Here is a 72,089-nt window from a genome sequence, read left to right on the forward strand (position 1 = left end):
TCATACAGCGATTCGTTCACTTCTAAGCGAGTATGTTGTCACATATTGTCGCTTTTTTTTCTTTCTACTGTTCACATTTTTCTTTTCAAATAACAAAGCAGAAACGTCCAGCTCGTATTTAGTGCATATAATTTATGCTGTGATTTGTCTTTTTTATTTTTTTCTATTTAGTTTCGTGCCATGCAAATTTTCACTGAGGTGACGTACCTGTTATTGAATTTTTAAACTCCCCTACAACAATGGCCGAACAGGGCACTGTAGATACATGTATAAACAAACGAAACTGCAGGGCCACGCCCGACATAGCCTGCTCACGTGTAGCTCTGCGCTGCGCGCGTCCAGAGCTATCAAAAAAGTCGAACACTGCGCTGCAAAATACGACGAGTCCGATCTAATACAGACACTATATTTGCCTTGCACGGCTCTCTAACAAAGCAGAACGACTGTCCCCGTGTCAGGGCGAAGCAAAAGGTTTCCGCTTTGAGAAAGGTACCTCGAGGCTTAGCTGCACACGCTCATGTGTTGCGTTACAGACGCCTAATGGGTACTCCAGAGTCGCAAAAGGAAGAAATATTTCATAGAGGGCACCTCGCAGTGCTACTTACTGTTAGTATCATATGAAACTTTTAAAGAGTCAATGCTACATGCGCAAGTGTTGCTTCCCTTGCAGCGTGGTTAATTTTTGCACCAGGAAGTGAAGCGAAACTGCGGATTGAGAAGGCGCTGAGAACGAGACCCAATTACGCAATCGTTTTCTACTTTTGAGACGAAGCTAAAGTGTCCTTCCAAGTTTTTCGCTCGTAAGAAATGACGCCGAGGCCGAAATGTCTCCCAAACGAGCTCTTTATGTCTCCGCAATAATGGTCGACTTTTGAGAGAAGAGGCGTAAGCTACCAATAACTGAAAGTTTGGATGTTACTGAAGTATATCTGCACAAAATGTTTTTTCACTAAAGTTTCTCGCGTTAGTTTGAAGTCATGCGAAATAAATCCATAAAATAGTTAACGGAGCGAAAGTGGCAATATCGAAGTAGCTTATAATTGCGAAATATGACTGCAGGAAACACATAGGAAAATTGACAGATTATTAGAAGTGCTTCGCGTTGACCATTTTGTGTTGTCTGTTTTGATTTTTTCATGTGCAATTGGCGGCCACTTTTCCAAATAATGCCTCAGCAAACAAACTACACTCAAGTCTTCTAAGTCTGAAAAGCTTTATTCCAACTTCGGACACGTAAAAGCAAAAATAAATACCACAAAGAAACTCCTTCTTCGTCTGTCTGATTAATTTCCAACACAGGACAACGAAATCAAAGGGAACCATTGTATTGTCAGTCGCATAATACTGTGTTCGTTGTGAATAAACAGCATTGAAAGTGTTTTAGGTACACTTCATTATAAAAAAAATCATAGAGTGCTTCTCTCTAGTGACTTCTTTTCTTTTGTTTTTACGTGACTAGAACAGCTCATCGCGAATTCAAATGATGTTCAACATTCTGACTTCTCTCGTATACGCGCACATTGTGGAAAATAAGGAAAGATTTCATACTTTATCTGATATGTGGTGTTTTTGACAACAGGGTCTTAAACATATAGAACAAGATGTTATCATTTTCCACTTCGCTCCAAGATGGTACATTTGAAATGAAAGGCAATTAAAATGAATGTATTAGGCACTTTGAAAAAGTACTGATCTTAAATAGCAGAACCTGAAGCACATAAGGGGATACACATAAGGGGATTTTATATCTTATCTGATGTGTGGTGTTTTTTGACAACAGGGTCTTAAACATATAGAACAAGATGTTATCATTTTCCACTTCGCTCCAAGATGGTACATTTGAAATGAAAGGCAATTAAAATGAATGTATTAGGCACTTTGAAAAAGTACTGATCTTAAATAGCAGAAACTGAAGCACATAAGGATATGGTGGGGTAAATCTCCCAAAATACAGAATTTGCATTTTTGGCACCAAAAATGTAATATACTTTGATAAACAAACCTGTGGAAGCCCAACATCGAGCGCCCACTCCAAGTGGTTTAAATACCGCGCAGAAGCGTGCCGCCCGCGCTCTGGCTTAAGCAGTACGCGCACGTAAAACCTTGTTTTCCTCAAATAGCGATTTGTGTACATTTTTCAACTTGAATGTACCTTTGCTCAAAAATTTTTTATTATAGTTTGACGAAACTTCGTATGCGTGAACTACAACATGTTGGAAAAAGTCTTAAATAGAAAAATTCCCATTTCTTAAAGTATGAATCTGTAACAAAGTACACAACAATACGCACCCTGCGTCGTGTTGTGCAAGCAGTATTTTCATTTTTTTACATATAATAATGAAATGAATACTTCTTTAATTCGGATGTAACCTATGAGCCTCTACAACAACGTGGCCGAATTTGGTTACAATACATTTGGTAGTTGTAGAGAAGAATACATTGAATAAGTGAACCCCCTTTAAAATTTGGGAGTAGGCCATAGAAAGGATAGGCAACCTAGGCCCATAAAAGGAGTTCATTTGATACCCAGTGGCATTTTTTTGAGCACGTAAACTCTAATGATAATACTTGCAGCCGTTCCAAAGATACTATGCTAAAACTGACATATACCATTTATCTTACCATATTCCCTTAAGCTCAAAAGAAGAGCTTAAGCACTTTTGGAGGTTTTCCACAAGTGCCATAAAGACGTAAGAGCTGCCGGCTGTGCAGGAGCGTACCCTTGTATACAGCAAGGGCATCTCGCTGTTTAAGCCGCTACGCCTACGAAACCAAGAAGGACACCCAGAAGAACACAAGATGTCGTTAATTTTGTAGCAAAGTATTCCGCGTTGTGAATCCAAGCCCAAAATAAATGTTTCAAAGAAAATGACCATAACCACATCTGAATACTGATTATCAAAGTACGGTGAGCTATATAGATTTTACCTACAAAATATAGGTTTTAAGCTTTGTGTTAGGCCCATTCATTTTACCAGCAGCAATTGACTGTATTTTTCTCGGTTCCAATTCAAGTAGGCTTGGCTCTCTTAGAATACATGAAATGAAGAGAGACTAGCCGATTCGACATCTACTTCGAATTTATTTATCATAATGCACAATATTTATGTATCACGGACGAAACAGTGGGATGCAGTGCTCCCGAAGTTAAATGCTAACTCCTCACACATGCCCGGCGACATGCATCCAGTGAATCGAACTGGTTAGACCCGATCAAGATGCGGTGCGACTTCAGTGCGCACCGGGTCACGTTGACACAGCGAGCTCCACTGTGTGCCTGCATGTCGGCGAAATAAGGGTGCCTCAGCTGGCGAGGTGAGCCCGTCTCCGCAGCTGGCGTCTCGTCGCACTCCGACTCTGTGCGGAGCACGCAGCGCCGGCGGCATTCTTCCCAGCTGCGGTACACGCCACGACGGCCCACGGACAAGCACGTACCCTGCGGGAAGCTCCACGCGACGCACTTCTTGCCATGAAAGTACCACGGCACGTGCAGCACGTCTTGCCTACATGAAATAAACAAGTTGGGGTGTTGTTTTATGATCACCACTATTTGTGGTTAATTCATGGTGAATGCGTTAGAAGCGTCCACTCTCTGTACATAAGCCAACTAAGACAATGAAAAAAAGTTAACCAGCGAATATGATACTGCCTAATCTAATTCTGGGCCACTTGAGTTTACGAAAAGTTTACGCAAACAGTTTGAGAGACACTTGTATGTATATATCTGCAGCGCTATACCACGGCTTGAGTTGAGTGACCGGCGCGAACAATTATGTGAAGCCCATTACACATCAACCGCCATAGACAGAGAGTAGCGACAGTGCCTCACTGACCGAGAGGCTACGAAGGCCGCCCCTTCCACAACAGCTCACCAGTGAGGTGTCCTCTCACGTTACACTCGCCCATACCTGAAGGATGACGTCATCAGTGACCGCACGACGCAACATAGTGGCACTACCCTCACCACTGTAGCGGTACAGGCGCTCTGCGTAATCTGACGTGGTAGTGATTTTGGTGGGAGGGGTTAGAAGAGCAAGAAGGCACCTAATTTCTGCAGCCTGGTTGGGAGCACGGCACAGCGCCTAGCAAACTGTCGTCACTCTACTGTGGTTCGCTCCTCTTCGCACTCTCTTGTTATCATTGTTTTAGATGCGGAGCATCTTATACTCGCGCCTTGTAGTGCGCCGTCCGCGCCGTCCGCGCCGTCCGCACCGCTTCTCGAACATTCGACAGCTGACGCGCGCGCATGCGCCGTCGCGCCGTCGCCCACTCTTCCACCATCTGTGCATCCCTTCCTCCTCTACACACCGCGCGCGCTTCACTCCTCCACCATCTGTGCACCCTTCCTCCTCAACACACCGCGTTCGACATCTACAATTCTCCTGATTCTCCAGTGGACGCGCATGTGGCGTCGCGCTTCGAGAACATTCAACAGCTGACAGTGCATGCGCCGTCGTGCTGTATATATACTCAAGGTCGGCGCTCGCTCGCTCAGTTGCCGCTCGTCGGTTGGTTTGTACGGCGCGTCGACGTCCAAGGTCACGGTGAAATGAATTCCAACGAATCCACAAACACAATGATCGACGTCCCTTCGACCAGCGCCGCCCTTTCGCATACGTGTGTACGTGTTCACTCATTTAACACCCCCTCCTACAACCACGTTAACCAATTTAGCCATCGACCCAAGTAAGTCGCAATTTAACACCCCATTTCACAACCACGTTAACCAATTTAGCCATCGACCCAAGTAAGTCGCACTTCAACACCCCGTTAACCAATTATATGGTCCGCATCCTCCTCAGTGTTCCCCCGAGGGAAGCTGCGGGCAATTTTTTTTCGTCGTCAGCTGTGCTCCGTGGTCACTCTTTTTCATCCTCGTTAACCCTGCCAGTTAATATGCCATCGATGCTGCTCATTGCTTAAGCGGCCGCCTGAGAGCTCCGCTTTGAAAAACAGGTAAAACAATAATAATAATAATAATAATAATAATAATAATAATAATAATAATAATAATAATAATAATAATAATAATAATAATAATAATAATAATAATAATAATAATAATAATAATAATAATAATAATAATAATAATAATAATAATAATAATAATAATAATAATAATAATAATAATAATAATAATTTTATTATTATTATTATTATTATTATTATCTAAGGTTGAACATCCCAAAACCACGCTATGAATTTGGGAAACGCCACAGTGAAGGGCTCCGGAAATTCAGACTACCTGGGGTTGTTGAATAGATGTGCACCTAAATCTAGGCACACGAGCTTCGCTTAAAAAACGAAGGCTAATACCACATCAGGGCAACACCAACCATATTTTAAGTTCTGAATATCCACGGTTGAGGAGCGTAATATATATATATTTTTTGATATTTCCGCAGAAACGCTCAGTGTTCGCCTCCTTTGTACAGCACTTCGTGCATTGCAGGCGTCGTGAACCAAGTGAAACGCCGACAGCCCATTTAAGACAATCGAAGCCAGCCGTGGCGTACCTGCCAGCCCTGCAAGCGCACAACCTTCGACCGAGTGGCCCACGCACGTGACGGGGGACAAAAGAGCGGTTAGAGGAATTCAGTTGTGTTATCAGCAGACGAGACCTTTATTCTTTTTCTTCCTCCTTCACTTTGCCACCTGATCGCTGCGCTCTAAATTGACGGTTTATCCCTCTTTTATAACAATAGTTCATAACACTGCACTGAAGCTACTCTAACAATAGTAGAATTAAAGTTCTGTTGGACGTTAGCAGCTTACTTCTAGAGTGTCTGTTGCTATTCTTCCAGCAGGGTAGCATTTGATATTAACGCGCTATGTCGACACTAACTGCCAATTCTCTGCGGAGCACATTGTTCAGACCGCTTGGCGTCTGTTGTAGCGCGATATGAGGTGACACACATAAAGAATTTGAATAATAGTTCACCAAGTGAGCATTGAAAGCATGCAAGAATTGTCCTCCTCGCTAGTTGGTGTCTCATTTGACCAACACAGTCAGTTTAACGAGTTTTTTTTTACAATGTTCCGTTCCAGCGATTGTTGAAGGAGTAGTGATAATAATGCTAACAATACGAGATTGTTGCTCTTAATAGAAACACGGGTTTTGGAAACGCAGCAAAAGCAGTCTAGTGTGGTGCCTGGGAAAGCATCGCTCATATAGGACCCTTTCTGTTTCGATAGCGAGGGAGCCACTCCAATACCTTTAGGGACCGTGCGACGTGACGCGGAAGACTTCTATACGCGACGTACTAGCGGTAGATTTGTGATGGTTGACGTAAACAACAATGGGTGTATATTCTACAGCAGTGTTGCGGAGTGGTCACTCCGGAATCACCATGACATCGGAATCATTTAGCATTTTTGCAGCCTCGGAATGAAAGGAAGACAATGCTGTGAGGAATGGAATGGGACTGTCATAAGCATGTTTTTCCCTGAATGCAGTGGTTATATAATTACGTTTTTTACCAAAAATACAGCACGTTTTCGTCAACGAGCTAATTTTTAAATTTCAAACATTAGTAAATGAGAGGCTAGACTATCAATAAAGCAGCATTTTTAAAAATAGCTTGGCTCAGAACAAGCACAATACATTTATAAGCAACGCACCTACTAAAAGTTTGTCCTCATATTTACAGTGCTCCTCTTAAGTTTGTGTCTATTTTTGGTGTTGCTGTGGTCCAGCGGAACTACAGCGGCAACATTCCCTCTTACCTCCTCTTACCTCAAGAACAGTTTGGTAGCTGGCACAAATACCTTTTTCGACAAGAAAGACATCGCATACCTGCGCACAGGGGAACACAAAGTTCTCACCCAATCTTTGCTTGTAAGGCGCGCTTGACAAGCGTGAGTGCTGATGAGCAATGCGGCACTATATTCCATATTGGATGCTAAGGCAGAAGGTGCCCAACTAAGGGTGCACTGTTCAATCTAATACCAGCATATCTAAAGTTTTTTTTGTTGTTGTTGTTCCCAATAACCAAACTTTAGTTTTCTTTAAATTAACGACTGCTCGAGACGCGGGGCAATACTGCTTAGCCACACTACTTTTGTCAGCATGAAAATACGCTATGTCGTCAGTTTAGCCTTAACAAATTTAAGCTTAAACAAAAAAAATATCATCATTCGTTCAAAAATGCTGGTCATGAGAAGACACATGTAGCGGGAAAGCTGTTCCTAAGGGAATTAGTAGGGTGGTTTCACTGCACAAGATATGCCACTAAGCTACTAACCCTCGACCTTGGTAACGTGTTTTACGCACTTTCTCAGATCCTAATGGATCTAAAGATACCATATTTGTGGTGTTGTTCATTCTTAACTTGTTAAAAATATCAAAATGCATTTTATACATCGAGGAATTGAAGGAATGAAATGGAACGCTCCCGCCATTCCCGGAGTTGAATTGGCCAACTTTTCCAATCCGTGGTATTAAAAGGAATGAAACTGTTGGTAAATCGTAATTTCCCGGAATCGAATCAGAACGGAATGGAGGTGCCCATTCCGCAACACTGGTCTCCAGCCACCTCAAGACTGGTTTTGATGATTTAGGCTGGATGCTGGACGCAAAAATTGCGCATGTTGCACACGAATTTAACCCGTTCACAACATCAGTCCGGAACCATCTATGCATGACAATGGAGTGAGAAAATATGAATGAGGCGCACCGCTGCGGTTTTCGTGAAAGGCAGCTACTCATCTCAATCGTGACCGTACATTGTCCTTGCGTTTTGTGTAGTGTTTGGTGCTTACCAATTTCTTTCAAGCGGGCCACAAGAAAACTGCAGTAGAAGTCACTTCTATTGCGATAGCTATTATATGGACACTCTCGGCTGGTTTTTGCCGCCGGCGTCATCGTCAGCGTCAACTTGGGCATTGACGTCGATGCCATGGACCGTACATGTATACATATGAAAACTCAGGAAAGAAAGAAATCTAGAAAAAAAAATACTCCGGCGCGCGGAATCGAACGTGGGACCTCTCCATGGTGCCAGCGAGGCGTTAGCCACTGAGCCACCCCGGAGCGCATCCCGCGATTATCAAATGACAAGCTTCTTATATCTACCACTTGCCGCTGCTCATGAGTATCTCGGGGGGGGGGGCATTGTGTTTTCAGCATTACCACCAAGATGGCGCAATGAGCGCGCGTCGCAACATCGCGCTGCAGCGCCCACTCTAGTCTCCCACTCGTAGTTTCCCGGCTAAGAGAAAGAGAGCGAAGCTCCCTCACGCGCCCTTATCTCGCTGCGGCACGGAGTTGAAGTTCGTATGCCTTGGCTGCCCTCGGGCTCTGCTTGGAACGATTCTGCTGTAGTTACCGGGGGCACAAACGTCAATGCAATCAATTGGGTCTCCAATTGCGAAAAGCGCGCGCTTTTCAGACACAGCTAAGTAAAAAATGAGACGCTTCGTCGCATGCATCCGTCCCTGTCAGTACGTTTTTTTCGTCATTTTTGCGTGAGGAAGGTGAGGCATGTTTCGATCTGCTTTTCATTCTGCGGGCGACCTTTAAATTTGTGTCTGTTGCCTTTATTGCTACGTCTTTCCGCCAAAGCTGTGACTTTTTTTTTTCTCTGCGAAGCGTACAACTCAGGGTAGCTACTTCGGTGCTTGTTCTTCCAGACAGGTGGAACAGTTTTCGCACCTCATTGCAAGCTAAGAAAGAGGCAGATAAGCACAACTATTGGCAGGCAAGTACTAAGCGATTTGCTCGCGTATTTGAGAATCCCTGCCAACTTTTCTTAGCAGATTCTGCTTCAGCGAGCCTACATTCAAACTTCGTGTCTTCCTTGTCACAGGTCATGCCGGATTAAGGCGAACTTGGTGCGTGCCGAGCCCGATCACACTAAATTTTGCCTTTGAAGTCGATTATGAATATCACGACCTACGTGCCACTTTCGTTATTTCTAAAAAATAGCATGCTTCAAGGAATGTTGCACAAGAACTCCACCAACAATATGCACTCAATAGAATACTCAAAGGCTTATGAATTACTGTACGCTAATTCCTCACATACAACTCATGTTAGTTGCGAGAAAATATCTACGCTACGACAGAGACCTCATGAGGGAAAACGGGAAGAGCGCCATTGTCACAAAAGTTTTATAAATATTCTCTATAAATTGACGAAGACAGCACGCATAATTTTGGCACGCAGAAAGGAGATAGCCAATCACATAGAATGTAGAAACTAGTGAGCTTGAATCATTTCAAGGGCTTTAATAACACTGCCATTACAAAGCCGTTACTATCAAGGAGCAGGTAGCATAGCAAGTACGGCGCCTGCGATGAGAAGTAAAGACATGTAAACTTCCTATTTAATGCTATTACACCCTACGTAAAATTCACACTGATGCAACTCGCAGCTGAGACATCACTATCACATTCTGGTAATTGTATTTTGTCACGTGCTCGTGACGTCAAAGAAGGCAGAAGTCAGCCTATCTACGCTCAAACTCTATTTGGCTGAACTTGTGGCCAGGAAACCGAATATTTTAAGCAAGCAATGTTTATACATGGTTCACTGGTAGCGCTGAACAGTGCGTTGGCCATCGATATTCTGATCCGCGGCAACAATCGTCATCATTTGTACGCGTAGTTTGGAATATTCAAGCGTTATCGCTGATGGCCGAGTTTGTTTTATAATAAACTCAGATGTTGCGTTTGCGCCCTGAAGCCAAAGAAATGGTCTGAAAACGATCCGGAGACTTTCGGAAATTCTGGCCCCGATAGCAGGAAGCCGTATCTCCACGTGAAATACGCCGACAATGTGAAACATATCGTTTGGGGTAGAATATATTATGACACTCGTGCAAAAAAAAATCTAATGAAGGCCAACCATTCCCTCACCAAGCTCCTTCATGCAATGTCACCGTTTCTTCGTCCGTTCCTTCTCCGGGCCTTAGTTATACGAGAAGACTTCCTGTTCGAATACAGCTACTCGACAAGATATCGTCACAAATATTGAAGAACACACAATAAAACAACGTCTAAACAATAGATCTAATGACTGTATTACAAAAACGTAATTGGGGTCGAATAAATCGTGGCTTAGGAACGGGCATGATGAGCCCGTATACCAAACTATCCTGGGATATTTCAGGGGACACAAGTTGGCCTTTGCCAGGATGAGTCAACGATTCACCGTTTTTATTAAAGCCTCCTAGTGGGGCCAGTGTTGCCAGAGAGACATCAGATGCAAACCATACGCAAACCTACGGGGAATATGTGAATGCGTAAGTATAATAAGGCGGACAAAAATATTATAGGAACACCAGTTTCGCCTCGAGGGCACAGCAATAATGCAACAGCCAGAAAGTGATTTATTTATTTATTTATTGACCGACCGACCGACCGACCGATCGACCGATTGACCGACCGACCGACCGACTGACTGACTTACTGATATGCGGGGTTTAATGTCCCAAAACCACCATATGATTATGTGAGACGCCGTAGGGAAGGGCTCTGGAAATTTTAACCACCTGGAGTTCCTTAACGTGCACGAAAATGTAAGCACACGGGCCTACAGCCAGAAAGTGGAACGCTTCCGGAGACTAGCAATTCACTCTTTTGCATCTGGTCTAGCGAAACTCGAATAGGGAATAGATTAGAGAATAGATCTTATTTATTATAAATTGGAAATTTTGGGCTGTCTGTCGTCACCACGTGAAATAAGCGGTAAAACCACACAGCAAGTACAGAGGAATACGAGTGGTGTACCGATGTCCGTCAAGATAGTGCTCGCGACCACCCCCTTGTGGTAAAAGTTGGATAAAAGCAGGAATTGAACTCAAGCATTCTGCGTTCTAGCCAAATATTCTACCAAAGAGCCCCGCCTGCAGTCTCGCAACTTCTTTTGAAATAGAACGTCACGTGCGTAAAACGTCCATGTGGGATGCAATGATGGCTAACGAATTGATTGATTTGTGGCGTTTAACGTCCCAAAACCGTCATAAGATTATGAGAGACGCCGTAGTGGAGGGCTCTTGAAATTTAGACCACCTGGGGTTCTTTAACGTGCACCCAAATCTGAGCACACGGGCCTACAACATTTCCGCCTCCATCGGAAATGCAGCCACCACAGCCGGGATTCGATCCTGCAACCTGCGGGTCAGCAGCCGAGTACCTTAGCCACTAGACCACCGCGGCGGGGCGTGGCTACCGAATGTCATGCTACCGAATGTCATGCGTGGCTACCGAATGTCATTACATTTGTACCCTTATGATACAGCCGTCATGGTAGGCTACGATCAAGTGTCGTTAAGCGCAATGGACTGAATGGTATGGATAGTTTATATGAATCAAGGAATGGCTCGAAGAGACATTGCTAATTTAATTTCGAGGTCATTAACAAAAATCAGTGCATCTCCACGAGATGAATGACGATGACGACGACTGAGCGAAGCGATAAGCTGTAAGGTTCATAATGTCTACGTTGAAATCGCCGACTACTTTAAAGGACCGACAGATGAACGGATGGACGCACAGATGGACGGGTGAACGCACGGATGGACGAACGACAGATCAGTGGCCGGACAGACTGATGGACGGTTGAATGAACAAGTAAACGGATTGAGAGACGGATGGCGCGGGTAATCACGTATTGTGCTGTCGTATGCTTGATTACACATAACGTCGGCTCTTTATCATTCAATCTAATTTTATTGATAAAACGTAAGCAATTGTTACAAACTAGCTGGACCGCAGGCCTATATTGGCATGTGGTCGGTCCATATCCGAGTATATAACTTTGATATAGACTGATCAAATCAGAATTTTTATATGGTCAGTTCATATAGTAGTTTCGCAATGCAGATACCTTTTCATTATTTGTAGTACGGGTGTTCAGTTTTTGTTAGTATTTGGGGGGCTTCATGGAGAAAAAGGAGGTCAGCCCTAAAGGAGCTTCGCCCCAAAAGCTGGCATCAGCAGCGTTGATCCAACGAACGCATAGAATAACTATCATGGTCCGAGCAGGAATCGAACCCCAGTATTCTGCGTGGCGAACAACTATTCTACAACAAAGCGACGCCTGGTCCCGGAACTGCTTTTGAAGTAGACTACATTGTTCGTACAACGACAATTGTGTTTGCAGTGCTTGCTATCAAATTTTATAAACAGTACTTATGTACCCTTATCATATATGCGACACGTTGTATTAACGGAAATTTTAGTGAAGCTCCATCCGGTGAAGCTAATTTATCAATACATGGCCAGCAACCTCGCTTGCACAAGCGCTACGTATCAGTTTATCGCTTCAGGTGTTGCTAATACCTATGTTGCTGTTGCCGTCGCTACACAACAGTAAAAGTGTGAATGTTGAACAGTTATATGTGCATACAATATATGCACGTTTAGCGTCATTTCGTAGCGTTTGGCTTAATACAAAAATTACAACACAGTCACCTTCGATTCGCATGTTTTGCATAACGTCGATTGCCAAGGTACGTGGGATCTGTCGATACTTTTTTGTGTGTGTCTCCTCTTGGTGCTTCAGGTGACAAAATACGGGCGGCCAGTTTTCTCTCTTCTTCAAGAGCATTCATCGGCAGGCCTCGAACGCGTGCCGATGCTATAGCTTGCGCTCTTCGTCTGGCGGATATGACCACATGAGTGGCTAGATTTATCTCTTCTTCAGCTATAGCCGTTCTTATCCAGAGCAGAAGCGCGCTTTTGTTCACTAGTCTAACCTGTGATGCGTGCGGAGATGTTGTCGATATGGAATTTATTTGTAATAGGACGGCCACGGCAACTAGAAAAAAGAAAGAACGCCAATAGTGTCGATGCATTTGCTATTACAGTAAAAGACAAAAATGTTTGTACGCATTTATCACTAGCACAGATGATAAAGAGCTCGTGTCGGAGAACTTCCGGCATCTGCGGCGACGTCGTTAGTTGCGGGCAATTCATCGGCGTGGTCCATATTTGAAAATTACGGTGAATGTAAATGAGTAAAATAATGTGTCAGAGTCGCGATCGAGCATAGGCAATCAGGCGTTCTACAGAGCCACGCCTACCTGTGCATGAAGCTGCTTCGGAAGTAAAACCTATACACAGGTCATGCACCGCAAGCAGTCGTGTCAAGAAGTTCAATGGTGCATGGCAGAATATTACGATGGCACCAGGTGTCACACCTTGATAATTGCGCAAAGCTTGGGTAGTCGGCCCATTAACTCATTACACAAGCCTCACTCATTACACACCCACCTTTACGCTTAGTCATCGTTCTCACCCAAAGCATCCAGCAGCTGCAAAGCTCCGTATATTCATTGCTCACCTATGGCGTCTTAGACACAATACATGGCTCCAGCATGACGGCTTAAAGATGATGTCAAGGCAGTATATTCACGTGCGATTAACCTGCTTCTGTCTGAAAACAACGTCGCTAGAACGCTCTTTGGCTTCTGTGCGTAAATAGCGACAGAATCAAAATGCAAGGCAGTGGGTTTGATTCAATGCACTCTAACAGACACGTGACATCATAAATTTCGCATCAGAGCATGTTGGTGCTTCTATGTGGTATATTAAAGAATGTCAGTGCACGCCATTCATCGTTTTGTGAACTTCGGTAATTCGCTAAACGATCTTATGGCATATTGCGGGCTTCATACCTGCACTATAGCAGTAGGCGTTGCTTTGCCCGCATCCTGGCTGAAGTATTGACAGAACAAGGTAGAATGTCTAAGCATATCATAGCATGATGCGAACACAGCCTGATTACGCTTTTGCAGTCTGCTCTTGATGGGCAAGCTTAAACGACCTTAAAGCTTTAAATATAGTGTATGCCCACTGTGAGCAAGCAAAGTGTATTGCAGTATAGAGCGCGTGGCCTTTTACATTGTCCTTTACAGCTTCAGCTTATCAGGGTACAGCAAGAAAAATATTATTTTGTGTAAGCACAAAAAGTGTTTCCTTTAGGTGTTACCATTGCAAATATCGTCGGAAGACGATAGTCTTGCCAATGGAGAGAGTGAACAAAACATTCTCTTTGTGCGCGAGAAAATCATTGAGTGGGATTCTGAAACGCTGCGTGGGACATGAGCGTCATCTGGTAGTAGTCTTGGAAAACGTAAGAATGGCCTCTGATATAGCGTGCGCCCAGCGTGCGTGCGCCATCTCAAATGCCCTAGTTTGTAGAATGAAAGGTCACAGGTAGGTGGCAGCACCATGTCGTCTTATCTAAGCGTATAAATTATCCACCCTTTCGTGCATAGCGTCGCAATCTCAGCGCAGCGTAATACACGCTATAGTCCTTAGAACGACTTATATATAGATTTTCTAATATATAAAAACATGCCAGAAAATACTGAAGGATTGATATTGTGCCTCAGATATGCGCAACGTTTGTTTTTATTCGACAGTAAGCACAAGCATGAACGGAAAAACTAGATCAAGACTGGTGGGCGTTGAGGAAGTGATTGAACTTTGCCCTAATAATGAATTCGTTTGGTTTACAGACAGATGGTAGCAATGTTTGGGGTTTCATGTAAAATGTGTCTCAAATGCAGACCCAATGAAGTGATTCTCGTACTTCAGGAAGGGTTCAAAGCTAAATCGTGGTAAAAACCTGCGAGGCCAGCAAGGGAAGAAACCAAGGTGCATTCAGTGAACTCACCGGGTGCAGGGAAAGAAAAGTATGCTTCTGTAGCAGCGATCCGACACGTGGCGGCCGTTGACACAGCTAGTGAGGCAGCTCTTGATGCTTGAGAACCAGTTGAAGCCGCGGTTGCACACGTGCGCTGGGTTTGTGGCCGCCAGTACGCAGACTTTCCTAAAAGCGCTGCAGTAGAATTCGTGCTTTGGATGCCCGCAGTGAGTGTACACATGCCCACTGTATGACTCGAGGGTGACGGCCTGTGATCTGCAAGAATTGTGTACATCAATGCAACATATGAAAAAGGCGTCAATGTATAAAAGATTTAAAACACCAATAGGTGAGTTCTGGCTCTCGTAACCTTTTACAATATTGATTATATTAAAGAAAAGTGCTTCTTCAGCCACTGAAACTTGATTTCTTCCGATCACCTTTTTTGCACACTCTGGAGAAACCTCAATGCGTGGTGGCTAGAGGAAGATTTCGAAAGTGGTGTGCCAGTTGTTGCCACGTAAAAGCAGTGGGCAGTGGCCGGTGCAGGGCAGGGCCTATGTTCGGAGACGCCGCTATACAAGTGGCTAAATATTTTCATACCTACACCATTGTTTCCTAACTTGGAGAAGATGTACAGAAGAAAATGTTAGCAGTAATCGCCAGCTGTTAGGTTTGTAGTAATGAAATGCGTTTGCTCATCTATTTTGTAGTGTGTGTAGCTTAGGCCAATAACGCGAAGTGCAAAAAAAAACCACTTGGAACAAATCTTTGGTTTTGAACGCTGTCGTAGTAATCTACCGAAAGATACCGTCTGAGCATTCAGTCTCTTGTACTGTGTGACGATAAATAAATATATATATATATATATATATATATATATATATATATATATATATATATATATATATATATATATCTGCAGACATCAGAACAATGCTTGTATACCTTTCCACGTGTAAAGCTGCGGTCGCGGTTGCTTATACTTCGAGTTCAGAACGCCAGGCACCCATATTCTCTTACACCAGCGTTTTACAGAGTTACGAAATATTTCTATTAGAAAGCCACTTTGTCTCCATTTTACGAGAGGAGACTTTTTCCCGGTGTGAGATGTATGACGTGAGACCGTTCGAGACAGGATATGACGTTTTTTTCTTTCTTTCTTTTCGTATATATTATTTTTCAGTCTGTCAATTCTTCATGCTAACTAAAGACCAACTGAGCAAATTCTGCTTTACTGTCTCACTGACAAAACGAACGAGAATCGCACAAGCTGTTACAATGCAACCTTGAATACTTACAGACGCTCACTAATTACATGGAACATCTTGCTAGGTCACATTTTGAAGTTGGAAGCTAAGAATGAGTAATAACAAAGTAAATTATCCAAATGGGAAATATGTAGACCATCGAAACTCATGCGTGCGATCCTACATTTCCCGTGTTAAGGTGCACAACGCAATATGTTGATGTTTACTTCACATGAGGATGGCACCCGTACTTCTTTGAGGTTTTTTCGTCCATGTTTGAATTAGTGCTTCATTTTTCAGATGTATCTGTACCAACGAAACACATTTATTCCCAATGACGTCATATATACGTTTATAATGGGCTAGAAAGCCCACTCGCGTCCCCATGAAGAGTTTCATAAGTTTCTTTTTAAATAGCAGTTATCAAAAGCCATTCCTGCAGCTTCCCTGCAAGTGTTTTGAACCTGCTGCTCTTTAGTATTTATTTCATGCAAGGGCCACTTCGTGATGTTACTACTCTACTCGGATGTCGCAAGTCTAGCATCGGCCCTAAAAGAAAAAGAAAAAAAAAACTATTCGGTAAACAAAATGATTACCTGCCCAGGTCCTGATTTCGTTAACGGAAGACTTCAAGGCATACATGAATCACATCACAGATAATGGGCAAACTTACACGTCTAAATTGCACGTCGTCTTCTTCCCGAGACCCAGTTGTGGTAACCGGCAGAGTCGTCCCTGGGCTAGTCATCACCGTCATCAGGAGTTGTCGAGCTGTTTTTCCTTTCGTAGCCCTGCCCGCGACTCGGAATCTTGTGCGAGCACCTGTCCTCGTTCTCCTGTTCGCTTTTTCATCGACGTCCGGATGTACGACCCTCCTCGGAATGAATCGCTGGCCAACGGTGTTGGGCGCTATCTCCAGCCGCCGCTCGAAGGCACCATACGCGACGTCTGGTGTGACATGGTAAGGCGACAGCAAGTGGCGGACATTGAGTAGCCAAATGCCTAGGAGCAGCCTTGCAATAGCGATGCCAAGGACGACACACAAGAACTGGACACGGCTTGGCTTCGAGGGCTCGCTCAAGGATTCGGGTTCCAGCGTCTGCTCGGAAACGGGCCCTGAGCCATCTTCGTAGTAGTATCTCGGAAGGATACGATCCGATGGCAAAGCAGCTGCTTGCCACGGACCTTCTGCCAGGAAACATAAATCAGCTGTTGATGATGCAGCTCACGTCGGCAAAGGCGTCCATACGCTGCGGAAAGTCCGGACTGCTGGTGAGACGACGCTGAATTGCTCGGCGTCCCCGTTACACTGAGGCTCCCCTTGAACGGACTGCATTCTCGCCAAATGCAAACGTGGACAATCGGAAAGCGGTTTGCTTGCTTAGACATGCCGTCACCCTCGAGGCCTACAGTGGGCACGTGTACACTCACTGCGGGCACCCAAAGCACGAAGGACGGTTACAAGCAGAACGAGGCAACGGTGTGAGTTGTTGTTGTTGTTGTTGTTGTTGCCCCTTCGCACTGGCACATACCCACTATGGGGGATTGGCCATGAAATCTAGAAGTATCCTATATGAGATATATTAAAAGGTTTATCCTTAATGAAAAAACTAATGATGTAATAGAAAATAATAATTAACTAAAAAGGAATATTAAACTAAACAAATAATTGAAGATTGAATCAAGAAGAGAAAAGGTGAGGTAATACTACAGTGGAAGACAGAAATTTTGAGTAGACCAGACAATCGAGCTTATCTCACCCGGTCACAATCAAATGAATATGCAAATTTCATTCAAAATTAGACAAGTGTCTTCAGAAATATATTTAAGCAGGCATTATTGTACTTCTTTGTCTTCGCTGCCTCACGGCACGCGCTCCGGATTCAAGATTTCTTGTTCTTGTTCACCTATTGGTCGTGGCGCATACCCCCTAAGGGAGATTGGACCAGAATCAGGTGGTTCTAAAAATTACTGTTTAGACTTAAAATAATGTAGCTATAATAGAAAGATTGCTGATAACCTTGGAAAGTATGGTGCTTGAGCAAGTACATACAATTCTTTAAATAAAGAAACGAATTTATTCTTACGATAGAGCGATAGTCTGGTTTTACACGTATATAATTTTGTGGACACGTTAGAATAATGAAACATAATAATTAGTCAGTTTATTATTTTCATCAGGATAGTACCGGACAGCCGCGCATACTCTTGCATTAAATAACCCAGAAATGGAAGCTCCAAAAAGACAAAATGACAAGCACAGATGAATGTATACCGATATCACGTAAAGATATTTCTGAAAGAGTTTTTCGTAATGTGTTAAACCACCTGCAGGTCAAAAACAAATGCTCTATCGTTTCAAGTTCATGACAGAACGCGCACATAACGCGCTCACTCGAAACAATGAGTTCAGGTAAAGCTTGATAACCTCAGCGGGCAGGAAGGTTTGTTCTACATTCTTTAAAAACATATATCGGCTGACTATTTATCGCAAAAACAAATCGCTTAAATCAAGCCTGTCATCACGGGCTCGCATAAACAAGTTTGTTCCGGTAGTTCACTCTCATGTGGAGCCCTAAATATACGCTGAAAAATATGCGATGAAGTTTTTGGACATTCATTCTGGAACAGTGAATTACTTGCATGAGGTACCACAGTTTACTTATGAGAAATAGGTTGCATACTGTCACCTTAGGAACGACTGACAGGTACCAGCTATTCCAGTTTTTAGATTTTTTTTGCAGTAATGAATTTTCTCATGCCAGTTCAGTTCACTGTCAATACCGTTGTCCAGGGGTACTCCCAATACCTAACTGGAGGGGCAAAGAAACTTAGGTTGGCGAAAGTGTCGAAAGTAGACGGCCACTCGCCGTGCCAGAATCAGTGGCACTTTCTCCAGTTCACAGTACTTCCACCGGCAACACAAAAGGACAGGACTGTTTTAACAATATGCAGTATACTCTTTTAGTCAGTACAGAATGTGGCAAAATCATCGGCGTAGGCCAGCAAACGCACCTCTACTTCTTGTAAATTAAAGCCACGTATCACGTCTCTTTGTATCATCATCATCATCATCATCATCATCATCATCAACAACAACAACACCATCATCATCAGCCTGACTACGTCCACTGAAGGACAAAGGCCTCTCCCATGTTCCGCCAGTCAACTCGTTCTTGTGCCTGCTGCTGCCATTTTACACCCGCAAAAGAGACAAGGAGTGCAGTGTTAGTTCTATACTTTCAAGTATTCTTTTTATTATTAGGTAGCACCTGCTTTGAGAATTTTTCCTTCAGAAAACCATACTGGCAAACCGATATCAGGTTGTGTTAAGTTAAAAAGCAATCGGACCTGCAATTGATGACTCCTTCAATTAACTTTTTAAATTCTTACACCACAGAAAGAAGATATAAAATTCCATCACATTACCACATTTGCATAATGGACATAACCTGGTAATTTTTACTTCATAAGAAACACACCAGTAGTAAACATTCGATTAGCAAAATAAGACAAAACGTTTAATATATAAAAGGTGCAACCTGAATAATGAGAACCTATATTTATAAGGTGACAAAAAGAATTGAACATCGTCAGTTCTGGTTATAAGAATGACACTAAGATATAAAATGCACCATCTACAACTGCGATACAAATCGGGTTTTTCAAGAAAGAAATGGCATTTTACCCCTGCACCACATTGGAGGGCCAGGCGCAATTCTTAAAATGACGACACATTGCAGACTACCAACCACCGCGCCTCAAGCGCGTTGGCTGTGTTGGGCTTCACTTTTTTAAGCTCGTGCTGAACCCTCTTATATTCAAGTACACTCAAGGCGTGTGAAACGAAACGCCCGATGACATTGGCCACTTGATATTCTGACGTTAGGGGTGGCGGAATACGTGTGTCACAGTCTCTTAGGCCACTATAGCAGATGACTAGAATATCATGAATGTTCATAACAATCATTTCACTTGTGTTACTTTCTCATTATTACCACACGTGCACTGTGTGTGCTATAATCAAAAGTGCCTTTCTCTCATACACCAAAATCGAAGTCGACCGATGGTTGATATAACGATGCCTACTCATTCTGGATGTCTCCGTAGATTGTGGCAGTTGCACAGTCCCGGGTTTTTGGTTTCGCTCTCATTGTTTGGCTATCACCAGACTGCTTTTTCGGAATCTGTCACCGGACACTGCATCTTTGCAGGAAAGGCTTCAGTTCTCTCATTTAGCCCGACGAACCAACTCTAATTTTTTCACAGTTCATAGTTTTGATTAATTTTTGTACTGCGATATTGAGGTGTCTGATAATCTTAAGATGCTTTCAGCTAAATAAAAAAAAAACGCCATGCCTGTGGCGAAAGCGCAGCACAGTCACAGCGAAAGCTCCTAGAGCGGCCTTTCAGAGCTTTTTCTAAAGACTCATTGGGTAACTGCTGCAAGCCCACTTGCTCGGTAACTACTAAGGCATTAATAATGAAAAACTTAGAGTAGTAGGCCGGCATTTCCTATGCTATTCTTCGACATTCTTTTGGGAAGCGTCGTATTCGCTTAATGATTACGAGGATTTCTGTGTCAATTGTTCATGGAGTAGCTGAACACGATGAGGAATTTCCTGAAGTGGGTATGCGCCACAGGTAATAAATGATAACTAACACGCTTTTGTAATGGGTCGGAGCTTTCGACGACCCACTCTTTGCGCTATTCGCATTGTATGACGCCTGGATTTTTTCACTGTTGTTATGAAATGCTTTATTCTTCATAATATTGTCATTACTTTCCAGACATCAAACATGCTAAGGGAAACTTTTCCAACATGTTCCAAGCACTCTTGTAGCTCAGTAGTAGAATACTGGACTGGTATCCAGCGGACCCGCGTTCGAGCCTCCCTGTGTAATTGGTACTAGATGTTTTTTGCTAATTTCGCACGATGTGGTTACGAACACCTGCAATGGCGGCGGCGGAACACTACGGCGCGGCGCGAGACTCAAGTCGTTATCTCATAGGAGCTTTTGCTGTACAAATTATTCAAGTAATTGTGAAAGTACCGAGCAAGAATTCAATTACATTTATGTTAGAATTTTCGCAATTGTTTCATAATAATGATTGGACTAATGTTAGTATCTGCGGTTTTACGCGCCAAAACCATAGTATGAATGTGAGGCACGTCGCAGTACAGGGCTCCTGAAGCATGACCACTCGTGTTGTTCGCGGCCGCTGGAACCGAGAAGAACACAGAGTCTGCCATTTCGCCTGCATCGTCTTGGGTCAGCAGCCGAGTACCGTCACCGAAGCACTCCCTCGACGAACAGGTTGCAATTAGGGAAACACCTCGCATACTAACATGATCGGGAATTGAAGTTTTCGTTATTTATTTTTGCCAAAGCATTAGTTACTTATCTCATTTTAATTTTGCATATATTAGGTTGGTGATTTCTGGGGCTGCTAAATCTTGTAGCACTCAGCATACGCGTCTTTCTATTTCAACAACAAATTAATTTGTGAAGCTAGTTCATGATACAACCCTAAATAAAATATCGTAGCGCTTCATTTATGGATGAGAGGACATGTTCTTTTTCAAGATGGTCTTGTGATAGCTCCGGACACAATAGTAATGTGACCGCAGCTCACACAGCGATTAGTTCACTTCTAAGCGAGTATTTTGTCACATATTGTCGCTTTTTTCTTTTTACTCTTCACATATTTAATTTCAGTTAACAAAACAGAAAGGTCCAGCCCGTATTTTGTGCACATATTATATGCTGTGATTTGCCTTTATTTGTTCCTATTTTGTTTTGTGCCATGAAAATTTTCACTGACGTGATGTACCTCTTTGAATTTGTAAACCCCCATACAACAATGCCCGTACAGGGCACTGTATGTACATCTATAAGCAAATGAAACTAAAGGGCCGCGTGTGGTGTATCCTGCTCACGCGTAGCTCTGCGCTGCGCGCGTCCTAACTATCAGAAGTGTCAAGCACTGAGCTGCAACATACGACGAGACCGATCTAATACAGACACTTTATTCGCCTTGCACGCCTCTCTAACAAGGCACAATGACTGCTCCCGTGTCAGGGAGAAGCAAAAGGTTTCCACTCTGGAAAAGGTACCTCGAGGCTTTGCTGCACATTCTCGTGTATTGCGTTACAGACGCCTAATGGGTACTCCAGAGTCACAAAAGGAAGAAATATGGCGTAGAGGGCACCTCGCAATACTACTTACTGTTGGTATCATATGGAACTTTTAAAGAGTCAATTATACACGTGCACTTGTTCCTTTCCTTGCAGCTAGGTTAATTTTTTCCACCGGGAAGTGAAGCGAAATCGCCGATTGAGAAGGCGCTGAGAACGAGGCCCAATTAGGCAATCGCCCTCTACTTTTGAGACGAGGCTCAAGCGTCCTCCCTAGTTTTTCGCTCGCAACCAACGACGCCGAAGACGAATTGTCTCCGAAACGAGCTCTTTAATGCCTCCGCAATAATAGTCAATTGTCGAGAGAAGAGCCATGTGCTATGAATAACTGAAAATTTGGATGTTACTGAATTACATCTGCACAAAATGTTTTTTCACTAAAGTTCCTCGCATTAGATTGAATTCATGCGAAATTTCTCCATAAAATAGTTGACGGATCAAAAGTGCCAATATCGCAGTAGCTTATAATTGCGAAATGTGACCGCAGGAAACACACGATAAAATTAACAGATCATGAAAAGTGGTTCGTGTTGACCATTTTGCGTGTTTTGTTTCACTTTTTAATATGCTTTTTGCGGCCACGTTTCCGAATAATGTGTAAGAAAACGAACTACACTCTAGTCTTCCAAGTCTTAAAAGGTATACTCATAGTTCCGACACGTGGAAGCAAAAATATATACCACAAAGCAACGCCTCCTTCATCTGTCTGAGTAGTTGCAACACAGGAAAATGAAATCGAAGGGTACCATTGAATTGTCAATAGCATACTACTGGGTTGTTGTGATGATACAGGAATGAAAGTATTTCATGTATTCCACACTATAAAAAATTCGTAAAGTGCTTCTTCCTAGTGACTCCTTTCGTTTTGCTGTTACGTGACTAGAACAGTTCATCGCGAATTCAACTAGTTGTTCCACAGTCTTATTTATCTCGTATACATGCACAATGTAGAACATAAAGAAAGATTTCGTACTTTATCTGCTACGTGGTTTTTTTTTTTTTACAAAAGGGTCTAAAGCAGAGAGAGTAAGATGTTATCATTCTTCCCATTCGCACCAAGGTCGTGGATTCGAAATGAAAGGCAAATAAAATGAAGATATTAATCACGTTAAAAGTGTACTGATCTTAAATGCCCGGACATGAAGCAGTTAAGGAGGTATGGTAGGGTAAACCCCTTAAAATATCAAATTTGCATTTTTGGCAACGAAAAATCTACACTCCTCTGATAAACAAACCTGTGAATGCCCGACATCGAACGCCCAATTCAAGTGGTTTGAATGTCGCGCTGAAGTGCGCCCCCCGCACTCTGGTGTAAGCACTAAGCACACAAAAAAAATCTGTTTTCCTGAAATGGCGTTTTATGTACATTTTTCAACTTCAATGTACCTTTCATCAAAAAATTTTGAATTTATTTCCACGAAAGTTTGTATGCGTGAACTACAACACGTTGTAAATTTACTTAACTAAAAAATTACCAGTTTATTAAAATGTTAAGCTGTAACAAAATTACACAACAATACACACCCTCCACCGTGTTGTGCAAGCAGTATTTTCATTTTTACGTAAATTTATGAAACTAGTATTTCTTTTATTTCGGATATAACCGAAAAGTCTCTACGACAACACGGCGGAACATGGTTACATTACTTTTGGTAATTTGTGAGAACAAAAAGGGTGTCACTTGATACTCAGTGGCATTTTTGTGAGCACGTAAAATTAATGGTAATACTTGCAGCCGTTTTTAATATGCTATGCTGAAACTGACATATACCATTTACCCTACCATATCCCCTTAAGCTCACAAGAAGAGCTTAAGCAGTTTTATAGGCTTTCGAGAGATGCCACGAACACGTAAGAGTTGTCGGCTGTGCAGGATTTTACCCCGCGTTCACTCCCAGGACAGCTCGCTGTTCTAGCCGCTATGCCCACTAAACCAAGGAGGACACCGAGAAAAACACAAGATGGCGTTATTTTGTAGGAAAGTATTCTGCATGGGGAATCCAAGTCAAAAATAAATCTTTCACAGAATATCACACTAACCGAATCTGAATACTGAGTATCAAAGTATGGTGAGCTTTATAAATTTTACCTACAAAATACAAGTTTCGTAGTAGGCCCATCCATTTTATCAGCACCAAATGACTGTGTTTTTCCCGGTTCCACTTCAAGTGGGCTTGGCTCTCTTAGAATACATGGAATGAAAAGAGACCAGCCGATTCGACATGTACTTCGAACTTAATTATCATAATACGCAAAACTTATGTATCCTGAACAAAAAATTAAGGTGCAGTGTGCCTGAACGTAAATGCTAACTCCTGACACATGCTCGGCAACTTGCATCCAGTGAATCGAACTGGTTAGACCCGATCAAGATGCGGTGCGACTTCAATGCGCGCCGGGTCACGTTGACACAGCGAGCTCCACCGTGTGCCTGCATGTCGGCGAAATAAGGGCGCCTCAGCTGGCGAGGTGAGCCCGTCTCGGCAGCTGACGTCTCGTCGCACTTCGACTCTGTGCGGAGCACGCAGCGCCGGCGGCATTCTTCCCAGCTGCGGTATACGCCACGACGGCCCACGGACAAGCACGTACCCGGCCGGAAGCTCCACGCGACGCACTTCTTGCCATGAAAGTACCACGGTAAGTCCAGGACGTCTTGCCTGCAAAAGATAAACAAGTTTTGGTGTTGTTTAATGATCACCATAGTTTGTGGTTAATTTATGGTGAATGCGTTAAAAGCGTCCACTCTATTTACATAAGCCAACTAAGTCCATGAAAAAAAAAGTTAACCGGCGAGTATAATACTGCCTAATCCAGTTACGGACCAATTGACCTTGCGAAAAGTTGATGCAAACAGTTTGAGAGACACTTGTATGTATGTATCTGCAGCGATATACCACGGCTTGAGTAGAGTGACGAGTGACCGGCGCTAACAATTATGTGAAGCCCATTACATATCAACCGCCGTAGACAGAGCGTTGCGACAGTGCCTCGCTGACCGGGAGGCAACGAAAAGGCGCGCCTTCCACAACAGCTCACCAATGAGGTGTCCTCTCACGTGACACTCACCCATATTTGAAGAATGACGTCATCAGTGACCACAACGCAACATAGTGGCACTACCCTCACTACTGTGTTGCTACAGGCGCACTGCGTAATTTGCCGCAGTGTTGGTGTTGGTGATGGGGGTTAGAAAAGCAAGAAGGCGCCTAAATTTTGCAACCTAGCTGGTCCTCTCGTCCCTCTCGTCCTTGTACTGTGGTTCGCTCCTCTTTTGCGCATTTTCGCAGTCTCTTGTTATCATTGTTTTTTGTCGTCAGCTATGCTCCACGGTCGCTCTTTTTCATCCTCGTTAGCTCTGCCAGTTATTATGCCACCGACGCTGCTCATTGCTGAAGCGGGTGCCTGAGAGCTTCGCTTTGAAAAACAGGTACAACAACAGCAACAACAATACAAAAATAAATTATTATTATTATTATTATTATTATTTCCTGAGGTTGTTCATCCCAAAACCACGCTATGAATTCGGGGAACGCCACAGTGAAGGGCTGCGGAAATTTCGACCACCTGGGGTTGTTTAATTGACTTGCGCCTAAACATATGCACACGAGCTTCCCTTAAAAAAACAAATGCTAATTTCACATTAGGACAACGACAACCATGTTTGACAATCTAGATATCCGCGCTTGAAGTGGGTAATATTTCTTCAATGTTTCCACAGAAACTTTCAGTGCTCGCCTGCTTTGCACAGCACTTCGTGCATTGCAGGCGTCGTGAACCAAGTGAAACGTCGACAGCCCCGTTAAGATAATTTAAGCCAGCCGTGGCGTACCTGCCGGCCCTGCAAGCGCACAACCTCCGACCGAGTGGCTCACGCACGTGACGGGGGACAAAAGCGCGGTTAGAGGACAATTGGTCGCGATATCAGCAGAACAGGCGTTTGCTCTCTTTCTTCTTCCTTGTCTTTGCCACCTGATAGCTGCGCTCTAAAATGACGGCTGATCCCTCTTTTATAGCAATAGTTCATAACACTGAACTGAAACTACTCTAATGGATATATAATTACAGTTCTGTTGGACGTTGACAACTTACTTCTAGTGTGTCTGTTGCTATTCTTCCAGCATGGTAGCATTTGGTATTGAAGCACTCATGTCGACACCAACTGCCGAGCACTTTGTTCGCACGGCGTGGCGTCTGTGGTAGCGCGATATGAGGCGACTCACATCAAGAATTTGAAGAATAGTTCACCAAGTGAGCATCGAAAGCATGCAAGAATTGCCCTCCCTGCTAGTGTGTGACACATTCACCTAAACGAGATTATCTCGACGATGTTCCGTTGCTGCGAGTGTTGAAAAATAGTGATAATATATTAAACAATATTGGATTGTTGCTCTTAATAGAAACGTGGGTTTCGGGAACCGCAAAAAAACCAGTGTAGCGTGGTGCCTGGGAAAGCATTACTTATATAAGATACAATTTTTTTCGATACCAAGAGATCCAGTTTGTTACCATTCGGGGCCATGTGATGTGACGGGGAAGATTTCAATTCGCGACGTACTAGCGGTAGGTTTGTGATGGTTCACGTAAACAACAGTGGGTGTATATTCTCCAGCAGTGTTGCTGAGTCGTCACTCTGGAATAGGAATGATTTCGTAATCATTGCGCATTTTTGCAGCCTCATAATAGAAGGAACACGATGCTGTGAGGAATCGAATGGGAGTGGAATTAAGCACCTTTTTCTCGGAAATGAATGGTATTGGAATTGCGTGTTTTACCGAAAATCCAGCTCGTTTTCGTCTACGAGAAGGGTGGAAAAGCTCGGGAGGCGCCACCACCGCATCCGCGGGTGTTGGTGGCTAGAGAAGCGCTACCATAATGAACTACTACACAGGCTCTTCCGTCCAGCACTTCACGCTTGAGCAGCTCATATTTGTGAAGCGCAGCACATAGGTAGATGGCCATTGTCATATCTCATTTTTTATAACAAACTGTTAAAGGAGCCTTCCAGTGAGAATTCAGGTTTTATAACTAAACGGCGAGTCGCTCATTAAACTCTTAGCTTTACATTGCAAAATTTTAATGAATGAATCAAAAATGATTTGAAAGTAAACATTCGACAGAAGTCTGTCTGGTTGGGTACGAAACTGGGAGATGATTTAGACTCTAACCAAAAGTTGTTACTTTGTTACTCGAGTCGTGGCACATTCGTTACTAGAGTCGTGGTACATACAGAGGACAGCCCATAATATCAACCGCTCTCCCGGAACTCTTCCCCAAGTGTATTCACATGGACTGCGCTCCACAGCGAAACGAGAGAGAGAGAGAGAAAGAGAGAGAGAGGTCATTAGCCAACCCACGAGTGCTTTGAAGACGACGCTGCTACATAGCCTCCATAGTCACCCCTGAGGAAGCAACCGAGTCGGTTCCGAAACGTCGGGTTTCTTCAAAAACTTTTGGTTGGCGTCTAAATCATCTCCCAACCAAAATTATGTTCTTTTTTCGCCTTGCTGTGCTTGCGACCTTTATTGCAGTATTTAAAATTCTCCAGGACACTTACTACGACGCCAATCCAGTGAACAAAACACTAGTGACTGATTACCGAAAGTGTTCGGAAGACCAGACGTTCGGGAGATCAAGCCTAACAGATCAGACATCCCTCAATTTTGAGCTTAAAGCTGGTCATCCCGCACTCCCACTGCACCGGGTGGGTTCATTTCATTATTACCGTTATCTGTTCTTGTAACTTCCCTTGGTTCCTTTGACTCGGCACATATCCGTGTTTGCCTTGCCAAGCAAAAAAGACTTTGAGAATTATTTTTCTGCCCTTTATATCTACTACTGTAATATCACTTTCAAATTAGTCGTGTAGGCGTGAGTACATGCTCTATCTAAGTCGAAGGCCACAACGCTTTGTCTAGCTCCACCTTTAGTTAGACAAAGCCAAGGGTAGGCGTGATGTACAAGTGTTAACAATCTGCCAACTTACAAAAGAGAAACCGCGGCATAAGTCGGTGTAAGAACAAATTCCGACAGATACTGAAGGGAGAATACATTATCCTCGCACGTTCGTTCTCATTGATACCCCACACTAAAAGGGCAAATACTCTATGCATAGTTTGCTGTTTATCACAAAACAGTTTAGTACCTGACACAAATTACCTTTGCGAGAAGAAAGACATCGCTTACCTGCGCACAGGCGAACACAATGTTCTCACCCAATGTATTGTTGCGAGGCGCGCTTGACAAGCGTGAGTGCTGACGAGCAATGCGGCACTGTATTCCGTATTGGATGCAAAGACACAAGGTGCCCAAGTCTGGGTGCGCTGTTCCATCTAATACCAGCATATCTAGAGTTTTTTTGGTTGTTGTTGCTCCCAACAACCAAATTGTAGTTTTCTACAAATAACGACTGCTCGAGACGCGGAGCAATACTGCTTAGCCACACTACTTTTGTCAGCATGAAAATACGCTATGTCGTCAGTTTAGCCTTAACAAATTTAAGCTTAAACAAGTCAAATATCATCATTCGTTTAAAAATGCTGGCCATGAAAAGACTACATGTAGCAGGAAAACTGCTCCTAAGAGAATTAGTAGGGTGGTTTTACTGTACAAGATATGCCACTAAGCTACTAACCCTCGACCTTGGTAACGTGTTTTGCGCACTTTTCCAGATCCTAATGCATCTCAAAACACTATTTTTATGGTGTCGCTCATTCTTAACTCGTTAGAATGATCAAGATGCATTTCTTACATCGAGGAATTGAAGAATTGAATGAAACGCTCCCTCCATTCCCGGAGTTGAAATGGGCCAACGTTGTCAATCCGTGGTATTAAAAGGAATGAAACTGCTGTAAATTGTCATTGCCCGGAATGGAATCGGAACGTAATAGAGGCGCCCTTTCCGCAACACTGATATCCAGCCACCTCGAGAGTGGTTTTGACGATTTTTGCTGGATGTTGCACGCAAAAATTGCGCATGTTGCACACGAATTGAACCCGTTCACTTTATCAGTCCGGAACCACCTGTACATGACAATGGAGTGAGAAAATTTGAATGAGGTGTACCGCTGCGGTTTTCGTTAAAGGCAGCAAGTCATCTCCATAGTGCTCGTGCATCATCCTTGTGTTTTGTGTAGTGTTTGGTGCTTACCAATTTCTTTCAAGCAGTTCAAAAGAAAACTGCAGTATAAGTCTCTTCTATTGCGATAGCAATTATATGTACACTCTCGGCTGGTTTCTGCCGCAAGCGTCGTCATCAGTGTCAACTTGGGCATCGACGCCAATGTCATACACCGTATACGTATATATATGAAAACTAAAGAAAGAAAAAAATCTAGAAAAAAAAACTCCACGCGTGGAATGAAACGTGGGACCTCTGCATCGTGCAAGCGAGGCGTTAGCCACTGAGCCTCCCCGGAGCACATCTTTCTGCAGCATGGCTGAATCACTCCGGCGTCACCGGCCATTTCGTTAAAATCACGTGACCTATTACGTCACCATTCTTGCCTCTATCTACTTCGTTTCAATCACAATAAACGTTGTTCAATACCCGACTGCAGGCCCGCTTACATGGTGGCAGCGGCGTCTAGCGGAGATAGCCACGCCGCCAGCGATTTTGCCGTCAACCATCTTGCCGGCGCCAAAGCCGCTGGACACATCGGACAACACCTGGCATTCGTTTGAAACTTGGAAGAGTGAGTTCACGCTATTTTCCACTGCTACCTAGTTGAGAAAACAAGCGAAAGAAGTGCAAGCAGCCATGTTGCAAGTGATTATTAGCGAAGAGGCAAGGAAGGTATACAGCACCTTCACGTTTGAGGCTGAAGAGGACAAAAATAACGTACACGTCTTAATTGCCAAGTTTGAATAGTTGACCTGTCAAACGAACTTGACCTTCATGAATTTCTAGGTGGGTCCAGAAACCAAAGGGAAGGCGAACCTTTCAATGAGTGGTTGACAGAGCTACGAATGTTAGCCACAAACTGTGAATTTGGGGTAATGGAAGACCGGATGCTGCGCAGTCGTGTTATTCTAGGTATTCGTGACAAGAACCTGCTGCAGAAACTGATTGCGGAAAATCCTCCGTACAAGAACACTATCGATATCTGTCGCCCGCAAGAGCAAGGGAAACAGCAGTTTCGTGAAATCATTGAAGCTGCGGAGACAGCGCAGGACACCGCAGTTAACGCAGTCGCAAAAAAGGGGATGCCTGTGGCAGCTGCGGCTATCACGCACACCACGGCGAACGATGCCCCGCCACCGGTAGAACATGCAATAAGTGCGGAGGATTTAACCACTTTGCCCGAGCATGCAAATCGGCAACGCCTTCGCGAACCGTTCCTGATAGGAAGAAAGAACTACGGGAACTATGCACAGAAGACGGCGATTTTTTCTGCAAACATTAACGGTGAGCACGGTCAAAACAGACCACTGGAGCACGACGGTGGACGTTGAAGACCAACCAATTATTTGCAAATTAGACACGGGGCTATTTGTTGCGTCATTTCAAGGAGGGACGTTGCAAAGCTACCTGATCTACCACAGCAGGCTTGCCGAATCGCGCTAATAGCATTTTTCGGCTACAAGGCAACCGCCCAAGCAAAAGTACACCTGTGGCTTTCAGCCAATGAGAGGGTGGTCCAAGAAACATTCTACATCATAGAGCAAAGTGTACCAGTGACTCTGAGTGGTTCAGTAGCCGAACGCCTTGAATTCGTCCGCCGGGTACAGCACATTGATGTCGATTAACTGTACCAGCCAGCCCAACCTTTCGCAGATGTCTTCACATTGCCCCGCCGCGGTGGTCTAGTGGCTAAGGTACTCGGCTGCTGACCCACAGGGCGCGGGTTCGAATCCCGGCTGCGGCGGCTGCATTTCCGGTGGAGGCGGAAATGTTGTAGGCCCGTGTGCTCAGATTTGGGTGCACGAAAAGAACCCCAGGTGGTCTAAATTTCTGGATCCCTCCACTACGGCGTCTCTCATAATCATTAAGTGGTTTTAGGACGTTAAACCCCATATATCAATCAATCAAATCATGTCTTCGCAGGACTTGGTGAGCTCAAGGACTACGAGTACGAAATGAAACTCAAGCCTGGCGACGTGGGTGTCGTCATACCAGCTCGAAGAGTCCCCGTGGCGCTGGAGGACAATACTAGAGCAGAACTTCAGCGTATGGAAGATCAGGGCGTCATAACAAAGGTATTTGAGCCTACAGAATGGTCCAGTCATATGGTTAGCATTGTTAAAGGAGACAAAGTTCGAATTTGCCTAGATCCAACATCGCTCAACCAAGCCATACTCCGTGAAAACTATCCTATGCCAACGTTAGAGGATGTCGCTCCCAGGCTTGCCGGAGCAAAACTCTTTTCTACGCTTGATGCAGCTTCAGGGTTTTGGCAAACTTCGCTTAGCGAGTAGAGCTCCAAACTTTGCACCTTGAGCACTCCATATGGTCGCGATCGGTTCCTTTGCACGCCGTTCAGAATAGCTTCGGCCCCAGAAATATTCCAAGCAGCAATGCACCGCGTTCTGCAAGGCTTGTCCTGTGTGGCGGTTGTGATGGATGACGTATTAGTATGGGGCAGAACTAAAGAGGAGCACGACTGCAGCTTAAAACTTGCGTTATCCTGGTGTCAACAGCACAACCTCCGACTTAACCCCAAGAAGAGTGTGTTTCTGCAGCCGGAGGTCCAGTATCTGTGACACATACTCACGACAGAAGGCCTACGCCTTGATCCGGAGAGGGCACAAGACATACTTGGAATACCGGAACCGAAGAACAGGAAAGAACTGCAAGTATTTCTTGGTACGATGAATTTTGTGCAGCGATTCATTCCCAGGCTTGTCAGAGGCAATCGCTCTGCTTCGAACACTGTTGCGTAAAGACATTGCATGGGCTTGGACAGAGACGCAGCAAAAGAGTTTTGAGACCTTGCGCCAATCCTTGACGAAAGCACCCGTTTTGGCTTTCTTCAACCCTAAAAAGCATTTTATTCTCTCGGTTGACGCAAGCAAATCAGGAGTTGGTCCAGTTCTCATGCAAGACGGCCGCCCCGTCGCTTTTTCGTCCCGGTCGCTCACAGAGGCGCAACAAAACTATGCACAAATGGAGAAGGAAATGTTGGCAATAGTGCATGGTTGCGCTAAGTTCCATGACTATGTTTTTGGTCAGGCAGAAGTGACTGTAGAGACCGACCACAGGCCTTTAGCCCCAATACTTAACAAGCCGCTGCATCAGTGTCTCATTCGCTTGCAACGCATGAGGCTGACCTTGCAGTGCTATCCGATCAAACTTGTTTATAAACCAGGCAAAGATCTTTTTCTTGCTGATGCTTTGTCGCGTTTTTCGAGCACGGTGAGCATGTGCAAGGGAACTGCGCAGTTTCAAGTAAATGTGCTTGAATTTGTTTCAGCCTCGGAACCCCGTCTAAAAAGTATTCTCGCAGCAACCAACAACGATACCGTTCTCTCCAAGCTGCGGGAATATGCGCTGACCAGTTGGCCTGACAAAAAGCACGAGGTTGCAGAAGCCATCCGCCCATACTGGTCTTATCAGGAGGAGATACACGCACAAGACGGGCTCCTATTTCGCAGCAACAAGGTGATCATACAAAGTTCAATACAAGCAGAAATATTGGCTCTTTTGCACGTCGCCCACCCCGGAGCCGATAAGATGAAGGTGCGGGCACGAAGCGTCATGTTCTGGCCCTGCCTGGCAAGCGACATAGAGCAATTTTGCCGAAACTGCCAAATGTGCCAAAAGCATCAGCCCCGAAACGCAAAGATGCCGCTTTTGAGCCATGAGGCTCCAAACTTGCCATGGGAAGCTGTAGGAATGGACGTATTCTTTTACGGGGGCCGACAGTTTGCCATTATTGTTGATTTCTAATCCTTTTTTGAAATAAGGGAATTTCGCCATACCACTGCTAATCAGCTGAAGTTTTGGTGCACAGAACTTTTTTCGGTTCATGGATTCCCGCTTATTGTGCAGCGATAACGGGCCGCTATTTACCAGCAAAGAATTCAAAGACTTTTTATATGGGCTCGGCATCACCCACGTAACGTCAAGTCCATATAATCCACGCTCAAATAGCATGACACAGAGGGACGTGCAAGAAGCAAAAAAGCTATTAAAGAAATGCTCTCTTAGAACACCTGATTTCCACATGGCTCTACTTGAATGGCGTAATACACCGTGAGATTCTGTTTGGAAATCCCCTGTGCAAAGACTGATGGGAAGGCAGACGAGAACCCTGCTGCCCGTACCCTCAAGCCACCTGGTGCTGGAAACTGTGCCCAACCGAACCGTCCATAACCGTCTCCAGCAAATCCTCCAACACCAGAGGATCTACTACGATCGCTGCTCCAAGCACCTGCCACCTCTATGACCTGGCCAGAGGGTGACTACATACGATACTCATGAAAAGACCTGGACACCTGCGGTCGTTCTAAGGCCAGCTGAGACGCCGCGCTCCATGGTGGTGAAGACGGAAGAGGGCCAGGAAATTAGACGCACACGCGAGCATCTGCGAGACGCACATACACATCCCGAAGAGAGACCTCGTGACGAGTCCGAACTACTAGATGACGCTCAGCCCGCTCAAGAGCTACGGAGAAGAACAAGGCCATGCCGGGAGCCCTGCCGCTACCCACAACCAGAAAGACCAGTGTAATTATTTGCTTCCCTCAGAAAAGGGAGATGTAGCATGGCTGAGTCACTCCGTCGTCACCTGACATTTTGTTAAAATCACGTGACCAGTTACGTCACCATTCTTGCCTATATCTACTTCGTTTCAACCACAATAAACGTTAATCATTACCCGACTGCAGGCCCGCTTACACTTTCGACGATCAAATGGCAAGCTACTTATATCTACCACTTAGCGCTGCTCACGAGTATCTCGGGGGGCGGGACATCGCGTGGTGGCGCCTGCTCTAGTCTCCTACACTTACTTTGCCAGACTTTGAGGAGGGAAGCCATGCTCCCTCACGCGCCCTTATCTCGAGGCGGCGAAGAGGGGAAGGTCGTACGCCTTGGCTGCTCTAGGGTTCAGCCTGGAACGATTCTGCTGTAGTTACCGGGTGCGCAAAGGTCACTGCAATCATTGGAGTCTCCATTTGCGAATAGCGCGCCCTTTTCAGACACAGCTAAGTAACAAATCAGACGCTTATTCGCGTGCATCCGTACCTGTGAGTACGTTTTGTGTGTCATTTGTGCGTGAGGAACGGGGGGAATGTTTCGATCTGCTTTCCATTCTGTGTGTGACCTTTCAATTTGTTGCTATCGCGTTCATTGCTTCGCCTTTCGGCAAAGTTGTGACTTTTTTTTCTCTGCGAAGCATAAAACTTAGAGGTAGCTACTTCAGCGCTTGTTCTTGCAGACAAGTGGAATAGTTTTCGCACCTCTTTACAAGCTAAGAAAAAGGCAGATAAGCACCACTATTGGCAAGCTAATATTAGGCTACCTACTCGCGTATTTCAGAATTCCTGCCAACGTTTCTGAGCAGATTCTGCTTCGGCGAGCCTACAATCAAACTTCGTGTCTTCTTTGTCACAGGTCATGCCGAATTAAGACGAACTTTGTGCGCACCGAGCCCACTCACACTCAATTTCGCCCTTCAAATTCAATTATGAATATCACGAAGTACGTGCCACTTTCGTTATTTCTAAAAAATGGACATGGTTAAAACTATGATGCACAAGAATTTCACCAACAATATCCACTCAATAGAACATTAAAAGCTTATGAACGACTGTTCACTAATTCCTCAGATAAACTCATGTTAGTTGCGGAAAAATATCTCCGCCAGGACAAAGACCTCATGAAGGAAAACGGCAGGAGCCCGATTGTCACAAACGTTTATAAAAAATTTCTGTATTTTAACTAAGACATCCCGTATAACTTTGATAAGTAGGAAAAAGAAAGCCAATCGCCTAGAACGTAGCAACAGGTTGGCTTGAAGCATTTCAAGGGCTTCAACAACACTGTCACTGCAGAGCCATTACTATCAAGAAGCAGGTTGCATAGCAAGTACAGCACCCCCACTGAGAAGCAGAGAACATGTACGCTTCATACTTATTGCTACTACACCATACCTAAATATTCAACCCGATGCAACTCGCAGCTGAGGCATCACTAACTATCACACTCTGGTAAATGTATTGTCACGTGCTCGTGACGTCGATGAAGGCATTAGTCAGCGTATCCAGGCTCAAACTCTATTTTGCCGAACTAGTGACCAGGAAATTGAATATTTTAAGCAAGCTATGTGTATACATGGTTCACTGGTAGAGCCGAAGTGAGCGTTGGACATCGATATTCTGATCCGTGGCAACATGCGTCATCATTTGTACGCATGGTTTCGAATATTCGAGCGTTATCGCTGATGGCCGAGTTTGTTTAATAATAAAAAAAAACTCAAATGTTGCGTTTGCGCCCTGAAGCCAAAGAGATGGTCTGGAACCGAACCGGAATGCTCTCAGGTATTCTGGCGCCGATTGCGGGAAGCCGTATCTGCACGTGCAATACATGCCCCGCCACGGTGGTCTAGTGGCTAAGGTACTCGGCTGCTGACCCGCAGGTCACGGGATCAAATCCCGGCTGTGGTGGCTGAATTCCGATGGAGGTGGAAGCGTTGTAGGCCCGTGTACTCAGATTTGGGTGCACGTTAAAGAACCCCAGGAGGTCAAAATTTCTGGAGCCCTCCACTACGGCGTCTCTCATAATCATATGGTGGTTTTGGGACCTTAAACCCCACAAATCAATCAATGCATGTGCAACACGCCAACGATGTGAAACATACCGTTTGGGGTAGTATAAATTGAGGCTTGCGCAAAGGAATTGTGATGAAGGCCAACCGTTCCCCCTCCAAGCTTCTTCATGTAATATCACCGTTGTTCTTTGTCCGTTGCTTCTCTGGGCCTCTAGCCCCACCGCAGTGGTCTAGTGGCTAAGGTACTCGGCTAGTGACCCGAGGGTCGCGGGATCGAATCCCGGCTGCGGTGGCTGCATTTTCGATAGAGGCGGAAATGTTGTAGGCACGTGTGCTCAGATTTGGGCTGACGTGAAAGAACCCCAGGTAGTCGAAATTTCCGGAGCCCTCCACTATGGCGTCTCTCATAGTCATATGGTAGTTTTGGGACGTTAAACCCTATAAATCAATCAATTCTCTGGGCCTAAGCTATGCGAGAAGACGCCCCTGCTCGAATACAGCTACTCGACAAAAGATCGTCTGAAAATTTGAAGGACACACAATAAAACAACGTCCAAACAATAGACCTAATGACTTCGTTACAAAAACATAATTGGGATCGAATCAACCATGGCTTGGGAACGGGCCTGATAAGCCCGTATACAAAACTATCCTGGGACATTTTTGAGGACACATGGTGGCCTTTGCCAAAATGGGTCAACAATTTACCGGTTTTGATTAAAGCATGCTAGTTGGGCCAGTGTGGCCGGAGAGACATCAGACGCAAGCCATACGCAAAACTACGGGGAATATGTGTATGCGTAACGTATATTAATAAGGCGGACAAAAATATTATAGAAACACCAGTTTCGCCTCGAGGTCACAGCAATGATGCAACAGCCAGAAAGTGATTTATTTATTTATTTATTGATTGATTGACCGACCGACCGACCGACCGACCGACCGACCGATTGACCGACTGACCGACCGACCGACCGACCGACCGACTGACTGACTGACTGATATGTGGGGTTTAATGTCCAAAAACCACCATATATTTCGACCACCTGGAGTTTTTTGAAGTGTACGCAAATGTAAGCACACAGGCCGACCGCCAGAAAGTGGAACGCCTACGGAGACTACCAGTTCAGTCTTTTGCATCTGATCTAGCAAAACTCGACAAAACATTCGTGTTAGAGAATAGAGCTTATTCATTAAAAATTGCATATTTTGTGCTGTCTGTCGTCACCACGTGAAATAAGCGTTGAAACCACACAGCAAGTACAAAGAAATACGAGTGGTGTACCGTATTCCGTCGAGATAGCGCTCGCGACCACCCCTTGTGATAAAAGTAGGAATCCAACTCAAGCATTCTGCGTGCTAGTGAAATATTCTACCAAAGAGCCACGCCTGGTCTCGCAACTACTTTTGAAATAGACCGTCACGTGTGTAAAGCGTCCATATGAGATGCAATGATGGCAACCGAATGTCATAAGCATTACATTTGCACCTTCATGATACAGCTGTCATGGTAGTTTACGATCAACTGTCGTTAAGCGCAATGTATGGAATGTGATGGATAGTTTATATGCATCAAGGAACGGCATGATTAGACATTGCTAAAATCATTTCGATATCGTTAACAAAAATCAATTAATCTCCACTGTTACGACTGTAATCCCTATTGAAGTTTTCCGGCGTCTTTGAACTGAACGAAAATATTTCGATGCGTTTCAAGGAAAGGTGTGCCGTCAATGCGGGTTGGTTTCCTGTCAGCAAAACGTGAAAAAAAGGTCCAGGACCGGTCTGCGCATTGAAAGCACACGAACCAAGAAAGGCCATCGTGAGCTCGACCCTATGCAAAGCTTTCCAGGCTAACAAGGAAGCAGCTGGGCCGTTTTCGAGGTCATCGAGGTTCTGGAAATATCGGAACCAGCATGGTATTTGCAGTTCGGGCTGAAAGCTAAGACCAAACTGGTTGTGGCTGCATCTTGCGAAGAGAAGCAGAGCCTTGGATATTCGCAGCTAAGTTCCTGCTTCCAGCAAACAACGAGGAATGGAATGTGGGGTTGAAGGGAAGGAAATGGCACTATCTGCTGCAGCCATTGCGGGAGCCCGTCTCGACGACGAGAGATTAGATGACTACTCCTCCCTCCCCCTTTCTCCGTAGGATCGGCTGAATGGAGTGGCATATATTTACGATATCCTGACACACCACTACATTGTCCTACCCCAACACAGTCAGGCAAGTTTGACACGTGTACTGGCAGCCGGTTTTTCGAACCTCACTACACTGCCAGAAGGGTGTTGGAAACCAAGGTCATCTAAAATCATCGGACGTGCTCGAAACTTGGTGACGTGCGCGAAACTTGGTGACGTGTGCCAAACGTCGGTGCAGTGCGTTTGTGACCATATTTGGGCATCCTATAGACTGTGCCCTCTCCACGTGCATTGTGCGGTGTCTTTCCCCGCCTTCGTGGGTGGAGCACCTAGAGGATGGAGCACCGTATTGGCTAAAGCCGCGGACATTGCGCCCAAGGTTGGCAACGAGGCGCTATATAAGTGGAAGACTTTGGTATATTTGAAGTTCCATAGTTCAACAGTTCCCTTGTACAGTTCTTGACTTCTCGTAATCAATGTTCATGTAACTAAATTGTTGTTAATTTTACGAGCGCCTCAACTGACTTGTTCGACGATGGGTCCTAGGACGGGGGCCCGCTACCAAACTGAGACTCGTGGGACCCGGAGTCGCAACACCACGAAGTGAATGACGATGACGACAACTGGGCGAAGCTATAAGCCGTAAGGTTCATGTCTACGTTGAGATTGCCGACTACCACAAAGGGCCGACAGATGAATGGATGGATGCACAGATGGACATATGGACGTCTGCACGCGAGGAGCAACAGGTGGACATATGCACGGATGCATGGACGGTTGGACGAATAGATGGACGGATGGATGGACAGATGGATGGAGGAACAGACGGAGGGGTGAACGCACGGATGGACGAACAAAAGATCAGAGCTCGGAAAGACTGATGGACGGTTGAATGAGCGAGTGAACGGATTGACAGACGGACAGCGCGAGGGATTACGTATTGTGCTGTCGTATACTTGAATACCCATAACGTCGGGTCTTTGTCAATCAATCTAATTTTATTGATAAAACTTAAGCAATTGTTACAATTTAGCTGGACCGCAGGCCTATATTTGCTAGTCGTCGGTCCATATCTGAGTACATAACGTTGATATAGACTGACCAAATCAGATGTGCGATATGGTCGGTGTCACAGGGTCCCCTTAATTCGGGAGGCGATCGCCGAGCTAATTCCAAGGGCCGAAGTATCGGCCCCCCAAACCGCACCACAAAAGCGTGCACAATTTATAAGTGGTCCTATTTGGCGTGCCAGCGGACGCCGGCTGTGGCCCAAAGAACGAGTCAGAGCCGAGAGTTGATAAAAAAACCAAAGTTATATTCTCAATTATGGCAGATCAAAACGATACACAAGTAAGCACACTCAACAGTAGTTGAATACAATATGTCACCAATAAAAACAACGTACGACACAGTACAATCAGCCACACTCGAAACAACGGACACAGACAACAATTCGCCCTACAATGCAGTCGCATGCATCGAACAACCAAGACACTTAAAGACGAAAGAGTTCGAAAACTTATTGAGTCCAAAGTCCTTGGAACAAAAGTCTGAATGATACTCTTCCGAGAATCACTCACTCAAAGTCCGGCGTTGTTGTCGTTCCGCTGTCCCCGAAGTTTCTCTTCCAGGAAACCTCGCGTCTTCAATTGGCCGCTCGCCAAGCTCGAAACTTCTTCGCCGGAAACACGTCGGCTTCACACACGCAGCTGCTACCACGCGTCTTCGCTCGATAACGCTAGGCACACACTCTAGCCTGTAGTTCGAGTCTTCACCCATCAGGTGGTAATCCTCTTCTTCTCCTCCTTTGTCACGGAAGACAAAAGGCTTCGCCCACAAGGCGGAACACCCTACGCGCTCTGGCATGAAATTTGTTCTCCTGCTTTGTCACTGAGGACAAAACCTTCGCCGATGACACGGCGGAACACACTACGCACTCTGGCGCATACTTTCTTCTTCTCCTTTGTTTCTGAGGACCAGAGGCTTCGCCGACGACACGGCGGAAAGACCCTACGCACACTGGCGTGAAATTCCTTCTTCTCCTGATCCCCCAACTCTGTTGCTCGGTTAAATACCTTCCACGCGAGATTGCAGAAAATTCTCATCATTTCTTCGGCGCGATGCGCAGCGAAGGCTCAGGGAAAGGGCAAGACGGTACGAGGGCCGTCCGCGAAAGATGACGCAACCCTGCATCACCACGCCCCTTTCCATCGAGAACTTTCTAGGGCTTGCTCGGCCGGCGATGCGAGGAGGTTCGTTGGCGAACCTACGCTTCCGAGGGGAGAGGGACGCGCGGCCGGGGAGTATTTGAATGCTTGTTTTCTTTTTTTGATCGTTCACCTCGCGGCGTCACTCCAGCACTTCGTCGCGAGAAATTCCGGCGCGCCCTTTTTGAGCGCTCGTTTCGTGACAGCCAGTCCATATAGTAGTTTCACCACGCAAATACCTTTTCGTTATTTGTAGTGCAGGTGTTAAGTTTTTGTATGTTGGGAGCTTTACAGACACAAATATAGTCAGCCCTATAGGAGCTTCGCCCCAAAAGCTGGCATCAGCAGCGTTGATCCAACGAACGCATACAATAGCTATCATGGTCCGAGCAGGAATCGAACCCCAGTATTCTGCATGGCTAACAACTATTCTATCACAAGGCGACGCCAGGTCCCGGAACTGCTTTTTAAGTAGACCACAATGTTCATGAAACGTCAATTGTGTTTGCAGTGCTGGCTATCAATTTATGGACAGTACTTATGTACTCCTATCATACAGCCGACAGGTTGTATTAACGGAAATTTTAGTGAAGCGCCATCCAATGACGCTCATTTATAAATACATGGCCACCATCCTCGCTTGCACAAGCGCTACGTATTAGCTTATCGCTTCTGGTGTTGCTAATACCTATGTTTCTCTTGCCATCGTTACACAACAGTAAAAGTGTTAATGTTGAACTATTATATGTGCAAACAATATTTGTACCATTTGCGTAATTTTGTAGCGTTTGGCTTAATACAAAAATTACAACACAGTGACCTTCGATTCGCATGTTTTGCATAACGTCGATTGCCAAGGTACGTGGGATCTGTTGATCCTTTTTTTTTGTATGTATCCTCTTGCTGCTTCACGTGACAAACTACAGGCGGGAAGTTTTCTCTCTCCTTGAAGAGCATTCATCGGCAGGCCTCACACGCATGGCGATGCTATAGCTTGCACTTTTTGTCTTGCGGATATGACCACATGAGTGGCTAGATTTATCTCTTCTTCAGCTAGCCGTTCTTATCCAGAGCAGAAGCGCGCTTTTGTTCGCTCGTCTAACCTATGATGCGTGCGGACAAGTTGTCGATATAGAATTTATTCGCAATAGGACGGCCACGGCATCTAGAATAAAAAAAACACCGACAGTGTCGATGCATTTGCTATTATGAAAAAAGACAAAATTGTTTGTACGCATTTCCCACTAGCACAGATGATATTGACGCGAGAGAGTTAAAGAGCTCGTGTCGGAGAACTTCCGGCATCTGCGGCGACGCCGTTAGTTGCGAGCAAAACATCGGCGTGGTGCATGTTTGAAAATGGTGGTGAACGAAAATAATTAAAATAATGTATCCAAACTGCAATCGAGCATAGGCAATCTGTTCGGCAAGCAGGCGTTCTACAAAGCCGCGCCTACTTGTGCACGGAACTGCTTCGAAGTAGAAGCAATACACCGGTCATGCACCACAAGGAGTCGTGTCAAGAAGTGCAATGGTGCGTGGCAGAACATTACACTGGCACCAGTTGTGATAATTGCACAAATATTGGGTAGTAGGCCAACCCACTTATTGCACCACCCCCACTCATTACACACTTACCCTTACACTTGGTCCTAGTTCTCACCCAAATCATCCACAATGTTGCACAGCTGCAAACCTCCGCATATTCATAGCTCGCACGTGGCGTTATACACAAAATACATGGCTCCAGCATGACGGTTTATAGCTGATGTCAAGGCAGCATATTCACGTGCGATTAACCTGCTTCTGTCTGAAAACGACGTAACTGGAACGCTCTTTGCCTTGTGTGCGTAAATAGCGACAAAATCACAATGCAAGGCAATGCGTTTGATTTGATGCACTCTAACAGGCACGTGAAATCATAAAGTTCACCCCCCCAGCATGTCGGTGCTTCTATGTGGTATATTAAGGTATGTCAGTGCAAGCGATCTATTGTTTTGCGGGCGCACACTGGATATTTCAGTAATTGGCAAAACGATCTTATGGCACATTGCGGGCTTCATAACTGCACTATAGCAGTAGGCGTTGCTTTCCCCGCGTCCTGGCTTGGGTATTGACAGAACGAGGTAGAATGTCTAAGCAAATCATAGCATGATGCGAACGCAGCCTGATTACGCCTTTGCAGTCTGCTCTTAAAGGCGAAGCTTGAACATATGCCCACTGTGAGCAAGCAAAGTGTAGTGTGGTATACTGTGCGTGGTCTTTAACTTTGACTTTTACAGCTTCAGCTTATCAGCGTACAACAAGAGAAACATGAACTTTGTATAAGCACAAAAAGCGTTTCATTTGGGTTTTACCATTTGCAGTCTAGGGGCGAAGCAAGGTCGGAAATAGTCTAACAATGGGCCCCATGTTTACATTGAAACGGGGTTTATTGGCGCAAGTAGTACTTGCACAGCAGGCCTATTGATGCGGAAAGCGGGAGGCAGCAACCGACGCAGGAAACACAACGTTCGGGGTAACAGCTCGCGCTCGGCTCCTCTTGCTAAAGGCGAGACCCACTGCGGCACATATTCTTCTTCCTCTCTACAATACCCTAGCGATGAAGACGAGCCATCCTGGCAAGTCAAGGTGACGAGATTAGGAGTGGGTCGTGATATGGCTTGAGACGACTCACGTGGACAGTCTCACGACAAAGGCATCGCCTATCTGTAGATGGCGTGACCGGCTCGATCACGTATGTGACAGGAGATCGACGTTCGACGACGCGATAAGGACCGTGAAACTTGGGGGCAAACTTAGCAGACAGACCTGGGGAGTGGAAGGGCAGTCGGAGCCAGACAAGCGAGCCCACGGCAAAAGTCTCGACTTGCTGGTCGCGGTCGTGGCGGTCTTTTTCGAATGCTTGCTTGTCCGAGGTGAATGATCGGGCCAACTGACGACACTCTTCAGCGTGGTGCAAAATTTCAGAAAGAGGGCTGAACTCTGAGACGTCGGGACGATACGGCAAAATGGTGTCAAGGGTGGAGCATGGCTCACGCCCATATAGAAGAAAGAAAGGCGAGAAGCCTGTGGTTGACTGCGTCGCGGTGTTGTACGTATAGGTCACAAATGGGAAAAAGACATCCCAGTTTGATTGGTCGGAATTGACATACATGGCGAGCATGTCTCCTAGCGTTAAGTTTAAGCGCTCAGTTAGACCGTTGGTCTGCGGGTGGTAGGCTGTAGAGATGCGGTGCACTGTGCGGCATGCCTGAAGGAGTTGTTGTTCAACTTCGGATAAAAAGACACACCCTCAATCACTTAGTAGTTCACGTGGTGCCCCGTGACGCAGTACGAAGCGTCGCAAAACGTAATTGGCTACGTCACGTGCACCAGCCGTAGGTAGTGGAGCTATTTCAGCATACCTCGTCAGATGGTCGACGGCGACAATGATCCATCGATTTCCAGTGGCAGTGTAAGGAAGGGGACCATTTAGATCGATACCAACGCGGACGAAAGGGCGCGCCGGACACGGTAGGGGCTGTAATAATCCGGGTGAATGGGCAGCTGTCTTCCCTCGTTGGCATAATGAACAAGACCAAATGTATTTTCGTACAAAAGTGTACATACCACGCCAGTAGTAACGCTGACGGATCCACTGATATGTTTTTAACACACCAGCGTGAGCATGTTGTGGGTCGGCATGAAATTACGCACAGACATCAGATGACATGTGGCGTGGTATAACAAAGAGCCATTTACGACCATCCGCGTGGTAGTTTCTGCGGTGTAGTTGCACGTCCCGTATCACGAAATGTGTGGCTTGGCGGCGAAGAGCGCGTGGGTACGCAGACGTGGAAGAGTCGGAAAGAATGTTAAGGAGAGATGTTATCCATGGGTCTTTCCGCTGTTCAGACGACATGCTTGGGACGGAAGCGGGAGCGATGGAGAAGTTGGTGCCCGAATGCAGGTCTGCGGTGGATCTCACTGGTGATCGTGAGAGGGTGTCCGCATCAGAGTGTTTTCGTCCTGAGTGGTAGACGACACGAATGTCGAAATCTTGTAGTCGAAGAGCCCAACGTCCAAGGCGACCTGAAGGATCTTTTAATGACGCCAACCAACAAAGTGCGTGGTGATCGGTCACAACGTCGAAACTCTGTCCGTACAAGTAAGGACGAAACTTGCTTAACGCCCAAACTATTGCGAGGCATTCTTTTTCAGTTACGGAGTAGTTTATCTCCGCTTTCGTGAGTGCGCGGCTTGCGTATGCGACGACGTACTCTGGAATACCGGGCTTTCGTTGCGCGAGTACTGCTCCGAGACCAACGCCACTGGCATCTGTGTGCACTTGAGTGGGGGCACTGGGGTCGTGATGGCGTAGAATCGGTGGGGACGTAAGTAGGCGGCGCAGTGTAAGGAAAGCTTCGTCGCATGCTGGGGTCCAGTTAGAAAGATTAGCTGGACCGTTCAGTAGTTGTGTAAGTGGGGCTATTATTGTTGCAAAGTTGTGGACGAAACGACGAAAATACGAGCACAAGCCGATGAAGCTCCTAAGTTCTTTGAGTGAAGCCGGCTTCGGAAAGTCGGCTACGGCTCGAAGTTTGTCTGGGTCGGGGCAAATTCCATCCGTTGACACAACGTGACCAAGTGTAGTAAGTTGGCGAGCCCCAAAGCGGCACTTCTTTAGGTTAAGCTGGAGGTTTGCCTGGGTAAGACACTGAAGAATGGTGCGCAGACGCTCGACGTGGGTAGGGAAATCAGGAGAAAATACGATAACATCATCGAAGTAACATAAGCATATCTGCCATTTAAGGCCGCATAAAATGCAGTTCATCACTCGCTCAAACGTTGCAGGTGCATTGCACAGACCAAATGGCATAACCATGAATTCATATAGGCCATCCGGCGTAACGAATGCTGTTTTGGGACGGTCACACTCTGCCATCAGAACCCGCCAGTAATCTGAACGTAAGTCCAGCGAAGAAAAGAATTCGGCACCTTGTAGGCAATCGATAGCGTCGTCGATGCGGGGAACAGGGTATACATCTTTCCGTGTAATTTTGTTCAGTCGCTGGTAGTCGACACAAAATCTAATCGAACCGTCTTTTTTCTTCACTAGCACAACAGGTGAAGACCAGGGGCTAGAAGATGGTTTGATGACACCGCGCTGAAGCATATCGTTCACGTGCTCTGCAATTGCACTTCATTCCTTGGATGATACGCTGTAGGGGCATTGCCGCAAAGGAGGGTGCGTTCCAAAGTAGATTGTGTGAGCGACGGTGTTAGTTTGACTCAGTGCCTTTTGAGGAAGGTCAAATGAATCTCGGAATTCATGCAGAAGGGTTATTAGCTGGTCCCGTTGATCCGGAGGAAGCTTGCTGTCGATAGAACGATTGAAGATATCCGAGTAGTAGTCATCCCGCGTAAAAAGAGGAGTAACGGCGTTCAGTTGAAGTTGCTGGTCAGGGTCGTGGGACTCAATAGGCACAATAACGTTGTCATCAACAGGATGAACATAGCCGAGTGTTTCGCGAGCTCTTAAGGTGAGAGGGCATGAGCTAGGATTGCAAACGACAATTCCGGAAGTATCCTGGTGAGGTGGCAGAACGGCGTGTGGCCGAGAAGTACCGTGGCGGAGACTGAAAACGTCAGATGAGGAGAACACAACGGTAGAGCCGGATAATTCAGTGCGATTGACGGGGACAACGATGGCACTAAGAGGAGGAACATTAACGTCGGAAGCAACAAGAAGCTTGCCCAGGTGAGTGCGCTCAATGTCGGTAGATGGCGCATCTGAAAACACAGATAATTCCACCTTCGCACGAGTGCAGTCAATTACGGTGTGGTGGCGTGACAAAAAATCCCATCTAAGTACACGTCGTGGGCGCAAGTGGTCAACACGAGAAACTCGATGTGGTACAGGACGGCTTGAATGTTTACTCTCGCCGTACATGCTCCGACTGGTCGAGTTGGTTGCGCACTCGTGGTATTCAGCAAAACGTCGGAAGGCGTCGTCGTTACTTTTCGTATCGAACGGCAGAGTTTCTGACTCATCACAGATACGGCGGCACCCGTATCAACAAGCGCAAGTGTTCATAGACCTCCAACAAACACTTACAGAACGTTTGTGGGGGACGGGCGAGGACTTGTACAATGCGACGATTTCGCAGCTCGTGCCTCCGGAGCTGCGGCCGTCAGTTTTCCGTCTCTACAGGGTTCGGTCGGCGACGCAGAGGGGACGGAAAACGGTAGCGGCGTGGTGAGGATGAGCGACGGGGACCGAATGATCGGTAGTCGGCAGCAGGGCGGTGTTTTAGTTCGGGTGGTGACGGGTCGCGTTCCACTGATGGTCGGTTGCATTGACGTGGCAGTTCTCGTTGCGCGTTGTACGGGGCCGGTAAAGAGTAGTCAGGGTACCTCGGAGGTGCAGCCGGGCCCGTTGCGAAGCGCCGGCGACAGAAGCGCGCCACGTGACCTGGATATCCGCATGCGTAACAGATCGGGCGATTGTCGACTGTGCGCCAAGGGTTTCCGTTATAGCGCTGTTGTGTTGCTGGAAATGGCGTCGTTGATTCTCGTACAGGCTGGGAGTCGGCCCAAGTGGAGGTCGTGTCGGAGTAGCAGCAACAGCAGCATAAGTCAATGGCGCAGTGACGGGAGCTGTCTGAGAGACGGACGGCAATGCCTCAGAGACCAGCGCCTGTATTACCTGCCTGATGGCGGGCGCGAGACGCTCAGAAGAGGGTTCCGTTGCCGGTAGGTACGACAGGCACGAAAGTTGACGGGCCACCTCCTCGCGCACATATCGTTTGCATTCGGACATAATTGCGCATTGGTCTCCACACAGGCTCAATGCCGCGAGAGTTTCATCGGTAGCCGCTGGACGCCGTGTCATGACCCGTTGTTTGCGCAAATCCTCGAAGCTCTGGCGAAGAGTGGCGAGTTCGGACACGGTACGTGGGCCCTTGACCAGCAGCATTTGGAAGGCGTCGTCGTCTATACCCTTCAAATTAGGTTTGATCTTGTCTGCCTCGATCATTGAAGGGTCAAGGCGCTTGCACAAGTCGAGCACATCCTCGATTGTGCGCGTTCCCGTAGGCGCTGTTCGGCACGGAGCTTGCGTACCTCGGGGCGACCGAACACATCGGTAATTCGTAGCATAAAGGCACCCCAAGTGGCGTATTCCGAGTGGTGGTTGTTAAACCAGAGACTCGCCACCTCTTTCAGGTAGAAGGGTACACATTGCAGCTTCCAAGGGTCGTCCCACTTGTTGCTTGCGCCTACCTCTTCAAATTTCGACAGCCAATCTTCTACGTCTTGCTCATCAGTACCGTCGAAAAAAGGTGGATCACGCACGCGTAGCGCAGGGGGCACGATGACCATCGGAGGCTGGGTCGTACCTTGCTGTGTGGTTTCTTCAGCCATGTCTGGGATGGCAGGTAGTTTCCTCTTGTGGAGTTCCAGGTTGAGTTACCCCGCACCTCCACCACTCTGAAACGGGGTTTATTGGCGCAAGTAGTACTTGCACAGCAGGTCTATTCATGCGGAAAGCGGGCGGCAGCAACCGACGCAGGAAACACAACGCTCGGGGGAACAGCTCGCGCTCGGCTCCTCTTGCTAAAAGCGTGACCCACTGCGGCACATATTCTTCTTTCTCTCTACAACATGTTTAACTTGAAATATCGTAGAAAGACTATAGTCTTTCTTCTGGAGAGAGCGAACAAAACATTTGCTTTGTGCGCGAGAAAATCGCTGAGTGGGATTCTGGAGGCGCTGCGTGAGACATGAGCGTCATCTGACAGTAATGTTGGAAAACGAAAGAATGGCCTCCGATATAGTGTGCGCTCAGCGTGCGTCCGCCATCTCAAAGGCCAAGTTTTTAGAATGCAAGGCCACAGGTAGGTGGCAGCACCATATCGTCTTATCTAAGCGTAGAAATCATCTACCCTTTCGTGCTTAGCGTCGCATTCTCAGCGCAGCATAATACACGCTATAGTCCTTAGAACTACTTATATAAGCATTTCCTAGTATATAGAAACAGGCCACAAAATACTGACGGATTGATATTTTGTCTCAGATATGCGCAACGTTTTGTTTTTTTTATTCGACAGTGCACACAACAATGAACGGAAAAACGAGATCAAGATTGGTGGGCGTTGAGGCAGTGGTTGAACTTTGCCCTAATAATGAACTCTTTCAGTTGACAGACAGATGGTCGCAATGTTTGGGGTTTCACGTAAAATATATCTCAAATGTAAACCCAATGAAGTGATTCTCGTACTTCTGGAAGGGTTCCAAGCTAAATCGTGGTAAAAACCTGTGAGGACAGCAAGGGCAGAAACCAAGGTGCATACAGGGAACTCACCGGGTGCAGGGAAAGAAAAGTGTGCCTCCGTAGCTGCGGTCCGACACGTGGCGGCCGTTGACACAGCTAGCGAGGCAGCTCTTGATGCTTGAGAACCACTTGAAGCCGCGGTTGCACACGTGCACTGGGTCTCTGGCCGCCAGTACGCAGGATTTCCTGTAGGCACCGCAGTAGAATTCGTGCTTTGGATGCCCGCAGTGAGTGTACACGTGCCCACTGTATGACTCGAGCGTGACGGCCTCTGATGTGCAAGAATTGTGTACATCAATGCAACATATGAAAAAGGCGTCAATGTATAAACGATTTAAAACACCAATAGGTGAGTTCTGGCTCTCGTAACCTTTTACAATATCGATTATATTAAAGAAAAGTGGTTTTTCAGCCACTGAAACTTGATTTCTTCCGATCACCTTTTTTGCACACCCTGGAGGGACCTCAATGCGTGGTGGCTAGAGGAAGATTCCGCAATTGGTGTGCCAGTTGTTGCGCAAAACGGTTGGCAGTGGCTGGCGCTTGGCGGGGCCTGTGTTTAGAGATGTCGCATTACAAGTGACTAAATATTACAATACCTAATCAATGGGTTCCTAACACGGAGTAGATGTACAAAAGAAAATGTTACCAGGAACCGCTAGGTTTTAGGTTCGCAGTAACGAAATGCGTTTACTCATCCATTTTGTAGTGGGTTTAGCTTAGGCCAACAACACGATGTACAAAGCGAAAACCACTTGGAACAAATCTTTGGTTTCGCACGCTGTCCTATAGTAATCTACCAAAAGATACCGCCTTGGCGGTCAGTCATATCCTCGTTCTGTGTGAGCATATATATATATATATATATATATATATATATATATATATATATATATATATATATATATATATATATATATATATATATATATATATATATATATATTGATACGGTATGAGCCAGGCCATGTTTTGTGTTTTGGAAACAAAGGTAGAGGAAGTTACTTAGTTCGGCCTATGTTCGCCATTATCGCCATTATCACCGATCGTACGATCGTAAACTCCATCTAACCGTACAAATATATATATATATATATATATATATATATATATATATATATATATATATATATAATATATATGACATTTAACAGACAAATATGCCAAGGGATGTATAGGGGAAGTTATTAGAACCAATGTATTGTAAAGAAGAAGAAAAAAACGTGGTTGAAGAAAGTAACTTGCCGTGAGCAGGAATTGAACCAACGACCTTCGAATAACGCGTTCCATGCTCTGCGGCTACCACCCACCACTTTATTAGCTTTATATGTGAATTTAAACGCGGGGCTGTCAGTCAGCGTCATCTGTATAGCCATAGCGGCGAGTGTGGAACACCCTTTTATGAGCCTGTGTGGCGTCACGTAGCACGTGAACTTATTACGAGTGAGCAGCTGACCAATACTCCCTCGTATACAACCTAACGGCACCAAGTCTGCCAGTTCAAGGCCCTCGTTAATGAATAAGGGAAAGAAGTATATACCTAAGGGCTCGTTTTTCCGTGTTTTCGTGTTACTTTGGTTCTTTACGTTACATTGGTTCTAATAACTTCCCCTATACACTCCTTGGCAACATTGCCTGTTAGATCTCAGTATATTGCGTCAAAACAAGGAAAAACAAGCGCTTAGATATAGACTTCTTTCTCCTATATATATATATATATATATACATATATATATATATATATATATATATATATATATATATAGTTATAAACTTCGAGAATAGTGCAGTATAGGAAACAAAACAATAAAATATTTATTTGATCCTAACAGTTTCGGCTGGTGGACCAGCCTTCTTCGGAGGATGTAAGTGAAATGATACAAGTTTCCGTAGAAGAGGGTCACCCTCACAGTTTAAAGACCCTCCAAAAAAAAAGAGAGAGAGAGAAAAAGACAAGCGGGCGAACGAGGTAGCAACAGACAACAAGAAGCAGAAGAAGGAGAGGAACTAGAAAGGAGCGACGGAGAGCTGCCGGAAACGAGCGGGTAATTCTGGCATTGTTACTGGGTATAGGTAAGACGCGCCGCCAGCGGAGGCGACCAAGAAAAACGAAAAAATGTGGAACATGTTGCCGCTTACTCGCATCCCACACATGGATCGAGTTTAAGTTCACGTGGTTCGGCGGTTGGCCCGTGGCATCGGGCCACACACACACACACACACACACAAGAAGCATACGACCCGCTCCAGCTTTCGGAATATAATGGCCATGTTGGAAAGCTAATGTGCCCTCTCCCCCTCCCTCCACCTGCCCTCTCTTGCAGAAAAATGTACAACCAGTCATACTGAAAATAAATAAATGGGTATTCTTGTAAAGAATGAAAATATATAAAAATAAATAATACTAAGAAAGTACTCAGAAATGAAAATAAAGTCTAATTATACTAACATAATCCGTTTGGTTCACGTAGCATCGAATTCGTTTAGTTTCGCTATATTGACCAACTTGCGTGTGCGACTTCACGTATGTATAAATAAATTAATTGACATAATTATACATACGTGAAGTCGCACACGCAAGTTTGTCAATATAGCGAAACTAAACGAATTCGATGCTACGTGAATCAAACGGATTGTGTTAGTATAATTAGACTTTATTTTCATTTCTGAGTACTTTCTTAGTATCATTTATTTTTATATATTTTCATTCTTTACAAGAATACCCATTTATTTATTTTCAGTATGACTGGTTGTACATTTTTCTGCAAGAGAGGGCAGGTGGAGGGAGGGGGAGAGGGCACATTAGCTTTCCAACATGGCCATTATATTCCGAAAGCTGGAGCGGGTCGTATGCTTCTTGTGTGTGTGTGTGTGTGTGTGTGTGGCCCGATGCCACGGGCCAGCCGCCGAACCACGTGAACTTAAACTCAATCCATGTGTGGGATGCGAGTAAGCGGCAACATGTTCCACATTTTTCCGTTTTTCTTGGTCGCCTCCGCTGGCGGCGCGTCTTACCTATACCCAGTAACAATGCCAGAATTACCCGCTCGTTTCCGGCGGCTCTCCGTCGCTCCTTTCTAGTTCCTCTCCTTCTTCTGCTTCTTGTTGTCTGTTGCTACCTCGTTCGCCCGCTTGTCTTTTTCTCTCTCTCTCTCTCTTTTTTTTTGGAGGGTCTTTAAACTGTGAGGGTGACCCTCTGCTACGGGAACTTGTATCATTTCACTTACATCCTCCGAAGAAGGCTGGTCCACCAGCCGAAACTGTTAGGATCAAATAAATATTTTATTGTTTTGTTTCCTATACTGCACTATTCTCGAAGTTTATAACTTTTATTACGGTAGCCGGAAGAAACTCTGATCATCTATTTCATATATATATATATTCCTGATCAGATATAAGAACAATGCTCGTATACCTTTCCATGTGTTGAGCTCTGATCGCTTATACTTCGCGTCGAGAATGCCAGACAGCCTTATTCCCTTACACCAGCGTTTTATAGAGTTACGTGAGTTGGGATCCATACGAACTTTACTTCGTACAACATTAAAATTTATTGTTATCTCATTGAGCGCTTCACTCTTGCGGTGAACCTGAAATTCTTTTTATATCGAGCTATTCATGCGCCACGCAAATATTACTAGTAGTGTCCCCATGCTGCCTAATTATTAGATATGATAACAGCTAATCGGAATGCTACAGGAAGTAAGGCTAGCTTATCCATTAGTATCCGACCCGGCGTAACTCAACGAAACACAGTCGTAAGTGGTCGCGCCCACTGCAAAGAGTGAAGTCAGCTTCGTGCGGTCGTAGCTTCAGCGCAAGCGCCACGTATTAGGATATAAGCTGTATGCCGATCTTTGTCAAGGCAGTATGTGCCTGACGGCACCCGGCAGCTCAGAGTGCCAGTTAAGGCCCAACCACACGCATGCAATTTTCCAGCAACAGCGACAAGTGGCAGCGACAAACTTGCCCCGTAGCGCCCTCACGTCGCAATGACTGATATCACATGTCGGCGACAGTCTCAATATTGCTATAGTGAAAACAATCACGTATATACCCCTTAATTGCGAAAAGAATTGTATAAAGGCAGCTAGATGACAACCTGCCAAACATATTGCTGTCTTGTGTGGCCTAAGGAAGCCACACAAGTGTTTCACGACCTTTTTTAGAACATTTGGTTTTAACGCGACAGGGTGCAAAGAAGCGTACGCTACGACGGCTACGACGCACATCGCAGGACAAGTTCGCATTCCCCCAAGCGACCAAATGGCCATAAACTACCGTCTAAACATTAAAAGAGACCCACGATAACAAGATCTGAAACAAAACACGGCCGCACACTCACTGTTAGATTGAGATGCGAATGTCAAAAAGATAGTTGATTTCTTGCATTACTTGAAGTACGGGCAGATAACAACCATGAGAGCAAATGGCAACCGAAGCGCGGTCCAGGGGACAGCCATGTTGTCGAAAATCGCCACGCTGGTGTTCGGCCGACAGACGATCTTTTTTAGTCTTACAGAAATAGGTGACGCGAGAAGTGGCGACGACGCATGACCCTCAACGACAACAAATCGTTACGCTCGTCGCTTTCGTTTGTCGCTGTCGCTAGAAAATCACATGCGAGCGGATGCATCTTTGCACTTCTGGACCCCCTGGTGGCCATCTCGCGCTACAAACAATGGCCGGTGCGTAGCCTCTGCGCTTCAGCTGCGGTCATCTCCTTCAATTGTACGCTTTCCGTAACACGTAGAGCATATGACACAAGGGACGATGTTTTCGTTCTTCGATGCTTTATAAGGAACCTGAGAGTGATGATCAAAATATGGCAATAATTGCTATCGCTACAAAAGAAAGGACATAATTGCTATCGCAATAAAAGAAAGCTTTGATCCTACGGAGAACCTTAGAAGCCTCGTTACCTAATGCAATATTGATTCAATTCACATTTCTGCGTCTGTTGTTCTTTTTCTCCATTTTAAGCTCGTATAGTGAATTAGTAGTGTGATATGAACCAAATCATCTACACCAACGTTCTAAACTTTCTTTATTTGACAATTTTAATATCATTCTATTATATAACTTCCTACAATAAAAACGTGTTATTTTGCACAAATGAAACAAAATAATAACACATTAATGTTATCCCAATGCTGACTGCTCGGGCATTTGAGAGGCGTAGCAAGTTTGTCTGGTTATATAATCATTTTCGGACAGTGCACACGCAGCGCTCGTGCCTCAAGTTCTTCATGTCTTCGATCTTGTGCGCCATTTTATTTTGATGTCGATGTTCGCGTTACTTCAGTTATAGTTTTGTGCCCAACCCCAGATACATTTTCGCTTCAGGTCACCACGGTTTTAGTATTTCATATTGTATAAAACACTCAAAGCAGAAACGAAGGTATTGAACGATACAAGTCAAATTCGATGCATTTAGCTCGATGCAGGTGTAAAAAGAGATACTCCATGCATATCTCAACTTCATAGTACAGCTACGAAGTTACGGCATTGTCAAGAAATATTGCTATGTGAAAGCCATCTTGTCTCTAGTTTACGAGAGGAGACTTCTTTCCTGGTGTGAGAGCTGTAACTTCAGACCGTTCGAGACAGGATATGACGTTTCTTTTTCTTTCTTTTTGTATATGATATTATGCAGTCTGACAATAATACTACCTACAGCCCAACTGAGCGAATTCTGCTTGACTGACTGATTGACAAAATGAATGAGAATCGCACAAACTGTTACAATGCAACCTTGAATAACTACAGACGCTCAATAACCACATGAATATTCTTGCTGGGTCATATGTTGAAGTACGAAGTAAGTTATGCAAATAGGAAATATGTAGCCCATATAAACTCGTGCGTGCCATACTACATTTACAGTGTTAAGGTGCACTACGCAATAAGTCGATGTTTACTTCACATGAGGACGACATGCACCCGCATTCCTGTGACGTTTTTTTCATCCATGTTTGAATTAGCACTGGGTTTTTCAGACCGATCCGCACCAACGAAACGCATTCATTCCTAATGACATCACATATAGGTTTATAAAAGGCTAGAAAGCCCACTCGCGTCCCCATGATTAATTTCATGTTTCTTTTTAAATAGCAGTTAGCAAAAGCCATGACTGCAGCTTCCCTGCAAACATTTTTAACATGCTCCTATTTAGTATTCTTTGATGCAGGGGCAACTTCGTGATGTTACTACTCTACCCAGATATCGCAAGTGTAACAGTGGTACTAAAAGACAATGAAAGAAAATGATAAAAAACTATTTCGTGAACAAACTGAAAAGCGGCCCACAACCCTAATTTCATTAACGGAAGACTTCAAGGCATACCTGGATTACATCACTGATACTGAGCGAACTTACACGTCTCAGTTGCACGTCGTCTTCTTCCTGAGGCCCAGTTGTGGCTGCGGTAACTGGCGGAGTCGTCACTGGGCTAGCCATCACCCTCATCAGGAGTAGTCGAGCGTTCCTTCCTTTCGTAGCCCTGCCCGTGACTCGGACTCTTGTGCGAGCGCTGGTCGTCGTTTTCCTGCTCCCTTTTTCATCGACGTCCGGATGTACGACCCTCCTCGGAATGAATCGCTGGCCAACGGTGTTGGGCTCTATCTCCAGCCGCTGCTAGAAGGCACCATACGCGACGTCTGATGTGGTATCGTAAGGCGACAGCGAGTTGTGGACAACGGGCAGCCTGATGCCTAGGAGCAGCTTTGCAAAAGCGATGCCAAGGACGACACTCAGGAACTCGACACGGCTGGGTTTCGAGGGCTCGCTCAAGGATTCGGGATCCCGCGTCTGCTCAGAAGCGGGACCTGAGCCATCTTCGTAGTAGTATCTCGGAAAGCTACGATCCGATGGCACAGCAGCTGCTTGCCACGGAGCTTCTGCCAGTAAAAATAAATCAGCTGGTGATGATGCAGCCCACGTCGGCAAAGGCGTCCATTGGCTGAGAAAAGTCCGGACTGGTGGTGAGACGACGCTGGGTCGCTCGGCGTCCCCGTAACACTGAGGCTTCTCTTGAACGGGCTGCATTCTTGCGAAATGCAAACGTGGACAATCGAAGGACGGTTACAAGCAGAACGAGGCAACGTGCGTGCGACGTTGGAACTTCTTTGTCTTCGATGCCTCACGGCACGCGCTCCAGATTCAAGAGTTCTTGTTGTTGTTCACCTTTTGATTGTGGCGCATACCCGCTATGGGGGATTGGCCAAGAATCAAGTGCTCTAAAAATTATTGTTCAGATTTAAAATAATGGAGATATACTAAAAAGATTACTGATAACCTAGGAAAATATGGTACTTGATTTAATGCATGCAATTTTTTAAATAAAAAACGAATTGGTTCTTAGAAAAGAGAAATATTCCGATTTATACGCATATAATTTTGTAGACACGTTAAATGAATGAAACAGATTAATTAGTCAGTCCATTAGTTACATCAGGATGGTTCCGGACGGCCGCGCATACTGTTGCAGTAGAGAACCCAGAAATGGAAGCTCCGAAAGGCAAAATGGCAGGCAGAGATAAGTCAATAGCAATACCACGTAAAGGTATTTTTAATATACTTTTTCGTAATGTGTTAAACCACACGGAGGTCAAAAACAAATGATCTATTGTTACAACTTCGTCAGAAAACGCACACGGTGGTGAAAGTGCCTGAACAGACCTGTGTTTTGAGAAATTTAGATTTGGAACCCGGCAACGCGTCCTTGTGATAACTACTTCTTGTTTACGAGTGCAGCAAAAGTCTCTACGCCAGGGATATAATCCATGACGATATTCGATAGAGTTTGTTAGTGCTGAACCTCTATGGATTTTGTGATGTTATTGGGGCAGGACCGCTCCAGAAAGAATCAGACAGCACGCCAGTGCACAAACACACGTCCAACTTCTATTGTACCCTTCACACATGGACAACCCACACATTACGAAGTTCCTAACACAAAAACACGCGGCTAAACTAAATGAATAAGTAGAACGTTCGGCCTACAGTTCCGGTCGTCGGGGTAGTAGCCTGGGCCGTCGTTGATGCCCCGTCGGCACCATTCAGTGGCGAAGTCGACGTTGGGCAGCGTCGTCACCTGCAGTGACGAAGTCGGGAGACGCAGGGTCGCCGCGTCGAACTCCAGTGGCTCAGCGCCACTGTCGACGAACTGGAGCCGACGACCCACGTGTTCCGGCGGCAGGGAGTTGTGCCCTTGAGCACCTGTAGTCCGCCTCGGAAACCCACGCCAGCCCTCCTGGAACAGCGGCGCAAGGGCAGGTTCAGGCACCCGGCGCCAGCTCTCCACGACCAGCGGGACAAGGACAGGTTCAGGAACCTGGCGCCAGCTCTCCTAGACCGGTCGTCTAGCGGAGGCTGAGCTGTCCACTCGGCTAGTACGAGTGTCGCGACGTGGCCTGGGTCGTACCTATGGGCCAGACGCCCAACGAGGTAGTCCTGCCTCGAACGACGTACCTCGCGCACTGCCGAAGGCACGGGTCACGCACGCTCGAGGCCGCGCCTCACGAGCTGTCGTCTTCCTCGTAGGCACCGCCCGGCACATACACGCACACATCACATCCTCTTCGCCACCGCACGGCACACTATTGTCGTTTTTTTTAGTTTCTGTTTCGCGCCCGCGCAGCACATATTATGACAGACTTCTATAGGCGTATGTCTGCGGAATCGTGCAGAAGTCAAATAAACGGATGACGGGCAGTGTGGTAGAATCAGTTCGCTAATTGACGATTCAGCTAAAAAATTGGCTATTTCATTTTTGAATACGCCTTTATGTCAAGGCATCCACTCTAGTCGAACTTTTCTCAAATGTGCAGGTACTAGTGCACGGAACGCTTTTGTTACTTGATTATCAGCACCAACAGAAAGTGCCGTACAGAGAGATAGTAAATTTATTATTATAACAGCTGATGTAATTGCTGTATCTAACTTGCGTAAAGTCAGCATTGACTACTGCCAGAAATTCAGCCACAAAAACGGGCATGAAATCAAGTAGTCGAAGGGAAGAAAACAATCGAAAGTCGGGCTGAAACCCCAGGCTCGTCACATGGCGATGCATCTGCAGCAATAATAACATTTGTTGTCAAACTGCTTAGATTATCTTGTAGTAAACCATCCAAAATATAATGGGGAAGTAATTTGGCGTTATTAGAAAAAATATCGTGAAATTGAATTTCCACAGCGTATCAATTTTCACGACTCGGCATGATGTCGCATACATGTTCATTTAGAGGCTCCAGTTAATTTTGCACAAACTTAATTTTTGGGGTGTGAAATCGCGGCCATCTAGCACCAAAAAATGGTTCCGGGAAGGAAAAAAAGGCTGCTTATGAAAGTCATAACGGTTATTCATAAATTCTCAAGGATGTTTGAACAGTCAGAAGACGAATACTTCAAGAAAGAGCAGCAACCCTCGATTCCAGATACATCACGTTGTTAGCAACTGTTTCAAGCTGGCTAAGGCATTAACGCAAAGCTTCTCTTTCCAGAAGAATAGAGACTGCAACTTGTAAGCTGGAACTCCAGAAAAATCTACACAACTAAATTCCAAATAGTACGAATGTACATGAAATATATATTTACCACTGTGCCTCTTCTCTTACTTATGCGGTAGTTGCTTCGCCTACGTAATATGCCAGTGGCCCGAACACCTTTTCTGGGGACATATTCGATATGATGTCACCATTGAAGCGTTGTCTGATAAATTACTCTAAGGTATTTAACAGATTCCAAGTGTGGTATATCCTCATGATGGTAAGACAAAGAAATATGTACGGGGTTTTGAAGCGGGAAAACAAGGAGGGCAAATTTACTCGGATTAAGTGAAAAGCAGTTGCCATCGAGCCAGCTCTATATTATGTTAATGTAAGTCTGCAGCCGTCTGTATAAAGTCTGAATGTTATCTGCTATTTAAGAAAACGCGATATTGTCTGCATAAACATACGTTCTTACATCCTGTTTAGGTAGAATGGTGCTCATTAGTAAATAAATAGCACCGGGAAAGCACTGAGCTGTGCAGTACTCCCGTCGTTTTTGTATGAGTAAATGATGAAAAGCCATCTTTAAAACAATAAATATTCCTGTCTTCAAGAAAATTGTGAACCCACGCTACTATGTATCATGGAAAATTAGGGTATTGTAATCGATATTTTAAAATACAGTGCTCAACAGTATCATATGTTTTAGCAATGTCTAAGGTTACTCAAGCTTCATATATATATATATATATATATATATATATATATATATATATATATATATATATATATATATATATATATATATATATATATATATATAATATATATATATATATATATATATATATATATATATATATATATATATATATATATATATATATATATATATATGTAGCCGAGCTGATTGAAGCCGACTTTCTAAATCAACGTGGGCATCCCAACTTGAACATCCACAACTGAACCCAATTTGACAGAACTTTGAATTGACCTCACGTTAAAAATTTCATTATTTCGTATATTGATGATTCTCTCAACCAAGTTCACTAAATTTGATGTCAGTGCGATTGGCCATACGCTATCCAACATGCATGCTTCAATTTTAATTTTTAGCAACAATGTAAATATGTAGACTTTCCATTCTGGAGGTATCCATGCGTTCCCTAACGAAGAATTCACTAGTTCTAGCAAAAGAGTCGGCGATTCCTGGAGTAAAAATTTTAACATACACTTCATAATTCCATCTGGTCCGGGAGCTGTCCTCGGTAAGCATAACACTGACTCAATTCAGCTAAAGAAACTTCTGAAATTTCATGCAAGTTTGCCAGAATGGTCCGGATAGCCGAAAAATTAGCAGTGAAGTGGCATTCCAAACTTTGCGCTATGTCTTACAGAGAAGTGTCCTACTTCTTGCGGCGTCAATACACACGACTGCAACGTAAAAGGTGCTGGCAGTACATTTCTTCTCAGAAGGTCAGCGAACAGAGCACCCTTATTTCTTAATTTTGCAACATAATCGCAATGTCTTCTGTCGTAATCTTCTTTCGCGTGGTGCTAGCACGACTAAATACGTCAGCAAGGTGTGGATAGTCCTTCAAGTTTTTTGGGCTTTGAGTATGAAGAAGATTTCTCCAAACGGCTTCTCTTCTTCTATAATCCCGCGTACACTCATCGTTCCATCAACGAGAAGAGGATCGTTTATTCCATGGAATAGAAAATTTGGAATTGTTTCTAGATCTTTCCAGCATTGAACCAATCGTAGATGCAATCTCCTTAGTACTGGCATTTCGAAGCTTAGAAATGGCAGAATGGAGGTAGACTTATAATTCGCGAAGGTTGATGTATGTGCGCTTTGGCTGGTGTAAAGTTATTGTTGGACAAGTAATCAAAAACTACAGGAAGATGGTTACTGTTAGTTGCCGAATCCAGAACAGCCCATGAGAAAACCTTGATTGCTTTGGAGCAAAATGTATAATCTAATACTGAGCAAGTCTGACCTCGGACAAGTGTTGCATGGCTTTTATTTAGACATGAGAGGTTAGAATGAATAGTCCATTCCCACAGTCGCCTATCACAAGAATCTGTTCTTAGGCCCTAAGACAAATTATGTGAATCAAAGTCTCCTGTGAGTATAATTTCCTTTCTACATGGTCCCAAAACGCTGTCAAGATATCGCGTACTTTGCTCACCGGAGGGGAAGTAACGCTGTATAACTGAAAAAGGGTAGCATCCGTGGAGACAGTAGTCTAATGCTTATTATTTCACAAACTGAGTCTAACATTCTGAAAGAAATTTGCGCCATATGGCATAATTTATTTGATACAAGATTGATTAAACCACCACTTCGTGATCGGCTATCTACCCGAAAAGAACGCAAACCGGCACGATGGAAATTTTTATTGATGTAAGCCAAGGTTGATCCAGAATTATATTATCAAGATTAAAATTATTATAAAAATAATGTGAGTCGGTTGAGGCTCAGAATATAGAGCAGCAGTTCCACTGTGGTACACTCAACTGACCTATGGTGTTGGACGCACCGCAGAGGCGCGTGCCACGCCCTTCTTAGCATCTTTACGCGAAATGCCTGATTCATTCTGTTTAGTTTTGGCCTTCACATCGGTGAAGATATGGCATCTGGTGCGTTTAATAATTGGAATATCGAGTTCCATATCCGTTGAAGCACTTGTGCTCGGCTGAGGCGTATGTGGGTCCAAGTGCACCTGTGCTCCGGACTGCTTAGCCTTGTCTACAGATACAGAAAGTTGGTCCAACACTCCATTGCGTAACTGAGTGGCATCGCTGGCAATGTCCGATACTGCAGGTTCTGTACTAGTCTGTACTCTTTACCCAATCTTATTTGAAAGAATTTGCACCAACCAGACGGAAAGGTTAGATATGAGTTTATTCATTGTTTTACTCACTGCCTTTTACACAGCAGTTTCAATAGCCTGCGGTATATTTGAATCAATACTGGAAGTTTAGCGCGCTCTCATCCCAAAGTATCCAAAAGCCCTGTCTCTAACTATATCAATGGCTTCCCTCCGAGAACAGTATTTTGCTTTGGGCTTGTGCATTGATGATGATGATGATGATTCTCGAAAGAACGACACAGTCTATCACGAGGGATGGGCACGAAGCGTGCGGCAATATAATTTGCAAAGCAAATTGATATATAAATAAAATAGGCAAACAGACAGACGAGAAACAAGGACGAAGGTTATGCGCAAAAGTTCATCTATATGGAAGCAAAAATAGTTGTGATAATTTTGCAATGTGATAATTTTTTATTGTAATATATTTTAATGCAATGCTACTGAACTTAAATATGAACATATGAGATAAATAATGGGTATAGTTGACGAAAATCGATAATTGCTTTGCCTTGTGCTTTGATATTTGCGACACGCAATAATTCAGGGCTCGATCGTTTTTTCATGATTACAAAATTTACAATGGAGGGGAAGGAACGAATCTAGGCATGTGTAAATAAAAATTTATTGACGGCATTCTGCATCGAAGTTTTGTTAACAAAACTTCTCATTTGCCTTGTGCTGCCTCAAGAGCTAATCCACGGACACTTAAGGTGCCAAAAATTTGTGTCTGTATCTTGGGAATATTTAATTGTGCAAAATCCAATAGGATCTCAGTAACTGATAATTGAGGAGCCATTCCTATGCTTGAATTAGGATGCCCAGTGAATTCGTTCAGCACACGACATTTATTTGATACACAATACTGAGCCATAGCAAATCACCCACTTTGCAACTAAATGCCAAATATTTACACAGAAAGTGTGCATTGTATATTGGAAATTTCAACCTCTGCATTTAGGTTGCCTGAGTCTTATTGCTACGAAGCCCGTCATCTCGTCTCACTCGCCGCAAGCGTTTGACGTTTCGTACATTATCTTGACTTGCGTTTGCTGCTAATGCGTGCCCTTTATTTTCAAGGGGCCAGTGGTTTGAAGAAGCCAGTGATGACAATTCATCATTGTTCCTGGAAAAGTGGCCCACCACGGCCGGGAATAGAATACTAGCTGAGCTATCAGCGGGAAGTGAAAAACTTATTGAAGTAACGGTGGAACGACTCGTTGATTTTACAAGCTCAACTTCAACGCACGCATTCGCAATTATCGCAGATTACCATACACCGACAGTTACTAATTGGTGGTATACACCATACTCCACAACCAAGACAGATGAAGAGAATGAAACATTGCCATATTAGCCAACAATAGGGTATTGCACGCTCAAAAAAAAAAAACTCCATTGAGCCGGATTCAAACCACCGACCAATGAGAAACCATTGCACATTATGGCGTTTCTACGGTCCACTGTTCTACCAACTCAGCTATTGACAAAATGATTGGTGGGGTTTTACAAGCTCTATTTCAACGCACTTATTCGAAACCATCCTACATGAGCCCACACCGAGAATTGCTTGTTGACGTTATACTCTATACTACACAGGCAAGACAGAGAAATAAATCAAATATAGCAATATTATCAGAAAAATAGAATAACGCACGCCAAAAAATTCGTCAAGCTGGAATCTAACCAGCGTCCTATGGATAACCATTGCGCAATATGGCGCTATTAACGTCCAATAATTTACCAAATGAGCTGTGGACATTTTTTCATTACCAGCTTCAGTATATACATATCAAAAAACATTATAACCGCACAAGGGAAAATTAAAGGTTAAAAAATTTAATTCACTTACCTAACGTTACTCTAAAACTAGCGCTGTTTTAACAGTAATTCTACATGCTGCAGCCATACTAGCACATGTGTGGGAGACTTTTGTTCTTCAAAAAATGTCTGAAGGCTTTCTTCGAATTATTTATTCGCTGATCATGCGTCAGCATCTACATTTCACACTACAAAACGACATCTACACCCACCAAACAGTACAAAAATCATATTTAGGTTCTATGAAATACCATCTTCACTGTCAATAGCCAAAAACTGTATTCCTTGAGGATGCAGAGGGAAATTTTTCTTAAGGGTGCGCTGCAAAATATCCTACTGAACACTGCACCCCAACTGTTCAGGAATACATGGTCAATTGTTCCGACTCGTTTACGTGTGTCAAATTGTACACCCCAGGGTAGATAAAAACCTGTTTCGTTCATCCAAGCCTTCACGTCAGCGTGACAGTGTGCAAGCGAAAGAAAAACGTTTCAACACCAGGTGGTACGGGCATCTTTTTTACTCGCTTAAGCGTGTCTTTTCCTCTTTCTGTACTATACTGAGTTCCATAGAGTGGCAAACTCACACGAATTCACATAGGTCTCTCTGCAACTTTTTCTATTTTTATGGTATAAATGTCTCATTGAAAGTCGAGTGAACAAAAAGCGCTTTGACATAACTGCTTTTTTTAGGTAACCGCGCATACTTGTGTGAATATGCTCACTCGAAACAATGAGTTCAGGTAAAGCTTGATAACCTCTGCTGGAAGGAAGGTATGTTCTATATTCTTTTAAAACATAAACCGGCTGACTATTTGTCGCAAAAACAAATGGCTTAAATCAAGCCCGCCATCACGGACTCGCTAAAACAAGTTTGTCCTGCTAGTTCACTCTCATGTGGAGCCCTAAATAAACACTGGAAAATGTGCGATGAAGTTTTTGGAAATTCATTCTGCAACAGTGAATTACTTGCATGAGGTACCACAGTTTACTTACGAGAAAAAGGTTGCATACTGTCGCCTTAGCAACGACTGACAGGTACCAGCTATTCCAGTTTTTAGATTTTTTTTGCACTAATGAATTTTCTCATGCCAGTTCAGTTCACTGTCAATAGTGTTGTCCAGGGGTACCCCCATACCTAACAGAAGGGGCAAAGACACTTAGGTTGGCGAAAGTGTCGGAAATAGACGGCCACTCACCTTGCCAGAATCCGTGGCACTTTCTCCAGTTCACAGTACTTCTACCGGCAACACAAAAGGACAGGACTGTTTTAGCAACATGCAGTATACTCTTTTAGTCAGTACAGAATGTGGCAAAATCATCGGCGTAGGCCAGCAAACGCACCTCTACTTCTTGTAAATTAAATTAAATTTTTTAACCACTGCAGAACAAAGGCCTCTCCCATGTTCCGCCAGTCAACTCGTTCTTGTGCCTGCTGCTCCCATTTTACACCCGCAAAGGAGACAAGGAGTGCAGTGTTAGTTCTATACTTTCAAGTATTCTTTTTATTAATAAGTAGCACCTGCTTTGAGAATTTTTCCTTCAGAAAACCATACTGGCAAACCGATATCAGGTTGTGTTAGGTTCAAAAACCAATCAGACCTGCAATTGATGATTCCTTCAATTAACTTTTAAAATACTTACAAAACAGAAAGAAGATATAAAATTCCATCACATTACCAAATTTTTGTAATGGGCATAACCTGGTAATTTTTAAGTCATAAGAAACACACCGGTAGTAAACATTCGATTAGCGAAATAAGACAAAACGTTCAATATATAAAAGGTGCAACCTGAATAATGAGAACCTATATTTATAAGGTGACAACAAGAATAGAACATCGTTAGCTCTGGTTATAGGAATGACACTAAGATGTATAATGCATCATCTACAACTGTGATACAAGTCGGGCTATTCAAGAAAGAAAAACATTTTACTCCTGCATCACTTCGGAGGGCCAGGCGCAATTCCTAAAATGACGACACATTGCAGACTACCGACCACCGCGCCTCAAGCACGTTGGCTGTGTTGGGCTTCGCTTTTTTAAGCTCGTGCTGGGCCCACCCAGCTTCAAGTACACTCCAACCGTGCGAAACGAAACGCCCGATGACATTGGCCACTGGATTTTCTGAAGTAGGGGTGGCGAAATTCGTGTGTCATTGTCTATTAGATCAGTATAGCAGGTGACTAGATTATCATGAGTGTTCATAACAATGATTTCTCTTGTGTTACTTTTTAATTATTTAACGCACGGGCACTTTGCGCGCTATAATCCGAAGTGCCTTTCAATTATACACACAATACGAAGTCGACCGATGGTTGATATAACGATGCTCACTCATTCTGGAAGTCTCAGTAGAATGTGGCAGTTGCACTGTTCCGGGTTTTCAGTTCCGCTCTCATGGTTAGGCTAATACCAGCAACTGATCTTTCGGAATGTCCCACCGGACGCGGCATCTTGCAAGAAAGGCTCCAGTTCTCTCATTTAGCCCGACGAACCAACTCTACAATTTACACAGTTAATAATTTTGATTTATATTTGTACTGCAATATTGAGGTCTCTACTAATGTTAAGATGCCTCCCGCTAAATAAAAAAAAAACGCCAGGCTTGCGCGGAAGGCTCAGCACAGTCACATCGAAAGCTAGAAAAGCGGCCTTTCAGAGCTTTTTCTATACACTCATTGGGTAACTCCTGCAAGCCCACTTGCTCGGTAACCACTACGGAATTAATAATTAAAATTTTAGAGTACTAGGCCGGCATTTCCTATGCTACTCTTCGACATTCTTTAGGGAAGCTTCGTATTCGCTAAACTTTTACGAGGATTTTTGTGTACGCTGTTCACAGAGTAGCTGAACACAATGAGGAATTATGCCTGAAGTGTGTATGCGCCACAGTTAATAAATGATAAATAACACGCTTTTGTGATGGTTTGGAGCTTTAAACGACCCATTCTGTGTGCTATTCGCAATGTGTGACGCCTGGAATTTTTTTGTTGTTGTTATAAAATGCTTTATTCTTCATAATATTGTCATTCTTTTCCTGACATCAAACCTGCTGAGGGCAAGTTTGCAAACAATTCCCAAGCACCGGCGTAGCTCAGTAGTAGAATACTGGACGGGCATCCAGCGGGTCCGCATTCAAGCCCCACTGTGTCATTGGTGCTAGATGTTTTTGATAATTTTGCGCGATGTGGTTACGAACACCAGCAGAGGCGGTGGCGGAACATGACGCGCTGCGCGAGACCTGAGTTGTGATCTCATATGAGCTTTTTCTGTAAAAATATTTCAAGTATTTCTGAAAGTATCAACAAAAAATTCTATTACCTTTGTGTTAAAGCTTTCGCAAGTGTTTCATAACAATGATTATACTAATTTTAGTAGCCGGAGGTTCTACAAAGAGCGCAGCGCAGTCGCCGAACGTGCGAAGACATTGGACCACAAGATAAATTTCGAAGAGATGGCCATCTTCGAAAGCGAGCCCAACTGGAGGAGGAGGTTGTTACTCGTGTCGTGGCACATTCAGGGAACAGCCCACAACATCAACCGCTCTCTCGGAACCCTTCCCCCAGTGTACACACACGGACTGTGCTCTACGGCAAAACGAGAGAGAGAGACACAGAGAGAGGGGTCATTAGCCACCCCTCGAATGCTTTGAAGACGCTGCTGCTACGTAGCATACGCAGTCACCCCTGGAGAAGGAACCAAGACGGTTCCGAAACGTAGGGTCTCTTAAAAACTTCTGCTTGGAGCCTATATCATCTCCCAAGAGCCTAAAGTCAGTGAATACCTATCACAATAAACGAGTACCAAAAGTAACGAAGGAACAAAGTTTGGTTTTTTTACCCATTGTCACCGTGCATAAGATGTGTGTGCTAATAAGTTTGTTCTCACTTTTGGGCATCCCATTTGACGTGAATTACGATTCTGTAACGTGAAAATTTAGATCCTTTGGGGGTGCGTGGTGAAGTACAGTGCAACAACCAGGATGAGGTCGATAAGAAGGAAACACAACGTTTAGATTGTATGTACAACAAATTATAATGCGGAGCTAGTTCAAGACACAACCCTAACTAAATTATCGTAGCGCTTTATTTCATGAGGAGAGGACATGTTCTTCCTCACGATGGTCTTGTGATAGCCCCGGACACCATAGTACTGTGACCGCAGCTTACACAGCAATTCTCCCACTTCTAAGTATGTTGTCACATATGGTCGCTTTTTTTCTTTCGACTGTTCGCATTTTTCTTTTCACTTAACAAAGCAGAAAAATCAAGCCCGTATTTTGTGCATATATTATATGTTGTAATTTGTCTTTTTTCTTTGTTCATATTGCTACGTAGCTGACGTATCAGCGGGGAAAAGACGACAACGAGGAAGCGGTCTGTCGGTTGCGCGTGCTGCTTCCATCTTAGTCGACGCCATACGCATAATTTTGAATATAGATTTTAAATAGACACACCTCGTGTCATTTTTACGTAACATCTTTGTGGTGGACGTGCTGGGTACTTCCCCGTCTTCATCACGAAGCTCCGCAACGGCCGCATCATCATAGGTCCAACCATGTCACAGGTTGAACAACCATCGTCCTCGCCACCTGCCCCTACCGTGACTTCTACATACGTCGTTCTACCTCCTGCTCGTGATCCCGGTGTATTTTCCGGTCAGGATGGTGTTGACGTCGACAAATGGATAAACCGGTACGAACGGGTCAGCGCAAGCTATAGGTGGGACCCGACTCTTATGCTTGCCAATGTGCTTTTTTACCTCGATGGCCCACCGCGCGTGTGGTTCGAGACGCACGAAGCGGAGATTACGAGCTGGGACTCCTTTAAAGAAAAGATCCGCGACCTTTTTGGCGACACCATTGGGCGGCAGATCGCAGCGCGGAATCAACTGGCGGCCCGTGCACAGATGTCGACGGAGTCGTACGTCGCGTACATTCACGACGTCATCGCCCTTTGCCGCCAGATTGACGAGCACATGAGTGAGTCGGAGAAAGTTGCCCATGTGCTGAAAGGCATAGCAGACTACGCATTTAATCTACTAGTTTACAACAACGTTGCCACCGTCGACGCCATCATCAAAGAGTGCCGGCGGTTCGAAGAAGCCAAGAGCCGCCGTATTACTCAGCGATTCACCCGGCTGCCCAACACGGCCGCGACCTCATCGTGTGAAGCCGCCCGCCAGTCCCCCACGTATGACAACGTCACACGTATTGTTCGTCGGGAAATCGAAGCCGCCCGTCCGGCTCCTCTTCAGCCACCCGTTTTCACAACGCTCGCCTCTGACCAACAACAGCCGTCAGCGGCGTTAATACAAGCTGTGGTGAGGCAGGAGTTTTCGAACCTCGGATTTCCCTCAGCATGTCCCCTGACTCGCCCTGAAGTTCCATCCTACTCCCGAGGACACGCTCGCCGTTCACCTCGAACAATGCCCTTCCGTAACCCTTCGGAATAGCGAACACCCGACGACCGACCTATTTGTTTTTCCTGCCACCAGCCTGGGCACGTTTCTCGCTATTGCCGCCGCCGTCGGTCAAACCAACCACGTCAGACTTTCTCTACCTCGGCGCTCATGCATCCAACGAGCCCTCGACGTTCAGACGCCACACTCTTCAATTTCTATTTGTCGTCATCTTACGAGCCTTCCACTGACGCCCCTTTGCCCGGTCGCCGCTACCCTGACGCCCCTTCGTCCGGTCGCCGCAGCTCTCGCTCCCCGTCGCCGCTACGTCGCCAATCCCGCTCTCCGCCACCTCGGCGCTTTTCCTCGCCGAGCTTCTCTGGACGACCGCAGCAGGAAAACTAGATATTGCAGCTTATAGAGGTGAAGCTGCAATACCAATGACGACCGAAAATCCTCTACTGACGCTTCCCACGCACCATAGCCTGCTTGAAGTACAAGTCGACCATGTTCCTGTGACCGCCCTCATTGACACAGGTGCGCACCTGTCTATTGTGAGCGCTTCTCTACGCTTCCGCTTACAAAAGATTATGACGCCATCTACGACGCAGGCAATACGTGTTGCTGATGGCGGTACTGTACCAGTAATCGGAATGTGCACTGCTCGTGTCAGCATTGCCGGTCGTCACGCCGTGGTCCTTTTTGCCGTGCTAGCCTGCTGCCCTCATGACCTCATACTTGGCCTTGATTTCCTTTCGGCACACTCGGCCTTAATTGATTGTTCGTCTGGTACCCTCAGCCTTGATCTACCAATCTTTGCCGACTACTCTGCAAAGCCCACCAGCCGCTTGAGCCCAACCACTTTCGTTCGCCTGCCACCTCGAGCCGTCACGTACGTGTCTTTGTCATCGACCCCTCCCGTTCCAGACGGTGATTATATCGTTACGCCACTTACTGACGTTCGGCTGACGCGCAGTGTTACTGTGCCCTATATCATCGCGACCATAGCGGATAACTGTGTGTTACTTCCGCTCCTTAACTTTGGTTTCACCCCTCAAGTGTTGCCCTGCCAGATGTATCTAGCCCAGTTAACTGCCATAACAGAGGACGATGTCAGTGTTGTCACTGTATCTGCTCCTGATCGAAGCGCAGTCTCACGGTCACCCAGCTCAGACGATGGTATGTTTCGAAACATGATTGGATCGGAGCTGTCGCCTCACCAGGCCGACGCTCTCTGCCAAGTTTTGGCCTCATACAGTGACATTTTCGACACCGACGATCGTCCCTTGGGCCAGACTAAAATTGTCACTCACCGAATCAACACTGGTGACTCTGCGCCCATTCACCGTCGGCCGTACCGCGTGTCAGCATCTGAGCGAGAAGTGATTCAGAAAGAAGTGGCCAAAATGCTCACGAAAAACGTAATCGAACCATCAACGAGCCCTTGGGCATCGCCTGTGGTATTAGTAAAAAAGAAAGACGGCTCATGGCGTTTCTGCGTTGAATATCGCCACCTCAACAAAATTACCAAAAAGACGTGTACCCTCTACCACGCATTGACGATGCCCTTGATTGCCTCCATGGCGCCACCTTCTTTTCATCTCTCGACCTCCGATCTGGCTACTGGCAAATTGCTGTAGATGACATGGACCGAGAAAAGACCGCCTTCGTTACCCCTGACGGCCTTTACCAATTCAAGGTCATGCCGTTCGGGCTCTGCAACGCTCTAGCGACCTTCGAGAGAATGATGGACACGCTCCTACAAGGATTTAAATGGTCGACATGTTTGTGTTACCTGGACGACGTGATCATTTTCTCACCTACCTTTGCAACCCACCTTGAACGCCTTTCGACCATTCAATTCATATTTCGACGGGCCGGCCTGCAGCTCAATTCCTCCAAGTGCCACTTCGGTCTTCGTCAGATTACCGTATTGGGTCACCTTGTTGACGCTGCCGGCGTACGGCCAGACCCGGTGAAAGTACGCGCTTTAACAAACTTCCCAGTCCCACGCTCTGTCCATGATGTTCGCAGTTTTGTGGGCCTCTGCTCCTACTTTCGCCGGTTCGGGAAAAACTTTGCGGCACTCGCACGGCCACTCACCGACCTTCTCAAACAAGACGCCCCATTTCCTTGGGGCCCTCCTCAAGCTGACGCCTTCTCTCAGCTAATCACCGTTCTAACGACACCTCCTATTCTTGCACATTTTGACCCCGATGCTCCCACAGAAGTGCGAACAGACGCGAGTGGTCACGGAATTGGTGCAGTTTTGGCGCAAATTCAGCGGGGCAACGACCGTGTAATAGCGTACGCGAGCCGTCTGCTTTCTAAGTCTGAACGCAATTATTCTATAACAGAACGGGAATGTCTCGCTCTTGTTTGGGCGGTTTCGAAATTCCGTCCTTACTTGTATGGCCGCCCTTTCCGTGTCATCACAGATCACCACGCGCTGTGTTGGCTTTCCTCTCTGAAGGACCCCACTGGACGACTTGGTCGTTGGGCATTACGCCTACAGGAGTATTCCTACTCGGTTGCTTATAAGTCTGGACGTCTCCATCTAGACGCCGATTGCTTATCCCGCTACCCTGTTGATCAGCCCGACGAACCAGACATCGAGCCTAGCCTCAGCGTCATGTCAATGTCCCAGTTTCTTCAGATTGGTGATGAACAACGTCGTGATGCTTCTCTGCGACAACTTATTGACCGTCTCGAATCTGCTCCGAGCGACACGTCACTTCGCATGTACGTCCTCCTGAATGGCACGCTGTACCGTCGCAGCCTCCAGCCAGATGGCCCTGAGCTCCTTCTTGTCGTGCCGAAAAATTTGCGTTCAACCGTGCTGCACGAGCTTCACGATGAACCAACTGCTGGTCATCTGGGTGTATCTCGGACGTACGACCGCGTGCGTCGCCGCTTCTTTTGGCGCGTCTCGCAAGGTCCGTTCGCCGTTACGTGTCCTCCTGCGATAAATGCCAACGTAGGAAGCGACCTACTGCACCCCCGGCTGGACTTCTTCAACCGATCTCCATCCCAACCGAACCTTTCATCCGTGTTGGTATAGATCTTCTTGGTCCTTTTCCCGAGTCGAAATCGGGCAACAAGTGGGTCGCTGTTGCTATAGACTACGCGACTAGGTATGCCATCACTCGAGCGCTCCCCACCAGCACCGCTACTGACGTTGCGGACTTTTTGCTCCACGACGTCATCCTACAGCATGGCGCTCCTCGCCAATTACTCACAGTTCGTGGCCGCGCATTTTCGTCCCGTGTGGTCGACGATCTTCCGCGCTCTTCCTCGACGCACCACAAGCTGACCACTTCCTACCATCCGCAAACAAATGGCCTTACCGAACGGCTAAATCGGACACTAACGGAGATGCTCGCGATGTATGTGTCCTCCGACCACCATGACTGGGCTTGGCGCTACCTCACGTGACCTTCGCGTACAATTCTTCGCGCCATGACACCACTGGTTATTCACCCTTTTATTTGCTTTATGGCCGTAATCCGACGTTACCACTCGACACCTTACTTCCAACCACTACAACGCCGTCAACCGAATATGCACGCGACGCTATTGCTCGTGCCGACCACGCACGTCAGATCGCCCGCTCTAGACTTTCGGCTTCGCAAGCCACCCAGAAAGCCATCTACGACAGCCGGCATGCTGACGTTCACTTTTCACCCGGTTCTCTTGTTCTCCTGTGGTGCCCAGTTCGTCGAGTTGGCTTATCAGAGAAGTTATTGTCTCGCTACATGGGTCCTTACCGTATCATCCACCAGGGAACCGACGTCACCTATGAGATCATTCCTGCATCTGAGACCACAAGCCTGCCTGCAACCACACCCAGTGATGTTGTGCACGTCAGCAGGCTAAAACATTACCACCTGCCTACTGAAGACCGTAGTTAATGTGCACCGAGACGGCGCTTTTACCGCCGGGGGGGGGGGGTAATGCTACGTAGCTGACGTATCAGCGGGGAAAAGACGACAACGAGGAAGCGGTCTGTCGGTTGCGCGTGCTGCTTCCATCTTAGTCAACGCCATACGCATCATTTTGAATATAGATTTTAAATAGAC

At 45.4% G+C, this 72,089-nt stretch overlaps 1 protein-coding gene across 1 annotated transcript; it reads right to left on the reverse strand.

The window, feature by feature from the left end:
• Positions 1-3,121: 3,121 nt before the first annotated feature.
• On the reverse strand, positions 3,122-54,877 carry LOC142775386 (uncharacterized). Its single transcript, XM_075876751.1, has 4 exons — positions 54,797-54,877; positions 48,449-48,687; positions 14,627-14,872; positions 3,122-3,503 (listed from the first exon to the last, which is right to left on the reverse strand). The coding sequence occupies exons 1-4, from the start codon at positions 54,875-54,877 to the stop codon at positions 3,155-3,157; spliced, it is 915 nt and encodes a 304-aa protein (XP_075732866.1). The 3' UTR covers positions 3,122-3,154.
• Between the last annotated feature and the right edge of the window lie 17,212 nt (positions 54,878-72,089).

The sequence above is a fragment of the Rhipicephalus microplus genome, chromosome X (genome assembly GCF_043290135.1).
Source record: "Rhipicephalus microplus isolate Deutch F79 chromosome X, USDA_Rmic, whole genome shotgun sequence".
Lineage (NCBI taxonomy): Eukaryota > Metazoa > Arthropoda > Arachnida > Ixodida > Ixodidae > Rhipicephalus > Rhipicephalus microplus.

Bases quoted from the DNA above. Each gene is read 5' to 3' on its own strand.
- LOC142775386 (XM_075876751.1), bottom strand. From the start codon at position 54,877: ATGGCTAGCCCAGTGACGACTCCGCCAGTTACCGCAGCCACAACTGGG. The intron at 48,688-54,796 runs GTAAGTTCGCTC...TGCACATCAGAG, and splicing joins ACGACGTGCAACTGAGACGT to GCCGTCACGCTCGAGTCATA. The intron at 3,504-14,626 runs GTGAGTTCACTG...TATTTCATGTAG, and splicing joins CTTTTCTTTCCCTGCACCCG to GCAAGACGTGCTGCACGTGC.